This window comes from Macrosteles quadrilineatus, unplaced genomic scaffold (genome assembly GCF_028750875.1).
Source record: "Macrosteles quadrilineatus isolate MER2022 unplaced genomic scaffold, UCM_ALF_1.0 Scaffold_3__2_contigs__length_128488019, whole genome shotgun sequence".
NCBI classification, from domain to species: Eukaryota; Metazoa; Arthropoda; class Insecta; order Hemiptera; family Cicadellidae; genus Macrosteles; species Macrosteles quadrilineatus.
This window is the reverse complement of record NW_026542596.1, coordinates 28,234,310-28,287,943: the sequence shown is the minus strand read 5'-3', so window position 1 is coordinate 28,287,943 and position 53,634 is coordinate 28,234,310. Positions and strand designations below refer to the sequence as shown.

General features: G+C 35.8%; 3 protein-coding genes across 3 annotated transcripts; all 3 read right to left on the bottom strand.

Moving 5' to 3' along the window:
- Positions 1-12,269: 12,269 nt before the first annotated feature.
- LOC128989062 (uncharacterized protein K02A2.6-like) lies at positions 12,270-14,138 on the bottom strand. Its single transcript, XM_054410917.1, has one exon. It carries the CDS (start codon positions 14,136-14,138, stop codon positions 12,270-12,272), a length of 1,869 nt encoding a protein of 622 aa, XP_054266892.1.
- Positions 14,135-16,548, bottom strand: LOC128989061 (uncharacterized protein K02A2.6-like). The gene is made up of 2 exons (XM_054410916.1): positions 16,408-16,548; positions 14,135-16,012 (listed from the first exon to the last, which is right to left on the bottom strand). The coding sequence occupies exons 1-2, from the start codon at positions 16,546-16,548 to the stop codon at positions 14,135-14,137; spliced, it is 2,019 nt and encodes a 672-aa protein (XP_054266891.1).
- A 4,113-nt stretch (positions 16,549-20,661) lies between these two features.
- LOC128990468 (integrator complex subunit 6) lies at positions 20,662-53,421 on the bottom strand. Its single transcript, XM_054412840.1, has 15 exons — positions 53,188-53,421; positions 47,437-47,514; positions 42,097-42,336; positions 40,510-40,690; positions 39,918-40,049; positions 37,819-37,925; positions 36,546-36,725; positions 36,078-36,230; positions 32,042-32,269; positions 28,210-28,495; positions 27,584-27,793; positions 25,678-25,814; positions 24,894-25,149; positions 24,092-24,433; positions 20,662-21,344 (listed from the first exon to the last, which is right to left on the bottom strand). Exons 1-15 carry the CDS (start codon positions 53,302-53,304, stop codon positions 21,163-21,165), a joined length of 2,829 nt encoding a protein of 942 aa, XP_054268815.1. The 5' UTR covers positions 53,305-53,421; the 3' UTR covers positions 20,662-21,162.
- Positions 53,422-53,634: the final 213 nt, after the last annotated feature.

Sequence of the window (53,634 nt, the reverse complement as noted above, 5' to 3'; positions counted from 1 at the left end):
ACCCTCAGACCACAGACAGTCTGAGGTTCCCCCTCCAGTATTTTTTTCTGGTCTGCGAGTGTGTAGCACTGCCTGTCGGCCCGACCGTCACAACAGTCTTTATCCATTTGTTGGAGTTCTCACCAGGGTGTCTCAATTACGAATGTTGGAATGTCTGGTCTGGAAGTGTGTAGTAAAGCCGTCTAAGACAGTCTGGTTGCAGCCAGACAGTCTAGTCTGGTAGTGTGTGGGGGGCTTAAGAGATAGCAGCAGGTTTACTATCTCATCACTGACTTTCCAATATGGCTTATTTACCATGTACCTCAGCCTCAGGCAATGGCTTTTCACCTCAAAGAATAGGATATTTTGTTGTTCTGCTGAGTTATATTTTAATGTGACATTCAAGTAAGACAAAGGTAGTCCATAAAATACAGGGTATTTACAAAAGAATGCCGGGATTTTATATGGTAATTGCTTGGTTACTATAACGTGTTTTTTTTAAGTCTTTGAGGACTTTCTGCAGAAATAAAACATTTGTTTAATAAGGTGATGCTAATAATCCCTCTAATTATCGTCCTCTTTTGTTACTACCTTGCTTTTCAAAATTTTTTCAAAAATTGTCAAAAATCGACTAGCTTAGTACAATATTTAGAAAATAATCTAATCAACCCCTCTCAATTTGGATTCCGGCCTAACCTTAACCACAGAAAACATACTACTATAACCCAGAATGCCAACCGCATGGTAAAAAGCATTAAGTGTTTTGAGAGAGCTTTGCCTGTCAATCGTAGGCAGCGCCACCAGCGTTGCCATGCACTCAGCATAGCAACGCTGGTGGCGCTGCCTACGATTGACAGGCAAAGCTCTCTCAAAACACTTAATGCTTTTTACCATGCGTGCAATTCTCTGCCTCCAATATAAAAGACGAGATAACCCTAACTCAAATTTGATAGTTTCTCAAGATTCAGTTGATTTGGGAATAAAAATATACTCACATTTAAATTGGCAAACTCACATTAAGTTTTGCATGTAATTAGAGATACAACCAATTTTTCCTACAGTCACCCGACAAAGTTGGCTTCCTTGTACTGTTTATAGTACAGAAAGCTGCTAATTGCTGCATATTTATACTTTGTCCTACGGTTTATACTTTGGCGCACATCAGGATTCCAACGAAACAACACAAAACAGCGTGGTTCTATTATGCACGTAATCCGTGTACGCTTGGAAATAGGTTGGCAACACTTGAAGATAATAATACTATGAGCAGCTGATTGACTATTATAACTACGATTTAACCTGTCATTTCGTGTTTATAGTTTGTTTTCTTTTCGGTATTATTTCTGAACTTTCTGGAATTTTCTTTTAAACGTTTTAAAAACATTCCTACGATCTTAATAAACAAGAAAATACATTTAAAGCATTTATTTAGGCGCGGAAACCACTGCAAATTACAAAATTATACGGGACTATTTTCTCAAAGTCGCGGAGCACATTGCTTGCCGAGGAAAAAATAGCAGAGTGATACGGACCGGGACTACTTTCTCTGGGGCACCTATTTGTGCTGCCAGCTGAACCTAAAAACATGTTGTATAGTGTTTGAAAGACTAATTATTTATATGCTTTATAGTGACTGTAGGAAAAATATAATGTGTAACACGAGTGCAAAAGGCCTTTGCTGCACTCGAGATCATTCCGTAAACGTTGCTCTCGTGTGCAGCAAAGTGCCACTTTGCTCACTAGTTACACAAATAACTATTGACACACAAATTGCAGTACCGGTATATCATGCTTATTTTGCTTCAATTATGAATTACAGACTTTTTTATGGGGATCGTCTAGTGAAAGCAAAAAAAGTGTTTATTCTTCAAAAAAGGGTGATTAGACATATACCCAAGGTTCCTCCAGATACACATTGCCAAGAATATTTATGTCAATCCAAAATTCTCACTTTATACAGCTCTTAGATTTATTATATTTCTCTGATGGTCAAGAGTAACTTGGATACACTTGGTTGTGGAGAGTCAGCCCTCTCACAACAGTGATACAAGATTCAAAAGTGTTGAAATTTGGTATGATGATAGCTCACATTCTCGATTAACATATAGACATATTCTTACCTCAAAAATGCTTTCGGGCTCCGCCCCAGCGGCTCTAGAGTTTCCCATGTTAACCTTATGAATATTCATATTTAAAAGGAATTAAATAATTTTGCCAGCTGTATCAACTACACAATTTGTTTCTATGAAATTCAATAGCATTAAAAGGTTATACGGTTTACCAACAGGGTGCAGCACCATTAGTTTATGGTGCACCATGGTTTATGACAACAGCTAATTTGAACCAAGCAGCAACAAAAACCTGAGTGTGAGAACTTTACTTCTTTCTATTGTTTAGGTGAAGTGGTAGAACATTATGGCTATGGTAGATATTCTATATAGGCTACTATAGTATACCGTAGATTATAGTAAACCAAATTTTCTCAAAATGTGTCCTCTCTCATTGCAAATGCAAAGCAAGAGTATTTAACTACAATAAGCATTGTATACCAACCCCGTACAAAGGACGGGTGTAGTTTATATGGGGTTTCACAGAGTTTATATCAATTGTTGAATTAAACTAAATTTAAATCTGCTTGATAAAGAAATTTTACGCTAGTTAAATGAGTTTTGTGGCACCGTAGTGTTTTGAAAAGACATTCACCTGGCCGGCTAAAAACAAGTGATGACATAGTCGAAGAAATCCAAAAATTCTGCATCAGAAGCCTGAAAAAATCGATTGCCCGACAAAGTCTTCAGTCGAACATACCTAAATTAACACTTCATGATGTTATCTGTAAAAGATAGTCTTTGTGCCTAAAACGATTCAGTCATAAGTCATCAGATAAACCGCCCAATCACCTTAAGCGTACAGACATTGCCAGTTTTACGCTCATACAAGATTGATGAAAATCTGAATTTCATTCAATTAATCCAAAATGTATCAAAGAAAGAGAAAAACTTGTTTTCTTTTTCCTTAAATTTAATGTTTTAACTATCTTGAATGGTCCCGAAGCAAGGACTGTTTGAAATCCCAGCATTCTTTTATAAACACCTTGTATTTCCAAGGAGAATCCTGCTTCCATAAACATAAAGTAGAGCCCTCATTAGAAAGTGGAGATTTGAGATTACTGTCAATGTTATTTTAAGGTTAGGTTTTAAAAAGTTTCCATCTTAAAGTAGTTTTAGACACTATCCAACTTGTCTAGTGTGCCAAACAAAAATATTTTGTTTGCCTGCCCCCCCTCTCTCACCATAGCAATCTGTAATGAATCTTTCTCCCAGACAGTGTCAATTTCATTATAGCACAAGTTGTCAGCACCCAACTAGTCAACTACATCTCGGTCAGGGCCATTCAAACTACAAACAATCAGAAGTGGAATAATGTTGTGAGCGTTTAGAGGGAACTTTTTAAAACTTTCACAGGATCTAAAACCATTGCTGTTTATCATTGTTGCAGACAATATTCAATAGTCTCTGCTCTGTAGAAAATTTTGATAGGATTGCTTCCATATTGATCAGGTACTCCATCTAGTAGAGAAATACAACTTTCGGTCAAAATAAAGTGAGAAAATTGTCGGCATATCTAGCTATCTGACGTTATATAAATCATATAACACAAGTTTGAGTTTTGTGATCCTCAGGAGCATTTTTATAACAACAACCTTTTTATATTACAAACCTGTGAGCTGGTCGCATGATTGAAAAACACTGACAGAGTGAAAGATCTGTTGTGAATTGACAGGTCTAGATGTGCAGAACAGAATCTATTTCTTCACTCTATTCCACGTTTGTTCACCATGTAGTATGGAGAGTCCATAAATAATTATTTCAAAAAAGGTTTCAGTGAAACTATCCTAAAAATATTTGGACTCGCAAAACACTCCTTAACTTTTGTCATACAGTTTTATATTACTTAAACTAAATTTTAACTGTGCTGAAGTTTTGTTTAATTCATTTAGTAAAAATAAAAATAATATACAGAAATGAGTGAAACTAATTTTAGCACCTTCAAAAGGAGTGCGGGTACAGTTGAGACTGCAATGCATGACAATATTGTATATTTCCAGTAGTGTTTAACAAGATTATCTCCCATTATAAAACCTGGAGGCCTACTGCACTGAGAGTGTGGACTGAAATCAAATATAGAATATAGCTGAGTATGCTTGTCGACCTGTTTGTAAAGTCAGTTTGAAACTAGACCCAGCTGTCAAGTTTCGAACTGAGCACCAATTTTATTTGTTCTAGGATACAAGGCACTACCCTGGGATAGTTTTCCACATTACTTCAGGCTAGACCTAGGGGTTGCCGCATTATCACTTAAAATCCATTGGTGATCTGGTGGGATTTTAACCCGCGGAACCAAAGTCACATGCCTTACCCCTATACCAGCCCAGCTCGGTCCCCCCATTGAGCATCAATGACAATAAGTCAACAATCATTGGGCGTCAAATGAGTTGGCTGGGTATCCAAATTTACAAAGACTTTTTCTCCTTTCATGATTCAGTTAAAATACAGCCACATGAGTCCATATCTAAATTGGAAATATGGTTTTTGAGTGAAAATTTAAAAACGTACGTTTTCAGGAAAAGCACTTTGCAAATTCTTTTCCCCTTTTTTCAAAACTTGTATTATTATTTTTATTTCATTAACATTTGAAGTTTCATAAAATGTCCATGGTATCCAATATCCAATATCTTTGGTAGTTTCTTTTTAAAAGAGCATCTTTAGTGGAAAAACACAAAATCCTGTCACGACCATAACGGACATTTAAATGAATATTAAAAATAGTTAATATTATTTTTATAACCATGTTTTGCTATAAACATATTTACTTTTATGACCATTATACAATAAAAAGGTCACTGAGCTTTTGGTATATTTGGTCTTTCTAAAAAAAAATAAAAAACTCAAAAAATTGAAAAAAGCTAATAAAATCTTTTTAAGTTTGTATAAATCCGAAAAAACTTACCTGAGACCCGAAAAATCGTTATGTTTGTATAGAGGTTTTTTACTAAAGCCAATTGATGATCATTACTGTAATAATTATTCTTTTCATTAAAATTGATCTCTTGCTATTTTTTTTTTCAGGATCTTTAAACTACGTTAACGATTGTTTGTGTTCCTTATGGCACCAAATCTCAATACCCCATAAGCTACTACAATGCCATCACATCACTGGGTGTTGACGTTGATCTAAATTAATTGTAATTTTCTTACATCACGAATAGCTTTTCATACACAATCAATGAAGTAACTATAAATTTGCTACTTAAACTTACTTTAAAACAATAAATGTTTTGATCACTTTTTTCTGTTATTGATGAATGCTGTAAGTACTGGACTTATACCTGCACTAAAAGATTTAAGTAATATTATACAGGGTGATTAAATTATTTTGGGTGTAAGTACAAAGTAAATGAAGTGTGATGATGCATATAAAAGGTTCAAAGTCTAAAAATTAGCTTCTCCATGAATTATTTTATGTTTTTAAAAAATGACCATGTTTTTAAACTTAATACAGCAACTTCTCAATTACCTGTGTATGGATTTGAGTAGATAATGTAATTTTCGTGTTCTACATTAAATTTTGAATAAGAATAATAGAAAATAATGGAGAATCAGTGGTATAAACTCCATTGTAAATATATTCAAAGATAAAATTTAAGGTTTTTGATAAAAAATTTTAAAAATCATCGGTCTTTTGCATTTTTCTACACTCTGTATACAATAAGGTGGCCAAATATGTTAAAAATCGCGCCATATTATGAGCTTTCCAACCATATGCTACACAGGGTAGCAGATTTTTATCCCCCTGGAATTTTACCCCCTGGGCGAACGTGATGTCACAAACCAGGGGGTAAAATTAATTGGCGGGGGTATTTATTGTTTATACTGTTCAAGCTGAAACAAAAATACAACTTTTGCTAGTACATGCCGAGTTATTATGTTTTAAATGTTAAAGACACCATGTTTTATAGTCTTCAAACCACTAATGCACATAAGCAGACATAAAGATCAATGGTTTAGCATATGGTTGGAAAGCTTATAAAATGGCACAGTTTTTAACATATTCGGTCACCTTCTTGTATACAGGGTGTAAAAAAATGCAACAGACCAATGTTTTTTTTAAATTTTTATCAAACATGCATTTTTATCTTTTAATCTATTTACAATGGAATTTTTTTGTCCGTCATTTTCTATTATTCTTATTCAAAATTTAATGTAGAACACAAAAATGACATTATTTACTTAAAATCCATTTACAGGTAATTGAGAAATAGTTATATTAACTTTTAAAAACAGTTATTTTTGAAAAACATAATATAATTCTTTGGGAAGCTAATTTTTAGACTTGGATCCTTTTATATGCATCATCACACTGTATTTACTTTGTACTTACACCAAAATATGTTTGTGTACCAATCACCCTGTATAAGTGGATTCTTGACAGGCTTACCAAATGCATGTTGACAATACAATTTAGCACGTTTTTGGTTCATAATAATTTTTAACATTAATCAAGTAAATTGTGTTAACATTGCACGAGTACTTTATACTAATATAGCCTTATGCCATAATGCATTGAGTATAGAATTAAAAATGACTTGAAGTAAAAAATATCACAATGGTTTAAGATATTTTAAAACGTTTTTATTAGCTCGCTTTCTTGTCCGGTACAAATTTTGCAATCAATTTTATACTAACTTCCCGATGAGCTAGAGACTTGAAACATAGCTCACAAGTGGATGACAATGCAATATTATATAATTTAATTTTCATATTTCCCTTGGGCTACGCCCCATGGGCTTGTTTTTATCAGCTCGCTTTGGCTTTCCTACAAATTTTGATATCAATTTTAAACGAAGTTCCCGATGAGCTAGAGACTATAAATTTGAAACATAGCTCACAAATGGATGACAATGCAATATTATATAGTTTAATTTTCATATTTCCCTTGGGCTACCCCATGGGCTTCCAAATTTTCCATGTTTACATTTTGAAAGAATGTAAATATATCAATTAATTTAAGACAACTGTAATAAATACTTAAATTTGACAGTTCGAAGAGCAGAGGTTAAGAGGTACAAGTTATGCTCCCAAGAGGTTTTTTATACAAACAAACATATCAAAATAAAGATAAACAATCTGATTGCAGATATAAAGGTGTTTGTTAATAATGTAAATTGTTATTTATTTAGTATTCTATAAAGTAAATAGGTAATAAATTAAATAGATTTATATATTTATAGTTAGTAGGTAGGCCGTACATTCAATCTAATACATAATTATATGAAAAGAAACTCAAATAGACCTTAGATTTCCCACATGCCCCTGTCTTGGATGCTTGAAATAGATTTAACATCCACACACATTAAAAACTAAAAAGTAGAAAATAATTTATAAATAAAAAAACTTTTTTAAAACAAAACGTTTTTAACCGCACTAAAAAGTAGAAAATAATTTATAAATATGTGGAGAGTATAAATACGTTTAGATTTGAAACGAAAAACGTGGGGTGCATGCAATTGATAATAATACATTAGTTCAATAGGTGAAGATAATTGTAAATTATCTATTGGATGCACCCCACGTTTTTCGTTTTAAATCTAAACGTATTTATACTCTCCACATATTTATAAATTATTTTCTACTTTTTAGTGCGGTTAAAAACGTTTTGTTTTGAAAAAGTGTTTTTATTTATAAATTATTTCATATACTTACCAACATGAAAGCATTCCTGTTTAGTACCAAAGGCATATTGACTTGCATAAAGACTATGAGTAAGTATATTAGGTAATATGTCAAGTTAACTGCAACAGGTTGTTTCGAGGTCAGTTTTACAATACATACTCTGTATCAGTAAATGGCAAGTAATAACAAGACTGTTAAGTGTATAGCATTTAAAAAAATTCAAAAATCTTCAAAATTATTAAATTTTTCAATGCACTGTGGCCACATAAGTTTAAATCAATCTCAGAATTCATTACTTTTGACTGACTGATGGCATCTGCTTTCTATGTACTACTCTTTTAGAGAAATTCCCATATAGGGATTAAGTATTGTTATTACCATAGGTCATATAGACCTGGACCTGGGGTTTGTCTTAGGTCCCCAGAGGCCAAAAACACCATCCATTCAAATTCATACATTTATGTTATTTGTCTGTTGGCACGATAACTTGTAGCAAAAATTATCCAATTTTGATGAAATTTTGTATAAACATGTAAACCTACATCTATTCTAAAGAGTTCGCGGACCGGACTATGGGAACAGAGTGTTTAATGGGGTTTTCCCATTTTTAACCCTAAAACCATAGATACAATTTTGCAATTTCTTTCCAAACCATTTTGTAGAGCTCAAAAAAATGTAATTAAAGCATTGTTGTATGCCTGGTGGTTACAGAGAAAATCCTAAAAAAAACTGTGAATTTAAAATTCTCATGTTATTCTTATGGAGAATAAGTAAACTGTAGTAAACTTGTTTACCAAATTTTGATCAAAATTGGAAAATGTATTTATTTTATAATATACTATAAACATTTAACAACACCTTATTACCTTCCTTGAAGCAGAAAACCAAGTACTCGTCCAACTTACGTTATTTGGCCCTAAATAGGGAATAAACATGACATTTTTAAGGAGATATTTACTGGGAATCCAATCAGGCAAATGGAAATTCGCTTAGTCTGCAGTGGGGGTATTTTGTCATGCAAGAATCAGATTAAGCTGGAATTAAAACAAAGGTTAAAGTCAAGGAAACATAACAACTAAGGTCAAGTTTTCTTGATTTTAACCTTTGTTTTAATTCCAGCTTATCCTGATTCTTGTATGAAAATACCCCCGCTGCAGCAAACCTGTTCTGTATAATACTGTATTATTATTCTCCAAAGCAGTTATTCCTGCCTTAACAGAATAAGTGAGAAGGGATTTAAGTAAAAATCTTAGCAATCTTCGAAAATTATCAAATACTGAGGTTTTAATTTAATCCTATTCTAAAAAAGTGTGTGTACGGGAAAACTTTTATTTTCGTCCAAGGATTGTTGATTTTTTTTGTTGAATATGAGGTATTTGGCCACATGAAATCAATTGGCGTTGGTAACAAGGCTGGGGAAAATCCAGTTTCTGTCCTACAGCCCTTTAAAGTGCTCATGTTATCGTCAATACTTTTTTGTAGCGACAATTAACAAAACAGCTGATACAGGTTACTTTTATTGTCATAATTTGATTTTACGTGTAAACAAAAATAACTAAACATTTTAAAGAGTAGTTGCATTTAGTTTGGATAATAGGGTACATATCAGTGTTAAATGTTTTCGAGGTTAATTTTTACAAGAATAAAAATCAAACGTGAAAGACCTCCAAAGCGCAAATATATTTCCAGAATCTGCAAGGGAGAGAAGATAACTACAATTGACTATGAGAAACAAATTTTACCACTTAGTCTACAACCGAGGCAGATCCAACCAGCTCATTCATCTCACCAGATGTTTCAGAATCTCAGTCAAGTCACGCATCGAAGAATGAAAGTAGTAAAATAATTTAAGATCTTATGGCTGAGCAATATGATGAACAACAGGCTGATCATTATGAGCAGGAGAGTCGACGAATCGTTGCTCGACATTTTTAAGAACGTCAGCGCATTGAAGTCTATAATTCCTCAAACCTATAAAGTAGCCATGTCAGTATGAGGGATATTATTAAATAAGCGAGAAGTACATTGGAAGTAGACATTAGAAAACTGTATAATAAATACCAAGCTATCCTTACTCCAATTAATGCTGAAACTGGAAAGATGAACAACGAAATCATCTAAATGCTACCGGGCCATTAACCTATTTAATAAATAGTTTATTCAATCCAAGCAAAGCTCGGTCTCCAAGTACTGAGCTGTATAAATTATTCGGCAAAATATCTTAAAATGTGTTGTCATGAAATTAAATTATTTTTCAGGTGTTGGTGTTACAATAAACTGTTTCCAAGTCTCAACAACTGTTTGATAGTAGTGTAGAGTATTTGAACAAACCTTATGATGGTAATGAATAATTTTTCAACTTTAGGAAACAAGTAGCACCAACACAAAGAAGTAAATTTCATGTTTCACCTCTGGTGGTAACATGCTAAATGAGTAATTGTAATCAAAAAATATAATATAAATTCACAAAGAATATAATATATATGTAAGAAAAAGTCAAAGTCAGAGATAAAAAAATGTATATTATCATAGACTAACCAACAAAAGTGTACTTCTCATCATATTGGAAATTTTGAAGCTTGTTTTTCGTGTCTAGTTCATGTTCGGTGACACTGATCGGTAGTGTCAACAAAATTTTGTTGCTATTATTTTATGGTTAATTTCATAATTTGAGCATAACTGTTTTGTTATTTACTGAAATAACAAGAAACAAACACACAACCTCTACAGTGCACTGGACAGAACTAACAATAAAATTGAATTCAGCTATTCCATAAGGATGAGAAATCTACTAAGGGAGTTTATACAATTTCTGTTGGTTCAAATTACACAAATTAGGGCTCATCCTCTATAAACACCTGATAGGGTATCCCGGTGGGAGAGCAAACCGAAATTGACCTAACACAGTTCAAATGTCTTTCATCCTCTGTGCTTTAACAGTTTCAAATACTTTTGAACTACTTTTTGTCATTTATCAATTCTATTCATAATTATATCAATGATGTTTGTTAGTTTATATATTTAAAATCCAATGTAGGTTTGTTTGTCCTTTATGGACTCCGAAACCGCTCGACAGATTGTAATGAAACTTTCAGGCATTATTAAGCATTATTCAAGGATGGTTTGTGTGAAGTTTGGTGCAGATCCGTCAAAAGGGCTCTGTCCCAGTGGCTCTGGGGTTTCCCATGTTAACCTTATGAGTACTCATATTTAAAATGAATTAAAGAATCTTAACAGCTGGTTCAACTAAACAATTTGATTCTGTGATGTTCAACGGCATTAAAAAGTTAATAGGTTTACCAACAGGGTGCAGCACTATTATTTTTTTAAATTTATGACAACAGCTAATTTGCAACCAAAAGGTGAGCGTAGCGAACAAACTTCAACCTGAAGGCGAGTTAGCGTAGCGAACGAGCTAACCTGAAGGCAAGTGAGCGCAGCGAATGAGCTCATCTTGAAAATTTGACATAAAACCACATTAGGACAGGACGACGTCTGTCGGGTTAGCTGGTCAGTTAATAAAATCGGTAGTTAGCATTGAAGAAATTGTAAATTTTTGGGTTTATTACATGTATTTATCCTCAAATCTCAAACTATACCCTTTATTACTTGTTAATAGTTTTGTTGTGGGTCATAATGTGTTACAGTTGCATAATCTTAGGTTCTAGTTTGTTTGTTCACGTTTCATCCGAATAGTGCTATGCAACGATAAATCGTGCCGGCGCGACTTTCGGTCGTGTAAGTTTAAATGGGCGTATCGGTTGACTCGGTTGTTGTTTTGTAACAGCGATAGTTTCTTTTGATTCCTCATACGATCGAGGCCCGATATATCATTCATGAGCACTTTAGAGATGAAACGTAACATTTTTACAGATTTGTTTTCTCGCACACTAGACTTTGCCCCCGTGTCAAGCCTAGCACTTTTCGGACAAAATAAGTAAATAACTCTATAGCATTTTTCGGAAAATGACAAAGTCTTACTAGATAAGTATCAAGTAACAATTTTTCAGTCTTGTGTTATTTTTAGATTGATTTTGGTGTGACTTTTTTGGCCAGGGCTGCGTTAAGGGTCAGTGGAGCCCTGGGCAAACCCAAGAGTAGCGCCCCCTTTTTTCCTAGTGCTGGCAGGTGGTGGTTTGGGGGCTCCCAGTGGGCGCCCCCAAACCACCAGCGCCCCTGGGCATATGCCCAGTCTGCCCGTTTATAAAAGTGGGCCTGTTTTTGGCTGTTTACAGTACACTAGTAAAACATTTCTCTCACCGCTTACTTTAAACAAAACTTTTCATCATTTGCGATGCCAAAACAAAAAATTATAAAACAAAAAAAGCAATATTTACTGTTGTGACTTTGAATTAGAGTTCATAATAAGCACACATTTGAAGAAACTCTTTTATTGAAAATTGTTATGATTAACTATAATAAAGTAAAATGTAAACATTGAAAAAACAATTATCATCTGTCTTGACCTTATTTGCATTATTAACTAAATCATATGAAGTCAAGATAGACTAAAGGATATGACAGTCTTCCCCACTAATTAAGAACAATCTTTTTCAATCAAATCTGGTAGTCTCTAAATCTTGAGGGCATGTGACGCTTACGCTGTGGTCTGGCGTTGGTATTATCAGCTTGCTCACGATGTTGTATGACATTCTCAGCTTGAGCTCTTTCTGCTGGAGATTGTTCTTCTGGTTGCCTTGGTTCTGGAGTTGCAACTGGATCTGGATTCCTATGTATTTCTGGTCGTCTAGGAATTCTGGGAACATCAAACAACTGCGTTGGTCCGAATGTAACATTTTTCGTTTTTGGACTCTGTACCAGCGTTGGGCGTAGTTGATTGATGTGCCTCTTCAGGATTCTATCAGATGAGTCGAGAACTACGAGATAGTGTCTTTTCCCAAGCCTCTTCTTTACTTGACCAAACTGCCATATGTTTTTATTATTGATGAAAAGTTTGACCTGTACCCTCTCCCCCACATATAGTGAACGTGCAGGTGAAGACTGTGTAGTTGAAGGTTGAGGTTTGTACGGGAAAATGGCATTTAGTCTTATCCTTATTTTTCTGTGCAGGTAGAGTTCCGCCGGGGACTGACCACAAGCTAGCGGTGTTGCTCTGTACCTTTGTAAAATATTTTGAATTTTGGTTTGGATTGGAGTTTGGTCAGTTGAGACTGCTTTCAGGCGATTCTTTAGTGTTTGGATTGATCTCTCGGCCAAACCGTTAGTTGCCGGATGCCCTGGAGCGATGAATTTCTGGAAAATACCGTTTGTTTTGCAGTAATTTTGAAAAATATCACTTTTGAAAATGGTAGCATTATCTGAAACGAGTACTTGAGGATATCCATGACATGAGAAAATTCCTTCTAAAAGATTAATTGTGTTCGCACTAGTAGGTGAGTCTTTGATGATTTTCACCTCCGCCCATTTAGATTTTGCATCAACACACATGAGAAAATATGTATTATCAAGCGGTCCTGCATAGTCGATATGAACCCTTTCCCAATTCTCTTGAGGTGTATCCCAGGGATGTACTGGAACTTTGGGAGGGCTGTGACGTGTGAGAGCACATTTTTCACATCCTTTGACAATACGTTCTATTTCTTTGTCGATACTGGGCCAGTAGACGTAGCGGCGGGCCAGCTGCTTCATTTTTGTAATACCTAGGTGGGTATAATGAAGTTCATTTAAGATTGATGGTCGTAAGCTTCTTGGAATAATTACACGATCTTGGCGAAATAAAATCCCGTCAACCAATGTATATTCTGTTTCATCAGACTTGTTTTTTAGATCTTTTACAATTCTTGATAAGTCTGGATCCTTTTCTGTTTCACTCCTTATTGTTGAAGCGGTTATGTGTTCATCTGACATCTCGAAAATCATTTGTTCGTATACTTGGTTGACTTCATTGGCAATGATTTCATCAACAGTCGAATTTACTTGCTGAAGTGGAGCTCTTGAGAGGCAGTCAACATTTTCATTTTCCTTGCCAGGTTTGAATTTTAATGTGTAGTTGAACCCGGATAAGTAAGATGCATATCGGAGTAAACGTCCTGATGTCATTTGAGGGAGTGCTTTGTTGTGCTGGAAAATCCGTGAAATGGGTGCATTGTCGGTTACTAGTGTGAAGTGAGTCCCAAAAAGGTAATAGTAGAAATGTGACACGCCAAAAATAATAGCGAGGCTTTCACGGTCTAATTGACTGTAATTTCTTTCAGAAACTGTAAGAGAACGAGAAGCATATGCAATGGGCTTTTCTTCTCCTTCTGTGACATGACTAAGCACGGCTGCAAGTCCTGTAAGGCTGGCGTCTGTAGTTAGTACTAGAGGGAGAGCCGGATCGAAAGGTACGAGAACTCGATCACTGCAGAGCTCTAATTTGATTTGTAAAAATGCTGCTTCACAGGATGAATTCCATTCCCATTTCATATTTTTCTGTAACAGACGTCGCAGAGGATATGTGATGTTGAAGCATCAGGGATGAAACGTGAGTAGTACGACACAAGTCCGAGTAGACGTTTGACCTCTTCAGTATTGGACGGGCGAGGCATCTGTTGGACTGCTTGAATTTTCGTTGGAGATTTACTAATTTTGTTGAACTCTACGACTCGTCCTAAATACTCAATTTTTTCTTGAAAAAATGAGCATTTGTTTCTGTTGACATGTAAATTGTAATCAGAGAGTCTCTGTAGACAGGCTTGTAAATTTTCACTGCATTCTTCAATGGTCGAACCATGCACAATAATGTCATCAAAATATGCTTCTGTCTTACGTAACCCCTTTAAGATCTGAGAGAGTATGCGGTTGAATTCTGATGGTGCAGTTTTGATGCCAAAACTGAGTCTATGTACTCTATAAGTACCTCTGTGAGTCGTCATTGTCTGTATCATGCTAGATTCTTCATCCACCTGGAGATGTAAATAGGCTTTGTAGAGGTCAAGTTTGCAAAAGTATTTTGAATTGCGCAAACTGTCAATAACATCATCAATACGCCTTATAGGATGATTTGCTTGAATTAGACGCTCGTTGACACCGCATTTGTAATCGACGCAGAGGCGGACACCACCGTCTGGTTTAGGAATGACAACCAGTGGCGATCCCCAATCGCTGGCCTCCACGGGTGAAATGATCCCTTCATTTTCCAGTGTGTCCAATTCCTTGTTCACTCGGTCGGTTAAAGCATGTGGGACATTTCGTTCCTTAACAAAAATAGGTTTTGCACCATTTCGAAGCTGTAATGACACTTTGAAGTCTGGAACGCATCCAATTTTCTCTTCAAAAATGTTGGAAAAAGACTGAAAGATTTCTTCAGGAGACTGGATTCTTTTGATTTGGGAAATTTGAGTGCTTTGATTTGTGTCTTCATTCAATTTGTTCAGTTCGATTCCTAGGGCTCTTATCCATTGACGTCCCAAGAGTGCTTCGTGTCCTGTTGGAACAATGTGGAGTTCCTCTTTGACGCAACGTCCACAGTAAGTAACATTTATTTTCACTTTCCCTTCAGGTTTGATAATATTACCTGAGTAAGTTCTGAAAGCAATGTTAGTTGTTTCCAATGGAATGTCCAATTTGAGTTTGTCGAAATCATTTTTAGCTAGAAGTGAGAATTTTGCTCCTGTGTCTACTTCGAATTGTTGTGGTTTACCATTGAGATTAACTGTGATCATGTATTTGTCTGAATCGTTATTTACTTCAAACAGATCTAGTAACTTTGGGCTTGAATTGACATTAGTTACTTTATTTAGTCCGTAATCAGAAAATTTTGATGTAGACTCTGTGGGAGAACAGCACTGGATGTAGTTGGCTGCACTGGGAGAATTGATTTTCTTCTGTTCTGCGATAAGGGTCGAAATGCACACTTTAGATATGTGTCCTTGCTTGTTACATTTGTTGCACTTGAGCTTAGATTTGTCGGTGCGGCACTCGGATGCTTGGTGATTGTCTTTTCCACACCTGAAGCAAAGATTACCAATTCCAAGAGATTTCAGATCTGGACGTTTTCGAGAGTGTGAGGAGTGACCCTGTTGCTGTCTGAAAGGTCGATTACCGGTTTGGAATTGAGATTTCCTTGCTTTATGTGAAACTTTATTCACATCGTCACATATATTGAAATTTGCATTACTTGAATGTGAACGTTTAGACAGTTCCCTGGATTCAATTTTTGATGCTTCGAGGGCGATTGCTCTGGTAAGGATTCCTTCAAAAGTAGTTTCAGTTGACTGTAGAATTTGTTCTCGTAGCCAGTCATCTCGCAAACCTCGAATAAACTGGGCTCTCAGGAAAACTTCGGCAATTGAAACTGTCTGGTCACATGAACACTTGACAGAAAATTCACACTCAGCAATATCACGTTGTAGGGAAGCCACGAATTCTGTTATTGATTGGTGTTCTTTTTGAAATACATTTAGAAAATAGTGTTGAGATACTACAACACGTTCTTCTTAGGAATCAATAACTGCTTGAATGCTGTGATAAGCTCATCATAGTTGAGACTTTTCAATTGTTTCTCGGGGCCTAGAAAAGAATTAAGATTGTTATAATGATCACTGCCGATAGAGATGCACAGTAGCTGTCCAATCTTAGTTGAGTCTGTTAGGCCTTTCATGGTGTAATAGTTTTCAAAACGTTCTAGGTAACATGTAAATTTTTCTTTCTTTGGATCATAGTTTTCAAAAGGAGCCACATTTGAGTAGTTGACCCGAGGTATCTCAGTCTGTTGATCATTCTGTTTTAAGACAGTTTCTAATACTTCTTTAATAAACTTGTTCTGGTTTTCTTGCTGTTGTCTTTGTTGTTCTTGAAAGATAGTAAGGAATTGATTGAACTGATCTGCATTCATTTTGAATACAAAATAATTTGAACACAAATTCTGAAAAATTTAGTAATCTTACATGTAATAATTCTGTTTTTCCTTCGTCGCCAAATAATTGTTGTGACTTTGAATTAGAGTTCATAATAAGCACACATTTGAAGAAACTCTTTTATTGAAAATTGTTATGATTAACTATAATAAAGTAAAATGTAAACATTGAAAAAACAATTATCATCTGTCTTGACCTTATTTGCATTATTAACTAAATCATATGAAGTCAAGATAGACTAAAGGATATGACATTTACATATAAAGAATTAATTAAATAAGAACGCTTTGCAAAGGAAACTCAACAAAAATGCACTCCTGTATTGCATTGACTTTCTGCAGGCGTTTTTAACTGTTTTTTTTTATATAATCTCGTCTAAAAAAATCTTGAACAAAATAAAATTTTAAGATTTAAAACTTCCCAAAAGTTTCTAAAAATTTCAAGACCCGTCCATCCCTATTATCACATTATTCTATGAGATTTTATCAATTTGAAATTCAAGAATGCTAGTTTATCAAGAGCTAGCAGAGTACCCGTCCTTCATACAGGGTTGGTGTACAAGTATAAAATGCTTATTGCAGTTTTACTTGGCTTTGCGTTTGCAAAGGGAGAGTACACGGTTTAAGAAAAATTGATTCTTTGAATTTACGGTATGCTATAAAATAGCACATCTACCATGGCCATAAGATCTACCACTGCACCTAAACAATAAAAAAAAGTAAATGTCTCATTGTATATCACAGCTTTTTGTTGCTAGTTGGTGCAAATTAGCTGTTGTCATAAATGCAAAAAGATTTATAGTGCTGCACCCTGTTGTATAAATGTTTAATGCTATTTAATATCATAAAACCAACTTGTGTAGTTCAGACAAAATGCTTTAATTCATTTTAAATATGAATACTCATAAGGTTAACATGGGAAACTCCAGAGCCAATGAGGTGGAGCCCAAAGGGATTTTTGAGATAAGAATATGTCTACATGTTAAACGGGAATGTGAGCTATCACCATACTAATTTTCAGCCCAATCCGACCAGTAGTTAATGCATGATTGAACTTCAAACAAATACACAAACTTTCACATATTTTCTTTTGGGCTACTTTCATTCATCTGGTAAATGAAAGTGAAAACTTAGATTTGACTTTGATATGTGACTTTCATTTTTGTCTGTTGACACCGTTTAGTATGGAGAGCTGTTATTTTCAAACCTCCAGGCAGGGTTGCAGGATATCTGTCTCGTAGAAACCAGTCTTGTTGGAAAACAGATGTTGATGAAATATCCTTGGGTGAAAAAAGTAAAATTTCTAGGGAACAAAGTAATTCAATAATCGTTGGTTTAGATTCAAGTCCTTAACTTACTTGAAGTTGTGTGTGTCTTTGTGCTTAAGTCAATAATTTAAATTTAAAAATGTGACTATAGAAAGCGACCTCCTCTATACTGTGGTATACTGTGTGGTGCAGGTCACTTTCTAAGCGGCCGAATTATACCATGGACTAAATCTGGATAAAATGATCAGCAAACATGTTTAAAATAATTACATGATTTGTTTTAAAAGATTTTTTCAAGAAACTTAAAAAGATGAGAAACACACTAAGGGAGTGGGAATGGTAAAATGTCTGAACATATTAACTTGATTAGCAGTCTAATTAACGTCCACCACTTCTCTTATAGTTCTACATGATTTATCGTATCCGCTAGTAAGCTTTCAATGAATTAATTGCAAATCTGACAGCTGGAATTGGATACAATTTTACATTTTAAGATGTTCTAGACCCAGTCGGAGGGAAAATGCCTTGGATGGCTTGGTTAAAAAATATGTCATGGCAAGGATGTTTCATGTCACACATTACTAGGCCACAATATGTCTTACTTGCTTCTGTATAATTACAAATAGCTGTAAGCTCAGAAAACCAGGATGAAACTCGCATCATAAGCTTAACCAAACCACTTCCTACACTGGACGTTTCATCAAAATATATTTTGAAATGTCCATTAAATATCTTAGCAGATTACAGTTGGTGAATAGTTTGTGACTGTGTATATTGGTTAAATTAATTAGTGTTGATTGTTTCAAGACCCAATAATCAATCAGGCCACGGTATAAACCATGTCTACAAAACAAAAACCTAGAATTATTTTTCTTAAGGTACTCAGTCATAGTAACATAAGGGGTTTCTTGATGTGCTGGATGATACTTTGTAGTTTAGCAAGAGAAAAATAAGATCACATGCTGCTTGCTGTGTTCCTGTCAATGGTTTAACCTTTTAAATGTAGAAAAACTAATTATAAAACATTTTTCAATATACCGGTATTTAACCATACTTTTAATCGCAAGATAGTTAAAGGCTAGCGCAATAACTTTTATTAATGAAATTACTAAAGGTCTAGGAATTTAAGGGTTTGTTGGGAAAGCAGATTTTCCCGAAGGAGTACATTCTGGAACTTACCCACTATACTGTTTGACAATAGTGTCTGAGAAAATATCCCAATCAATCATTACTCTAAAGTGTTTTACGCTTTAGGTGCCAGGAATTTTCCCAATTCAGAGAAGTATGAAGTATGCTATCCTAACAAACCCTTGACTTGTTAAGGAATTTGATCATAGAGTAGCGTATTGAGTTTGATAAAGATAATATGTTTCCACTCTTAATAAAATAGTTGAACTATATCAGTTGATATAAAACTTGTTGCTGTTTTATAAGTGGCAGAAGACCTCTGAACTCAGATATAAATTGAACTACAGGATAATGGAGCTTTATCGATGCTTGTAGAGTGTTTCTAGATCTCCCAGATTTGCTCGATCTATATTCACTCACAATTCACACTTTACTAGGGAAGATAAGAACAAGGCAGTGTAAACCTGTAGTACATTCTGCTTTGTTTGGCTTTAAATTAATTAAATAAAAACCTGCTGTCTAACCTGTCGTGAAGATTGGTATTCTTTGGTTGGTTACACATTTCCTCTTATGAAACTCCATATCCCGGACATTGACTTGAAGTTATTTTCATCGTCTAATACCATTTTAAGTCTTTCTTGATTTAATTTAAGGTTCAATGAAGGTTCCATGTAGCGAGAAGAAGGTCTAAAAATTCACTGAGAACATTCACTTCACTCATCACTACCCTAAATCACTAAATTACTGAGTCATCACACTGTGGCGAGGGGATGAGTGTCTCGTAAACCAAGTTTTGTTTCCTCAGTGCCTCTATTTTCTATGTTTCATTTTCTTCAACCCATGCGTGGAGAAGAACTTTTTCCATCAACCAAAAGAAACAGAATGCTGCCAATCAAAGAGGTTTCGTAGATCGTGAGGTAGACAGCAGGTATTTACCAACTATATTTTACAATTAACTGAGAGATAACAAATATAAACGCTTCTATTCGCTGGTTACTTTGAGAAAAATGTCTTCCCCCAACCTTCTGAGTCAAGTCATGAAAGTTTACTTAGGCTAAAATAGTTTTAGCTAAAATTTTAATAATGATATTACATTCTTTGTCATTATGTCCATTTCTATAATCATAAAAAAACCTCATAAATAGTTATAAGCCTTATTTTTAAAAGTATAAATATTTCAACTTGTAAAATTTATCTTGAACCATCAATTGTTTGCAGATTGGTTTAAAATCGTTTGTTAGTATTTTATCATATGAATGTTATCTTTTTTTAAACAAGAAAGTTTCATTTCGTAAACTCAGAATTAGAGTTAAACCCACTATTTAGTTATTATATTGTTATCACAAAAATATGATATTAAAAGCACGTAACGTTTCTTTTAGATTTCATTAAAACTACCAAAGATTACACCAGCTAGCTTGTAATCTTTGGTACTACGTACGGTAATTTTATATCACTTTCTATTTGATTCATATTTGCTTTATTTCAAAGAAAGTGTATGTTATTACCATATAAATTGTGTAAAAGAAATATAAAATGTGAATAATCATGCAAAGTTATTTGATTGCACAATAATTCTGCAATGTGTTTGGAAATCAAGTGTTATACTTACCAAAAGTTGATTCCCAGAGCGAAAGGGTTAAATAATGGGCCTATTAGTAGTTTTTGAATTTTTTTCAAAAAATAGGCCTACTAATTTGTTTTATATTAAATGATAAATATATTTATAATTACAAACAATGCCTTGAAAACAAAGCAATTCCTTGAAAATAACCACTTTAAAATGTACTGTACATCAAATTACGTTCATACATTTAATGAATTATTGCGAAAATTATTTTCATAACAGTATGTTAAAACGTTTCATGGTCCTTATTTTGGATTGAAAACAAAATAATATATTTTGAATTAAAATATTAAAACACAGACAACTTTAGAAGGATTCAAGCCAAAAAGCACGTGTGAGTTCCTCTAGAGTGTATACGTTAAACGCAGAAATCAAGTTCTATATTGTATAAATCAAATAAAATATAAGTAAAACCATCCCCCTGTTCAAAAGGAAATCTTTTCACGGATTACCAGGATTTAAAAATAACTCGCTTAAGGGCACTGATGAAACAGCCTCAGCTGTTGCTGGTTGGTGTACGTAAACTTGTGTTTATCAGATGTTGTTTTAGACTCTGAACCAATCTAAAACTCATCTCTCGCCGTTAGTCCCCTTTCCCGTTGTGAGCATGGATTGAAGAAACTCGTCCAATAAATTTGCAAGCTTTTTACGCTTAAAGCGCAATGACTCGTTGATGACGTCTGTTAAGACCTTAGCACGAATTTCGACACTCCCCTTCAAGTGTTCCAGATGACCAAATAAAGGGGCGTAATCTACACACACAAAACATACAACATTTTTAAAGAATACGGTCCATAAATAGACAAGATTAATGGCAAAGATTCATACAAACCTCATTAACTGTAACAAAGTTGTCAATGATTGAGCAATCACTGTCTGGAGAGATCACTGTTCCAAATAGAAATAAAAACAGTTTTTTCCTTCAAGTAATGATTATAATAGAAATTAAAGTAACTTAAACTTACTTGAGCTGGCAGAAAAATAAGGTACTAAGCTAGAAAATTACCAGAATTATGTTCTGAAGAAAGTCTAGTATGTTGTTAATTTTTTCAAGCAAAAACAGTGAGCTGCTGAAATTACTATTCTAATAACCAATAAAGATTACAGTAGATGAGGTTTGGTTCAATCTTTCCAATGGAACTCATAACGATAAACAGCAACCATTGTCATCAAACAATGAATAAAAGTGATAATATTTATAGTCTTATTCCAATATATTTTTTTAGTATGAACACAAGCATAATAATGTGTAGGTAGAGATGCAAAGCTATGTTAAGCAACAAAAGTTGGTATATTATTTGTGATTTTTAACAGGCACAACATTTTCTCTAAATCTTAAATAATTGGGAACTAGCCTACTTGCATTCGTGTTTCTGTGAGATTTACAAATTGTTCCACAACTTTTGCTGGAGGCAAAAAAGTTAATACTTTATCTGTAGTAACAGTAAGAGTTGTAAATTTATCACCCTAATTATAAAATTATAATTTTCATAAAATGGACAAGAGCACTTATATGGTGATGATTTTTGTTTAAAATATGACAAATTTAGACCTGTTAAACAAAAATACCTGAAATTACATGCAAATTTTGAACATAATGTTGCTATAATTCAAACAAAATGTTTAATGTACTTTCTAAAAATTCTTCTTCAAAATGGGTTAACTTATTTGTCATTTGTGGCACTGGGTTTGGATAAAAGTTTTAATATTACTTTAGGAGATTATTGTTATCTCCAATATTAAATATTCCAAATAGCCAAAGTTGTAACACTGTACTCATTTACAGAAATTCAAAATATTATTAAATATACTGTATAGAAGAACTTTTATACAGTTATTCTATGAAACTCTTAAATGCAAGGAATAAAAGAATATGAATTGTGAATCTGCTTTGAATGGAGTAGTCCAATAGACCTAAATTATATTTCTGTTTGAAATGATTTCATTTTTTAATGATTGAGAGTAATATTGGTCATATTAAATATATCAATATTTAATGCAATCAAAATTATAGTTAATGTAAATAGACAATTTTTTAAGCATAGAATTTAAACATTGGTAGGTAGTTATTATTGCATCTTTATATTTTGTAGTTTCAAGCTAGTTTAGGCTTCAGTGTAAGATGATTAGGCTATTTCAATAATTTATTAACCCTTTGATCGTAGCATAAATTTGCTAAAACCTAAACAAATGTACCTACTTAAAAAGTTGTGAAAAGAGAACTATTACTGAGAAGAGAACTATTAATTTCTTGTTTTGAATACCTCAAGGCGAAAACGTAAATGGGAATGAAATTACAAGGACCGCTTCTTAGATCTGTCAAATGTTATAAAAGCATATTTTTGAGGTTAGGAGTTAGAACGAGGAGACATACGTTCTTTGTTTGCGCAATATATTTGCAGGTACCATTGCTAAGTGTAGTAATAATATTTAAACATGAAGTGAACAAAACAGAAAGTTGACATGGACTATTTTACTTCAAAACTAACTAAAATCAACATGCAGCTATTTTTTTTATAAAACTGTGGGCTTAGCTAAAAAGTTTAACACCAACTGCAAATAAGTTAGTTACAAACAAAAATCCTTTCTTTCTTTATATATCTCAATCAAACAATCAAATAAATCTTTATCCAACACAGACAAAGAAAGAGTACATGAATGAGTCATAGTTATTTTAAAATGTTTAGTCTAGTAATAGAACTAAAATATACCGGTACAAGAATATTTACTGCAATTTCTTATACACAAAATTGTACTTCTGTAAAATATTGCAAATTTGGATTTTTGAATGAAGACGGCAGACAGGATAGGGTAGGAAAGTAGAATCATGCATCATTGATTATACAATTAACACTGTAATCAGTGCATATATTAAATGAATAATATGACATACCCTACTTTATTGGATTGTTAGGATCATAGTTTACTGGTCAAAGACAACAAATTATTCAATTGAATTTAATTTATGTTTTAGAGGTTTTAGAACATAAATGAATATTGCATTCATGGCCAAATTGTACAGAAAGGCTGTTTGTATTTGGAGATAATATTTATAAACTGTAAACTAAAAAAAAGCTTTATCTAAAACTGTTTTGTACATACCAAAAAGTACCTATCATCGTTTTGGGAGCTTTATTTTGAAGCAATCACCCATCATGCCACTTAACTATAAAAAAAAACTTAACTTAAAAAAAGCTCAAAGCTCATTTTTTTTAACTCAACTCGGCTCAAATCCACTACTTGCACACCCCTAACAAAAAGGCTATTTTTATGGCTGGTTGGGTGGTTCTTTATCAGTTAGTTACAAAAGGAAATTTTTATAACTTTGAAAGTTAGATAAGCTATTAATTATGTTCATAATATGTTACGTAGCAATAAGCAGCTGTTTACACATGCATGGACTATAAATGTTAATTCACACAATTTAACAAACCCATAATTGTCACTTAAATACTATAAAAACTACTTTTGTTTAAACAAAATAAAATTCTATACTCACTTATTCCAGGCCTCCTCACTTCTCTATAAGCTAAGGAACGTATGTTGAGATTGTGTCGCCGGATTTCCACTAGTTCGGATTTAGACAAGGCCAGTTCGCTCGGCTGCTTAATAACGCTAAGTCCCGGAGGTGACCTAGGAGGGGAGATATGGTGGGGATGCCAGTCTATGGTGGGACTCTCTTCTTCAAGGAGAGAAGGGGTGAGTGGAGGAGGCCCCAGGGAGGGGGGAGCGTAGGGAGGGAGATGAGGAGTAGGGGTAGGACACTCGTCGTACGGCTGAAGGGGAGGAGGAGACGGGGACCGAGCGCGGCTATCTTCACTGCCTAAACTATTTAGTTCATCTGCAAACACAAGAGAGACAAGAAAACCTTGATTGAAATTAAAACCTTTGTGAAGAAACCGAGCTGAAGAGCTCCTACTACCATGCATGTGCCAATGAACTTGGCTAGGCAACTTACATTGATGCAATGTTCTGCCTAGGTTTGATGGAACATTGTAAGTTATGTCAAATTCAATTAACTTTATCTTTTAAATATGGTGTTATCAGCTGAAAAAAGAAAGCTACGATCTGAAGTACAAATTAACTTGTCAAGTTATAAAAATTAACATAAAAAATGTTAAGTAAAAGCCTAAGAATCTTAATAAATATCATCCCTAATCTTTCAATAACTGATGTACCAAACTTATTTAAAATATCATCCCTATATGTACGACTCAAATACTTTTTAATCTAACACTAGAGAAAGTTGGAAACGTGTACTAAATCAGATACGTCACAATCCACATGTGATCGGCACTTACCGATTTCTCCGTTGACAGCTACAGCTGGTGTGAGCGGGGGTGGTAAGCTGAGGTTGGTGGCTGGTGGAGGTGTAGGTGGGGGCGTAGGAGGTGGGGCTACAGGTCGCCGCACCATCACGTCCCGAGGTATTGGCCCTGGCTTGCGCTTGTTGGATGGACGTGGACTAAGCGGTTCGGCTCCCCCTCGCTTGGAGCCGGACCTGTGAGGTGAGCCGCTCGACACCAAGTCTATATCTGCCTCGTCCACCATCATCCTCTGCAAAAAAGCATCCAAATTTCAATCAAAACTTTGCACCAATAGATTTACAAGAATTGAGAAGAGACCTATACATGGATGGCATGTGGACACAATGAATGTAAAATTAAAACATTAACAGGAAAGAGATTGATTAAAATGTCTTTCTGGTCACTGTTAAACCTGACTAAGTGGTTAATTTGTAACTCTAAATCTTTCTTCCGGCTGCAAATGCTGTCAGTAGTAAAATATTTATTACATTTGGTGTAAGGATTTAGTTTTTCCCCAACCCTTTTGATCCCTATCGTGATAAACCCACAACTCAATATATATAAGGATATTTAAGGCCCTTGTGCCCTATGTTATGTATTTTCTAGACGTTTTCACACAAAATTTGAGGGTTTTGTAAAAGTATACTAGATTTATTTGGTTATTTTGATGGGCCACATGAATTTTACAATCAAGTGGACTGGTTTGTAATATTCAATTTATGTTTTAAAATAAATTGATGACAAATTTCCTTTAGTGAAGACATATTTCAAATGTTACCTTATCAATTTTGAAGGGGTTGCCAAACATGTGTTGACGCACTGGTGTTGATTCCACCTCTCGTAGAGGAGATGGCATCCTCTTGAGATACTCTTGGTAGTTACCCATCTGACTTACAGGCATACTGTGCATATAGTCTGAAACAGGTTCGTTTTACAACTTTCATAACTTTCTTGATTAGCACAACTCAACATGTCTATAAAAATTTGATTAATTGTGACCACGAGTACTTTCGACAATTGCACCATGACCACGAGTCATTTAGACCATTGCGCCGTGACCACGAGGTCACAATATTGTGTTAGGTAGCAATATTGCTCTACACATGTCAAAATGTAGGATTTATTAAGCTAAACTGCTTTTCTACTCATAACCAATTCAGGCCGTTAAACTCTACACAGTTTTTAAAACGCAATGAGTGATAGCCTGTTTCAATACCTAAGGTATTTTATTAATGATACTGATTTTTACAGTTAAATTACACCAGATATGACATTATTTAGTCACAACGTTTTTTGGTCACAACCTGAACATATTTTTACCCATTATTGGTTTTTATAGATCAGTGCCATAAACGGTAAAAATTTATTTTTTTTGTCTTTTTATCGAATTTCCCTATAGGGAAGTAGCTATTACCATAGGTCTCATGGCCTGGGACCGATTTACTTTTTCATTTTGATGTCCCCAGAGGCCAAAAACACCATTTGTTTGAATTGTTATATTATTATGTGTCCGTCCAGACGATAATTTGAGTAATTTTTGTCCGATTTTGATGAAATTTGTTTTGAAGGTGTAAGGCGGGATAAACTTAAATGAGTTCGCAAACCAACTGATCAGACCATGGGAACGGGGTTTAACGGGGGGGGGGGGGGGGGGGGGTTTTATGGGGTGAAAATTGGTTTTTCTCATTTTTGACACTCAAAACAAAAAATTCCCAATTTCTCTATAGACCTTCTTAAAGAGCTTAAAAAACAAATCAACAAATTAAGTTTATCAAAGTGTTTTTGTACGGTTATTGGTTACGAAGAAAACTCAAAAAAATTTAAATTTAAAATTTCCATGTTATTCTTATGTAGAATATTGTAAAATGTTGTAGTTTGCTAGGTTTATATTTTGATCAAACTTGGCAAATATATTGATTTTATACTAAGCTATAATTATTTTACTTAAAAACACACTTTTTTTAGTTTCATTGTACGGTAGCAGCAAACCTAGGTACTCGTTAAACCTAATGTTATAAATAGATTAATTGAAAATCAATTCAGGCAAATGGAAATTCGCTTAGATGGCAGGTTTGCTGCGGTGGGGGTATTTGGTAATTGCAATACTCAAGACTTTTAAAACAAACCCTTTTTGCAGAAGAAAAAATCCCGTCCTGTCCCAAAAATCGGGAAGGAAATAAAATTCCCGCCCCGTCCCGAACTAAAAATTCAATCCCGTCCATCCCTACTTTAAAGAAAATTCATGTTTCAGAATGCTTACACAATCAAGAAATTTTCTTTTGGTGCAAAATCAGGCTCTCTAACTTATTAGCAATGTCTTTTAAATAAAGTAGAAATTCCATCTATATGGACCAACACTAATTATTCATTCAAGTGAAACGTGGTCGAATGAGGTGCTGCCAGAGTGAACTACTGTCAATACTCTTATGTTTTACCTATAGGTTATAATTTTATGTAAAAGAGACTACAGTTTACAGTAAGATGTCTTTCAAGTTGTTTCCTGTTTAAAAAGTTAGCTTGAATGGAAAAATCTGTAACTAAGATCTGTACACTCCATTCGGTGGCACAATACAATCATTTTCATTCAGAAGCTTACTAAAACATTATCATGTGAACTAGTTATAGTTAACTACTAGTTACTCTCCACTGTAAAATCCATTAGTTTCTTGACAGTTAATGTGTACCTTCATCTAGCATCTTAGTATGTTTGAAGGCGGGTTGTAGGAAGTTGGCTCTCATTCTGACGACCTGGTCTATGAGGTTGCGTCGCGGGATGTCGAAGGGGTTGCGCAGACTCTGCCCTCCTACGCGGTGTTGATGCTGTCTGTTGCGCACAACGCCGACCACAAACCCTCCAAACTCGTTCAACTGCTCCTTCATTGACGTGAACTTGTCTGTGTACATACATGATGTTGAGTAATAACAATGGAGTAGGCCTGGTTGTCAAATTACAGTATTAATATATCAAACTTGCGGCAGTTTATTAACAAATTCTTTTGATTGGAGGTGGTGGTTTTTGGTGAGTCGGTGACCTGGTCAGTAATGCCTTGGACTGTTCAACCAAAGCAGCCTGGGTTTGTGTCCTGTTGCTGCAAACATGATATGTTCCAGGCACAGACAAATATAAAGTTAAAGGTCGCAAACCTCTAAATAAAGTTAAAGTAATTGTTCAAGAGAAATGGGAAGGTCAAATATACATGATTGTAAGAGATAAACTGAATTGTATTTTCCAAAAGCATTCTAAATTGTCCTTATTTGTCTAATTTGTCATTACAACTAGACAGTATAAGAGTACATATGATGCTACTACCTTGCAACAGTGGGTGGGAGATGAGTTCTCTCTTGAGCACAGACCTCGGCACCACGCGGATCCCCTCGTTTACACTACCCGCAACCGAGCCCTTGCTTCCTGGCAGCGGCTGCTTGCTGCTCACCTCACTACACAGTCTGTCGTACTCTATCTTGGCCTGGTTCTTGAGCCGCTTCAGATAGTTGAGCACAGAATAGCTAAGAGAGTTCTCCATAGTGTCTGGCACCAGAGTCTGCGGCAGGTTTGACTGGGGACTGCACATACGAGCCAGTGCACGTCGCAGCGGCTAAACAAACCAGAATTGTATTTTGAGTGCTGTTTACATATCAAACCTTTTGGAAAGTTCCAAAATATTTCTGCACTAGACTGTGTTGTGATTTATAACCATTATTGAGGGGAAATTTATATTGTTGGTACCTAGCATAAATGTCTTTGAAGTATTAAATAGCCCCAAAAAGACGAGGGTTGGGTAGAACCTTAAGCCCGTTTCTAAACATTTGTTAAAAATATAGGAACAGAATTTAAAAAGTTTGAGTGTTAACTTACTCAAAAACACTTTTTCCTCTAATTTGTTCTCAGATACTTCAAATCTTACAAAGAGGATTTTGTGTTAAAATTAGATAGTAAGTTCAAGCTAGTTATGGGATTTATGAGTAGGGATGGACGGGTCCCGAAATTTCGGGAATTTTTCGGGAAAAAAATATTCCCGATTATCGGAACGGGATTACATTTGATTCGGGAATTTTTCGGGACGGGATTTGGTTCGATCGTCGGCGATTTTACCGCTTCGCGAGTGCCGATGACACCGCTATTGCGAGCGATAGGTCCGCGAACGCAGGAGACGAAGTCATTTCGACGATCGCGCCGTGACCGTTGAGTCCTACCGACGATCGCGCCGTGACCGCGAGTCATATCGACGATCGCGCCGTGACCGCGAGTCATATCGACGATCGCGCCGTGACCGCGGAGTCATACCGACGATCGCGCCGTGTTAAAAGAGCTTAAAAACTACGACAAAAGATACCGTGTAAAAGAGCTACGAGTTTTGATCACGGGGGAAAAATGTGGGTGTCTAACCGGAAGCGATATGGACTAGTGGTTGGAACAAATTCCAACACTAGAGATTATACAGTCAACATCGATGGGAAATTGCATAGAAGGAAAGGAATTATAGTCTTTTTAGTTCCCACCAACAATAGATTCCAAAGACATGAACAGAGAAAATAAATTTTAACCCTAGGACTGGACGGCGGTTAGATCTGTGCGCTTTGTGCGTCCGGACTTTTTTTTTCAAACGCTTACTACGCAATGAAAATGATACAGAAGCGTAATAATTTTGATACCGTTGGAAAGAGGAGATTCTGAACTTTTATTTTCATATAAAAACGAACCTTGGTAGCACTAACAGATCAATATAATTGCTATTATAATTTGAACAATATTTTGTGCGCCTAACATTTTCGAGCCACGATCGACAAACTCTTGTAAAACACGTTTTCTTGAAAAAAATCTACAAGTCTTAATTTTGGCGTAAACAGTAAGTGGTTGGTACCATTGGAAAGAACTTGAACTGTTTTCTATTTTCGTATAGAGAACTTAGTCATACGACGTTAGGATGTCTGAAAAATATTTTTTTCAAAACAGCTGTTTTGTCAGAAACGGCGGTTTCTAAATCACGAATAAATATGTTGATAATTGACATTTGAAGCTACGTTCTATGTTTTGGTGCCTTTCAGTATTGAGATTCAGGTGACACATTAGTTGTAACTGGAAAAACAAGTTGTTTGCGTTCTGCTTGCCGGAATCTAAATAAGGTTTTCAGTGCGGCTATATTTATTATCTATGCTAATTTTCATCAGAGATTAGTGTTTTAGTGTAAAAGAAGTGTATTGTCAGGAGGTGTATGAGTTAGTAGTTTCATTTTTCTACGTCATTAGATTTTTGTTGACACTTCTAACCGCAGTAAACTCATTTTTAGGCCAGGAATAAACTATTTACTACATTTGAAGAAAATCGTCGGAGCCGTTTTCGTGATCTTGGTGCAAGCAAGCATACATACATACAAGCAAACATTGCTCGTATTAGAGTATAGGATTGTTCCCCAAAGCTGAATAACGAGCGACGCTGCGACATTGTCGCGGACACGAAACGCCGAGAAACGCGGGCCTGCGGACACATTTACGGAGTCATAACGACGATCGCGCCGGGGCCGCGATTATTGGACTGACGATCGCACCGTGACCGCGAGTCATAACGACGATCGGGCAGTCATGCCGTGACCGCGGAGTCATAACGACGATCGCGCCGTGACCGCGAAGTCCTACCAACGATCGCGCCGTGACCGCGAAGTCCTACCGACGATCGCGCCGTGACCGCGAAGTCCTACCGACGATCACGCTGTGACCACGAGTCATACCGACGATCACGCCGTGACCGCGAGTCATACCGACGATCGCGCCGTGACCGCGGAGTCATAACGACGATCGCGCCGTGACCGCGAAGTCCTACCGACGATCGCGCCGCGACCGCGAAGTCCTACCGACGATCGCGCCGTGACCGCGAAGTCCTACCGACGATCGCGCCGTGACCGCGAAGTCCTACCGACGATCACGCCGTGACCGCGAAGTCCTACCGACGATCACGCTGTGACCACGAGTCATACCGACGATCACGCCGTGACCGCGAGTCATACCGACGATCGCGCCGTGACCGCGAGTCATGACGACGATCGCACCGTGACCGTGGAGTCATACCGACGATAACCCCGTGACCGCGGAGTCCTACCGACGATCGCGCTGTGACCGCAGAGTCCTACCGACGATCGCGCCGTGACCGCGGAGTCATACTGACGATCATGCCGTGTTGGCGGAGTCATGCTGACGATCGAGCCGTGGCCGCGAGTCATACCGACGATCGAGCCGTGACCGCGAGTCATACCGACGATCGCACCGTGACCGCGAGTCATGACGACGATCGCACCGTGACCGTGGAGTCATACCGACGATAACCCCGTGACCGCGGAGTCATACCGACGATCGCGCCGTGACCGCGAGTCATGACGACGATCGCGCCGTGACCGTGAGTTCTACAGACGATCACCCCGTGACCCGCGAGTCACAAGTTTCTATAGGTACCTGTAAATTGTTACCCATTTTTTGGTTTTTATAGATCAGTGCCACAAATGGGAAAAATTGATTTTGTATGTCTTTTTTGGTAACTGCAATACAGTACTTTTTTTTAAGCACAGAAAAAAATCCTGTCCCATCCCGTCCCGAAAATTGGGAAGGAAATAAAAATCCCGTCCCGTCCCATCCCGAACTAAAATTTCAATCCCGTCCATCCCTAGTGTGTTTATATAAAGAAACTATAGTACATTTAAAGTTTTACTTCTGAAGACCTTGTTAACACTTGTTAAGGTATGTGTATATATATACGTATTTAAAAAAAGGTAAATTTAAATAACCTGATTATGCCTACCCCTTAATAGTTTTTTAGTTTTTTGTTTTAAAAGTAGGCTATACAAGTTATTGAAATTTACTTATTTTATTTAACTATATTACTAGTAGCCCTAAAGAGTGAATATATATATATATATATATATATATATATATATATACACCGGTATATAAGTCATTATTTAGCTTTTTAGTTTTAGCGCTTGCGGACACATTTTGAGGTTTACACAGGCCGTTGCAGACACGTAGGAACCATTCTGCTTTGGGGGGATTGTTAACCATGGTTTCTAAAATAGTTCACAAGTGTTGTTATACTGACACCGACACATTTTTTAAATGGAATACCTAGGCTAAGACAATCAAACCACAAAACTTACCCCAGCGTAATATAGTGGCATTGTCCGCAAGTAGTTGGCAAACTGGTTTCGCCACTCAGGCGTCGGCTTCTGTCGGTGAACTTTGAACAGATCATCAAGCAGTGGCAGTAATGCTGGGTAGTTGTACGGCATAACAAACAAGTTTACACACGTCAGGTTGGTCGAAGCTTTCAAATAACCAAACGGATGTCCTACGTCCGAGTTGCGGTAACTGTTGGGCACAAACACCTGGGAAAAAGTTCCAAAGTTTAGTAGGATAAATGTTTTGTTCAAAGTGTGGAATATTCCCGGACAATAGGTTTTTAAGTGAGGGCTCTAGGAAGAAAGGACAGCGACCCTGGCCATAAGTGTCAATGCCAGTCTGCATACGATTGATGTTGCATAACAAGAGTTTAATGACATTAGAGCCTACTTTAAGATTGGCCACATGGGATTAAATTTCAGTTACAATAGTTCTCATGCTGATTCATGTCTCATATTGTCAACGTTTAGGGAACATGATTGCTGTTTAATAATCCTGATTATAGGTACCTTTAAAAATTATATAAAAATAATTTGAAAGTTTGCTACGCACAGAAAAGCTTTCTATATGTCTATTTATTATTGTTGGCTGGCTCATTAAGAGATTTACAAAATTCCTTTGGCTATTAACTTAGCCCACATTGAACTCTATTTCTTTTTAAAGATCATTCCTAACTTGTGTTTTATTTATTTGTCTCATGTGGTAAGTCCTAATTTTAATCTTATAATAGATGAATTATTTTAAGAATAAACAGGTTTAGTAAGTTACGATATAAGATTTATTAAGAGAATTACAAATATACTGGTTGAATTCTATGGAACTAACAATGGTAACTTACAAAAGTGGATGAAAAGATTCTAGTATAGTTACATGTGTTTGTTTCTTCAATTATAAGTGATTAACACACAAATAAATAAAATTTAAGCTCTTTAATCTCAGGGAGGGGTGGTCAAGCCGGTTCAAATGGTATATTAGGCTTTAACTTAACAGACAATTTAATTGTTGCTCTTAAACAGGCTAAGTTTATTAAGACATATATTGTAATATATCAATAACAATGAAATAAATAGATGGCATGAACACTATCAAGAAATCCTGAATGTGGCAGGAGGTATAGAAGTGAATGAGAATTACGAAGAAATAGGGAACAAATATTAATCCCCGATCCCAGAATATCAGAAGAACCACCAGGGTTAGATGAAATATAGGAGGCAGTACGAGAATTAAAACCCGGAATAGAGCCTGGCATCGATAACATCCCAGCTAAAGCCCTTGAAAGTAGAACCAGTTCTATCAGCCCGCATTTTACATCCTCATTTTGCGTCATTGTGTTTCTTTTGACAAACCCTTCAAAATGAAAGGTCACTCAATAGGGGTTGCTATTTGAAAAAAATAAGTCACCCCCTACCCCCTACCCTGTTAGGGGGGTTAAAAATATTGTTGATGTAAAAAAATACCTTTGTTAAGAATCAACGCCACAAACAGAATATTTCTGTACATTTCAGTTTAAAAAATACAGATTTGTTTAAAGACTTAATTTACACACTGTATATAAATATATATATATGAATTTGAACGGATGGTGTTTTTGGCCCCTGGGGACCTCAAAACAAAAAAATAAATCGGTCCTGGGTCCAGGTCTTACCATGAGACCTACGGTAATAGCTTATTCCCTATATGGGAAATTTTATAATAAAAACTTAACTTAGAATCTTTAACTCAAACGTTAAGTCTGTCCTCCTTTTTGGCTGTGAGACATGGAAGGTGACAAACACGAGCACATGCAAACTGCAGACTTGGGTTAATAAATGTTTACGAGCCATTCTCAGGGTGTGGTGGCCTGAAGTCATCTCTAATGAAGCTTTGTGGGCCAGAACCAACCAGGAGCATATTGCTATTCAAAGAAATAGGAGAAAATGGAGATGGATTGGGCATATTCATCGGCAACCACAAGATACAGTAGCAAGACAAGCCCTGGAATGGAATCCACAGGGAAATAGAAGAAGAGGGAGACCAAGAACCACGTGGAGGCGGACTGTGGAGAAGGAGTTACATAGTCAGGGCATGTCATGGGCTAGGGCAAAGGAGCTGGCCAACCAAAGGGACCGCTGGAGAGTGTTCGAGGCCCTATGCTCACCCTAGGAGCGCAAGGAAATAAGTCAATATGTCAATGTCCAAATAAAGATGCAAAATGATTTCACTGAATTTAATGTAATAAAATAAGATTTAGGGATTAAATTTAGAATAACGGTCCAATTTGAAGTATGTAGATCTTGATAAACTTAAGTTATAATTAGGCCTATTAGGCTATGCTGATTTAAAATGTCCAATGAAAATTTGTCCTTAGTTATAACAAAATGGATGATGGTTACGAATTTGGAGTATCTGTCTTCAACTTTGCACCACAAGCAATAAAATAAAATGGGGTTTGGTTTACATTTGGTACTTTTCTAGGCAATTATCCCTAATACTTTTGGTACTAAGCAATTTAAAACATAGACCACACTTTGGAAAGAATTTAATTTACGCACAATGTACTATAAAGTGATTTTAACACTGTAAAGAACTGGCAGGATCTGGGGAGAGGCAATGGTTGAAGATCTTGAAAGGTACAGCTGGCAAATTCACATAAATAACACTTGCCACAGTAATTTTGATTTTCTTTGGACTAATTTTGAAAAGTAATACTATATTTAAGATTCTAAGTATTTGATAATTGTTGGTTTTTTATATATACAAAATATGGTAAAATTGACATAAACACTATATTGTATTGTAACATAAAATAAAGGACCGACATTTCTGTGGGGTGATGGGATATTATATAACATTTAACAAATTGGATATAATAACACATATTAATAAGGAGAAACATTTTAAAATAACTGATAACACATTTGAGTGATGTGAATAAAAACTAGTATAAGCAAATATTAGCGATTTCTTAAGTAAATGCTAAAATTTGTGTGAATAAACACACTAGCACTTGCTAGTAGAAAGTTCTAGAGTTTTCCCGGACAAGTAGTAAATACTAAAAAAATTTTGTGAATAAAACTTTTGAAGTAGATTGTTCTGTAGCTTATGCTTCGATATTTTCAAGTCTGGTCTGAGGCATGCTAGACTTTTTCCTAGCATTTACTAAGCATCATACCTGTCTGCTCAGTCCACAGTTAGTTGTTGATCATGGCTGAGTTTATGCCTATTCGTCAACAGAAAATTTATTCTGTTCGCTCTGGAATAAACTAACGTAATTGTAAAGAACTGTTAAGGTTTAACAGTGAGAGTGTTGATTTCCTTGCGGCACAGTTTCTTGAAGAAAGTGATACTCGTGGCGGTGGTATTTTCAGATGACAGCAAATGGAAATATTTCTGAGGTTTGTGGGTGATCCTGGCTTTCAGTCAGTTTCCCAAGCTTCTTTCTTAGCATTCATCACAGCGGCGTTTTTGATTTGCTAAGTAAGACGATGTGATCCGAACAGAGACGTACAAACAGAGTGCGATCAATTTTTTCTATTTTATTAAAATCATTTTCAGATTCTTCTGATGATGAATAAATCTTCTAGCACGTGGTTGAACAGAGTGAGAGAGGGATATGCCACCGATGTGGAGTACACTGAAAGGTAGTGGAGGGGATAACGTGTCGTGATAGGAACATTAAAACCTAGCATTTACTTGGTCTAGCATGTACTACCCTGCGAGTAAGTACTTTGGGGTTCCTGGATTCTACTAGACTTGCCTTAGTATTTTCTAAAAATCTTTATTCACACTGATTTGACCAAATACCTACTAGACCTAGCAGATGCTGGTTGGAAAGTGCTAGTTTTTATTCGCATCACTCATGATTAGGGGCATTAACAAACATTATAGGAGAAAACACACAAAATAATAGAGAAATTAATATTAATGATGAATGAATGACATGTAATATTACAAGTTCTCGTAGGTCCAGCAACCTATTTACCAATTATACAGCACTTGTATTTTTAATAATATTATGAACTGATAATATTTTACCTGCCAACACACAGTGGGCTGCTTCCTTGCAAGGATATACTGGGTCAGAGGACTAGGCTCAAGCTCATACTTGTCAAATGGTAAATTCTCAATAACCATTGGTTCTTGACTGGTGCACATGAACTTCACGTTTGGATGAGCAGACCTTGGAGGCTGAAACACATAGTTGATTTAACATTTAAAATTACAGTCGAACCTCGCTAATCGCTCACCTGCGGGACCGGGAGCATGGTTGGAACAGCAAAAAGGTTGGACTATCAGAGGAACGTGTTTATTGACATAAAAACATAATAAAACTGCATTTTGAACAGACCACGAATAACTGAACACCACTGTTAATCCTCTCGCACATCTCTAATGTTATAGTTTTTTTTTCTTTTTGTACCAGGATATACTCTTTCTATGTCAGCTAAGTCTACTATAATATCAACAACACTTCTTTTTTCAGACATAATTCCCATAGCTTACCAGAGACGATGCCGAGAGGTCGGGCCAAAAGGATTCGGGAATGGGCCAGAAGCCGATAGCAAAGCCTTTTTGTGCAGACTTAGGCACATAGATGAGTCTGCGACAGTTGTGCCATGCCGTGTTGTTGATGTTCGGCCCCGAGCCCAGCGGAGTGTGGGTGCCTGTCCCTCCATTGCGGTTCTGAAAATCAAGGATTATGACTTAGATATTAAAAGATTGAGAACAAAATATTCCTTCATTTGGAACTAAATGTTTTGATTCAAAATACTACTTTTTATTTGTGGACAGCTCTTTAAAAGTAAATCACAACTTAAATGTGCTTTTAATTCAACAGTTTTACTTTATCTTGGAGGTTTGAGTAACAGAAATAGTAAAGATTTTGGTCAACCTTTTCATGATTTGCATGCTTGGAAAATTTCATACTTTTAGATGTTCCTAAAGTTAACTTATACAGTGATCTTGCTGGTGCTATTTACTTAAAAAAAAACATGACTATTAGTGAGCCAAATTTGTATTACTTATCATTTTTTAAGTTAATAATATTATTAGATTCAGCAGGGATAACAAAGTGTAGAAACAGACAGACAGCGTAGCGTAGCGCAACGTAGCGTTGTCCAATACACACAGAGAGAGTAGCGTAGCGCAACATAGGTTGTAGACGGTCTTAATAGGGTACATCAGTATAGAAGATGGCTCTGTAGAAGACAGTATTAGTTTTGTCGAAAATACCTTAAGGTGGCAGTTTTTGATCAGTAGGAGAAGTGTCGGGGTGGATGAAGTGTGTAAAGGCAGAGGCAAACATGGTGAATACATCTTATTTCCAATCCTTAGGAAACACGAGTCTCGGTTTAAGAATTATGCAAGAATGTCGACTACAACTTTCGATTTCATATTTAGTTTGGTGAAGGATGATTGAGAGAAGCAATTGGAGGGGACCAATTGGCGCAGAAAAGAGACTAGTATTGACTCTAAGCGTGTCTGCAGTCGAATGCGCTCTAATACGCTCTGAGAAAAACAAAATAGTTTGTTCCTCGGTCGTACGCTGCGCTGCGCTACGCCGAAATACGCTACTAGTATGTCATACCTCATTTCAATGCACGGTTTTAATTTAAAACATGCGCTCCGCTGCGCTGTGCTGCGCTACGCTACGCTACGCTGTCTGTATGTTTTTACACTAAATCTTCATATCAAGGACCCAACTTCATTAGGCTACGCTACAACTGATCCAATATTGCACGTGTGTTATTGTAATTTAAACATCAGATTTTCTCACTCCGTTAGCTGGGATCTTCATCTCGGAGTGATGGTTAGGGTTGATAATTTCTTTGTCCCAATCGTGATGATCTTGTTCTTCACCATCCTCATTTCCATCTCTTGAATCTGCAAAATAGTTTATTAGAATTTTACAAACACTGGTGGGCAACAAAATGTTATTTTACTACTAATAAATGCATTAGGTAATTCCATTCCAAACTAATTTAAATGAAATTATTTTCTGGCAGTAGCATTAATTGTATACTTTATTGTGAACTACAAGACCACACGTAATAATTGCTGAGCAATTTATAATATGATAGGTCTATATCAGTGAAAAAGTCTTGCAAGAAAGATGTAGACTGGATAGTTTTAAATAGGTCTCTTTCAAAAATGTACAAATTTAAATAAATAAACGGTATCAGCAATCTGACACATACTTTCTCCCATTAGCTTGACAACAACCTTTATATTGGGGCCTTTATTATGGGGTGGGAGTAACTATGATATTATATAGGGAAAACAACTTTTGAACCGTAAGTAAAATAACACATTGATTTTAATGATAACCAGCTTTTTGCCTAAAATCTGAGTTTTTGTTATTTTATGGGGTTTTATGGGAAAATAACAAGCTAAGTAACAATAACTTTTAAACCATATTTTTTACAAAAATGGTATTTGTACCATTTTGTTCAGAATTTAAAGGACCATAAAAAACTAATTTGAACCACTAACGGAAAAAACTAATTGGCTTCTTTCTAAAATCAGATTTTTTTAAAAATACAATATTCTGTCAAATTTTCATCGCCCGTCTTGTTGAAAACACTTAAAAGTTTTTTGATCAGAAATGCATTTTACTATCTTGTAGTGTTGTAAAATTTAACTGATGTGAATGCTGATGTTTGTAGATAACTGTCAATTTCATAACTGAACAATTGTTAGATTAAGGAACTGTGACGCTATTTATTGTATTGCTGTACATGAAACAAATAAAGAAGTTTTGAATTTGAATTTGAACCTCTACAAAATGGTCTGGAAAGAAATTGTGAAATTTTATGTTTTTTAGAGTCAAAAATGGGAAAACCCAATTTTTACCCCATAAAACCTCCCATAAACTCTCGTTCCCATAGTCCGATCATGCTGGTTCGCGAACTCGTTCGAATAAATGTAGGTTTACACATTTCTACCAAATTTCATCAAAATCGTATTGTTTTTGCTCGAGTTATCGTGCTAACGGACATTTATATATATATATAAATAATATTAAAGAAAACATACTAACTCAGTACTCTGAAATAATTTTGTTATTTTATAAACACTACATGTTTCGACCTTTAGGCCACTTGCAAGAGTAACATTTTTAACCTCACATTAAACAAAACAAATGATAAATAAATAAACATCAGGTGTTGATCTATATTCAAGATGTTGTAATTCAAGAACCCCTCGAGGGAGGGGAACCCTATGTGAGTTAACTCGTTTGACACCTAGAAGCATCGGTCCACCCGTTTATTTATTATTTATTTATGCTTATTTATTAACCAATTTGTTGTGTTTAAAGTGAGGTTAAAAATGTTACTCTTGTAAATGGCCTAAAGGTAAAAACCTGTAAAGTTTGTAAAATAACAAAATTATTTCAGGGTACTGAATTAGTATGCTTTCATTAATATTTATAATAGTAGACCTTTATCAAAACACAATTGTGTGTGTATATAATATATATATATATATATATGAATTTGAACGGAGGGTGTTTTGGCCTTTTTTGTGTTTTTATGGGGAGATCACAATTTGAAAACCAATATTTCAAAAAGATTGAAAAAAAAACCCTTGGTGATAAATTTTTTAAATTTCAGTAGTAGATTAGTAATCCCGCACACCAAATTTTATCAAAATCACACCACAGGCGTGGTTTGTAGCTCTGTACACATACAGACAGACACAGACACACCCGCACAGACACACACAAACATCACTTCAAAAATCCCTTTTTTGGGTTTAGGGGCACCCAAATCGGATATATCCACTAAAAACTTACTTGAAAATGATGACGAAAACAATACTTTCTCCATATATTATGGTATAGGAGGGGGAGAAAGTAAAAATACAGGAACTTACTCTCACTAGTTATAGGTGCCGGGTCTGGACCGATTTTCTCAAAATTGATGACAACTCCACTCTGTACTTTGAGCACCAAGCTGTCAATACATTGCATCAGCATCCGTTGTGATGTAATGGAGTAAGATCTCCCTGTAATGAAAAATGTTTAGTATTAGATTAATACAGTAGTTATTTGAAATGGCTGTTCCACAGGGCAGTAAACAGCCATAAATAAATCTCTTCAAGATCAGAACAACCTGTGGACCACTTGTTCATTAGACAAGCTTAAATAAAATCATATTTAATAATGGAGCTATTAATAGCACATGATTATGTCCAAAATTGCATGTAATTGTGATAGTTGGCGATGATGACAAAATGTCAAGAATTAGAACTTTGAACCACATCAATAGCCCAATCTTTTTTTTAAATTCTTTATTTCCAGGTAGGACATGTTTTACAACTGAGAATAGAATTTTTATGACAAAACCATGCAATCTGATTCAGAAAGCAATTACACAATTAACTTAGGTGAGGATAGACACTTTAGGCTGTATACCTTGACCTAACTTTTTGGGTTAGGTATTGATATCGTTTAAGAGGTACCAACCTCCTGTGACCTCGCACATGGCATCAATGGGAGATGAGTCGCTAGGGACTAGACCAGTGTCTCGATCCATCGCAGGTGTGCCAGACATACGCAACACAAGAGAGAACAGTCTCTGGTCCCAACGGAAAGGCTCCCGCGTCATCTCTGACCCAGGGATGGGTGAGTGCATCGGCAAGTTGAACTGAAACATTAGATATTGTGTTAACACATGTGGAAGAGATCATATTGAAAATTGAACACAAACTGATTATTTGCAAAACAATACTTACATGTGACTCTAAATCTGTTACAAATAGGTCAGTAATACACACAAAATTTCAGCGGTATAGGCTCCTTTGCCGTGCAGTGGTCCGATGCCCAGCCGACCGCTGCACCAATGTGTCACGCGGTAAGCCACTGCGATCGACTGCTGTCAAGTGGAGGGTGTAACAGTGCTGCCAACCACATTCGGCAGTCAGCAGACACTCAATGAACATGCACAATACCACTTAATCTGTGAACGAACAATGGATCTGTGTGATTTGCAATATGCATATCTACGATGACAGTCAAAAAGCGCAGTAGACGTTGGAAAGTGCATCCATAAATCAAGCTTGACAAGTAGATGGTGCTTTTGGAAACCTCTATGGAATTTTAAGAGAAGACCGTGACAAGTTTTTAAATTACTTTCGCATGTCGGTGCCATAATTTGATTAACTTGCTTTGAATGTTCGACAAACAAGTGCGCGATAATCAGATACAGTAGACTCCCTCTTATCCGGACACCTTTTAACCGGACATTGGTTTAACCGGACTTCACTCGGCGGAAATGACATCTCTTTAACCGGACAATTTTTATCTGCACATTGGTTTAACTTGACTAGATCGGCAGGAAGGGGGCAGTACTGAAACAACTGTTCTCGTAGGGAAAGATTTGAGACCAGTGATCACGTGTCTAAATACAATGCTCTCCTAAATTTAAGTCGAATATCACAGTAAATAGTCCGTTTTAACAGACGTCGGTTTACGGGAAAACCCGTTATCCAGACTGGCCTCGGTCCTGAGGAGTCCGGATAAGAGGGAGTCTACTGTAATAGATAAATCACTACATACCACGTGTAGTGACATTCGAGGTGACTTGGGTTTGCAGCAATGTGAGAGCGGCAGCGGGCTGTCGCGTTGAATAAACGGTATTATACAACCCCGTGCTAATAGGAATTGCTCGTCGCCTGCGGTTTCTAAGTGCAAGCGGCTGAATTCACAAACCTCTGTGGCAAACCGCTACTTCTGAGACCACTGCTATTTGAATAAAAGCACAAATTTACGGCAATGCACTTACAAAACAGCGGCGGTGGACCGCTGGCGGGCTGCTGCAGTGAATAAAAGGGGCCATGGGAAAAACAATTTTTTCATTCAGCAAAAACAAAGAAATAAATCTCACCAAAAAAACTGCTTTAGTTCTATTAAATCTACTTTTTTCTAGCATCCTGACTTCTTTAAGGTGAAACTATTACAGCAAAACTAAGAATGTCATAAAACAATTATAGTTGCTGTAGGCCTATTGTGAATTTTTAAATTTACATTTAAATGAAAAAAAAAAAAACATACTTCTTCTTGTACTCCACTTGTATTTGACAGCTTGCTGCCATCAGTAATTACCACGATGACTGAGGGCTCTAGGAAGAAAGGACAGCGACCCTGACCATAAGTGTCAATGCCAGTCTGCATACGATTGATGTTGAGAACATCGAAAGCATGTTTAAGAGCAGCCCCCATCATTGTCATTCCTTGACACTGCAGGTTCTTCAACTCGTTCATGAACGTCGCCAAATTTTCTTTCCAACCCGCCTGCAAACAATTTTTAATTCACTTTGGTATGACAAAATAAATTGAAGGAAAATATTATTGCTGCACAATAAATCATTATCAGTGGTAAACAACCAATAAGTAATCTATACTATGATACCTTAGTGAACTATGTATACATGTCCTTGAAAGATTAGAGGCAAGAAAGAATATACACTTACAAAATAAACAATTTATTCAGTGCTCGATTTGTTATTGTGATTAGTACCTATATATATGCCAATATTTTTATCTTTACAAAAGAGAAGTACCGGAGCACCGTTCCGCCGCTTTCCTCTGCAAATCAAGCACTGACTTTATTTAAGACTATACTAGGTGTTTTGAAAAAAAAAATCTGAACCCAATTTGAAAACAAACTTATCTACCCGTCTACGATGTACCTGTAGGTACAGTTTTGTTCTCATGCTATACGCGGATTAACCCAGGCCCGGACTGGGACCATTTGTGGCCCTCAACTACATGCTGAGAAGGAGCCCTCTACCGGGGGATTTTTTTTTATTAGGTTCTTGTAAACAAGTTTTTTCTCACTATTTTGGCATTTTTTATAAGGAAGAAATTCAGCTAGGTATTTTTTATAAAATATTACGGTATTTACTTGACCTATCTATATAAATAAAATTAGAGTTTTGTCTGTACATTGCTCCGAATTATATATTTTTTGGTTATTTTTACATTTTATACATTAAAGAAGCAGAAACGAGTCTTATCTCTATTTCTGTCCGTCTGTCTGTCTGTCTGTCTGTCTGTAACACTCAAGATAGCATTTTACGCTATCTTCTCCAGGAAGCGAGGGTATCAAGAATCAAGAATCAAGAATCAAGATCTTTATTGTCATTGACCTTTTACAAGGAATAGACATAGTCAACAATAGAAATAAAAACTAAAGCTATAAAATACAGTGGGTTCTAAATTACAAATTAATATTAACATCAGAAACTAAGTACTCTGTTATACAGTAATATGGATTTTGGATGAGCCACTCAAACATTTTAGACTTAAACCTATTAAAAGGAACCTCTTTTGCTGCCAGACCTAATTTATTAAAAAACCGTATGCAATTTATTTTATGGCAGTTATCTGTTTTGGCCAATCTATGAGCAGGGATATCTAGATTGGATTTGCCTCTTGTATTGTAAGAGTGTATACTCTCTCTACAAGTGAATTGATGAAGATTGGCTTTAGTGTAGAGGAGTATGTGAAAAATATACAAATTTACAACGGTCATAATTTTAAGGTCTATAAAAAGAAGTCGACAGCTATCCACAGGGCCAGCCCCACAGATTGTTCGTATGACTTTTTTTGTAATAAAAGAATTTCATGTGTGTGGGGGGAGTGTCCCCATAGTATAATCCCGTAAGAAATATGAGATTGAAAAAAACCAAAATAAGTAATCCGAAGGTATTTATTACTAACAAAATCTCTGAGTTTCCAAATTAGATAATTTACTCTGGAAATTTTTTTACAAGTGATTTCTATGTGCTCTTGCCAATTTAATTTTGAATCAATTTGGAAGCCTAATAATTTTACAGATTTTAATTCATTGTCAAGTGGGGATAGACTCAAAAGAATTTTCTGTGTTTTTTCTTGATTACATGTCAATTTATTTGAAGAAAACCAATTTAGTGCTGATGTTATTGATTCATTAGTAATTAAATCAAGCTCATGGATATCTCTATTTGTTGCAATCAAAGTTGTGTCATCAGCATATACAACAGTGTCTACATCAACATTCCTCGGCAGGTCATTTATCGAGATTAAAAACAAGAAGGGTCCCAAAACCGAGCCCTGTGGAACACCTACTTCAACCAATCTTAAGTTAGACTGACTGCCTCCAACAGATACATACTGCTTTCTATTAGTTAAATAGGATTTTAAAATTTTTAAAGTTTCACCTGTAATACCATAAAATTCAAGTTTTTTGAATAATATATCAAAAGGTACAGAGTCAAAAGCTTTTGTAAGATCAAATAAAGTTAATGAAACAGTTTCTTTATTTTCAAATGCATTTAAAGATTTATTAATTACTTCTAAGACAGCTGCAGTTGTTGATTTACCCTCTCGAAATCCAAACTGTGAATTTGTCAATAAATTGTTATTTTCAAAATATTCATTCATTTGTTTATGCATGAGACATTCAAAAATTTTGGAAAAGATTGGTACTATTGAAATATAATAGTAGGTACCTATCAAGATCCAAGTTATTTTAATGTATTCACTGGATTGGCGAGAGTGTCTTTAGCCATAAAATATGGCCTCACTACTTTGTAAATAAAATTACGGACGTTCAAAAATGCACTTTTGCGCGATTTTTGTCAAGTTTTTGTCCAATTTTTATCACATAATCATCTATGAAATAATGAACAGCTGTTCGGATCAAGATTATTTTTCCTAGCTGTCACTGATATGTTTACAAATGTTGTTTACAAATGCCGCAACCATTTCCGATCACGTTTTGAAAGCAAATCACAACCGAGATTAAAAACGTTTTTCTTACATAACGGATTTAATTAATCGCAAGTGCAATAATATAGTGTAATAGTGTAACCGTAAATGAAATTAAATAACTAGGCATCATCCAGGTCAGGAACCAGAGATTCTTTGTGTATAAAATTGTTCTTGAGTTTTGATAACCAGAAAGAAGACCTTGAATCAGTGTTGTATATGGCTGCGAAACTTAAATTTAATAATGATCGTAGCCAATAGCTTAGAAACAAAGTTTCCATTCATTGACGGCGCTTCAATGGCGGTTGTGTAAAGTGTAAAGTAAAAAATCACAACTGCAGTGGGTGATTGTAACAGAGGTTTACGGATGATAAACTTGCTTTTCCAATGTGTCACTTTCTGTTCCTACCATTGACTATATATATAGTCAATAGTTCCTACTCACTGTGTGATGCAATCGCTGGACCATACAGCCAATAGGCCCATAGCCCATCTCTTGGGTACGTACGCCTACCCAATTATTCATAACAACCTTTTCGACGACGATCCTTGATACCGATACTTTTTTTTTCGTTAGAACCGTTGGTAGCAGCAAGAATCATTTTTACGTACCAACACATCACTGTAATTTACAAATTAGTTATCGTTGGTGTTGCATCTTATTTATTACAAGCGTATTCAATTTAATTGATGTCTTAACTGTATAAGTTTTGCTTTTTCTGTCTGGATTCCAAAATGTTAGTTTATGCTAAGAAAACAATAACGCTAAAACATGTAAAACATTTATTCAGCAAACCATCATGAATTGTTTAAAGTAACTGTTGTAACTTTTGTTTAAAGTAACCATTGTGGAAAGTAACTTTCAATTATAGGCCTACCTTAGGGCTATGCCTCATAGATCCATAAAGCATTTTTTAGCTTAATCATTGGATTTAACATATGGACCAACATGATCTGGGTGACATTTAATTGCGAAGCATTTGTTTTGTCTTGAAACTGTCAGATAATGTATTTGCGAAGGTTTATATAATATTTTGCCAGCATATCTGAAAATATGCAAACCAACTGCTGTTCTTAATGTAAGAAGGTTTCAACTGACTACAATAAGATCCCCGTGCGTAGAACGGGCACACAGCTAGTTATTTATTAAAAATCAAATTTAATATTTATTAAAATAAAAATTTACATTACTTTTAGGACACTACAACAAAACCACATACTGTAGAAGTGTCAATAAGTGTTATAACTCGTCCCCTGGTTATATAACCGAACAATAAAGCAAAAAATCACAAAATTAACCCTAAAATAATAGGAACAAAATTTTGTCGACACTAGTGATCAGTGTCACCAAAATGAACTAGCCACAAAAAAAGACCTTCAAAATTTACAAGAAAGTCAAGAAGCCCACTTTTGTTCGTTAGTCTATTATTGTATTTACCAGTAATAACCGAGTTGAGTTATATATTGTTGTTATAAATTCCAACTGCTTATATTTTGCCCCGTTGTAGGCCTTCTTAAAGAACACGATTAAATTATTCTGCTGAGACTGACAAAATAGGCTACATCTTAATAAGGCTTAGTAGGCCTAAAACGAGATTTCTTTTTACTAATAATAAACTTTAAAAATCAGAAAATCCGTATGAAAATTTAGGTCGGCCTAAAGAAAATCTGTGTATATGCATATCAAAACTCAGTTAGGGTTGCCACCATTTTGGGATGAAAAAATGCATGCAGAATTCATGGTTTTCATTGATAGTTTAAAAAAAATTCATGGTCACACAATTGAGTTTTGCTGATTTTATAAATTGACATTAAAGAGGTAGTTTCTTTCTATGTTACTATTTGAATAAACCTTTCATACATGAAATAAACCTGTTTTAGAGTGATTTATAAATATCACAGTAGGCCTACATTAAAAAAAGTTAAGAACAAAACAAGTCCAGCCATTCTAAATTAAATATTGGAGAAGAATTGTAAAATAATTCGTCAAGGTCTAATTCAGTATTTCCACCGGAATAAAACAAAAATCCCGCTCACCTGACCAAAAAGTGCTGTTTTATCCCCCACATGAATGTCAAAAAATGTGTATTCTGGTTCATCTTATTACCATTAGTATCCTCCACAAAGATTTAAAAAAAAATCAAGTGTCAGTTGGAAATTACGTTTTATAACACACCCTGTTTCAATTCCGTTCATGGTTTTAAATTTCTGTTTTGTGAATAAGGTCCTCAAATCCCTTTATCCATATGCAGGGGTAGGCCTACTAATAATTTTTCGAACCATACAGTCCTCGGAAAGAAGACTAAGCTGAAATCAGCATCCAACCTAGAATGACTTGGAATGAACTAGGCAATTGTTTCTAAATAATTGTTAAACAATTGTTTTAAATAATCATCTCCAGACAGTATTCTCTAGGTATAACTGTTTTGATATATGAAATATTATTTATTTGGCAAATTTAACGGTACTTGTTAAAGAAATTCTTACATAATCCATGTCTCTTTTCATGGTCACAAGAATTCATGCATAATTCAAGGTTTTCATGGCTAACAAACTTAGTGGCAATCCTGTCAATTGAATACCAGTAAGTTTACCTTAATTTATGAGGAAATATTTCAATTAGCCTAATTTAAACGGTACCTTGATGTTGTGAGGCGGTTCTTCAAACGTCATTAACATGTAACGATCACCTCTACTCTCCGGGGATCTCTGCCTAACCTGAGTACAAAATCAACACCTTGATTAGGTCTAGTTTTCAAAATTTTGATCAAAGATTAGGCTCTATTTTTTTTAACCAAAAATTTGTTTGAGGCCTGACCACAGTGATAGCTCTTGAATGAAAGTTGGATAACTTATGTGGTGGTAGTAATTATGAAATTGGAATTTTCTAGCAAAGAAAAGCTTGCAAACATAGGCCTAGGTTACTAAAGAGTGTTTTGGAGACATGATAAGTTAGGCCTGAAATCTTTAAAATGCAAAGGGCCTACCACTGGTTTGATGACAAATGGTTTAAGTTTAGCCTTTTTTTTTACAATACCAACACATATTTACATTTTTACACATATTTTACATTTTTTAAGCATAAGGCCTAAGTTATGTTTCAGATGGCCAAAAGATGAGACAACAAATTTGTAGACAGATATAACAGAAGCAAACTTTGGATAGAAAACAAGATTTGACAAAAAATTAATATGTAAACAAGAAATAAATATAGGAACAATTTAAATGTCAAACATGAAACGATAACAAAAATACGTAACAAATAATAAAGGCTTCAATATTTTCATGTAGAAATCTCATGGTCAGAATCAGCCTCAGCACGTCGAATCGCTCGCTTGCTGGTACGAAGGCTCGCAGACTCCACACACGGGCGAGCATGTTCGCCGCCAACACCGTCACGAACATGCTCGTGAACATGTTTGCCCATGTATGGGGGGCTTAAGCTCGTTTGTGATGTGCATGATTAGGGGATTGGGACTCGCTCCCAAGTAGTTGGTCCATGCACGGTCGAGCTCAAACAGACGTAGATTTCTGGTGAATCTGGTCAGAGCCTAAAAATTATTTCTTCACAACAAGAAGGGACAGTTGATTTGGTGGTTGATTAGTTTGGATAGAAATACCACGTCAGTCACTCGCCTCCCCTACATTCCAGACTCCGAAATCCCTTGGGCTCTGCCCCAGTGGCTTTTAAACTTCTCATGTTATCCTTATGAAGAACATAATTTGTTTCAACATTTTATTAAATAACTTATCCATGTTTTTCTTCGATAGGCCTATTTAATGATATTTTGATTTAGTTAATTTTTTGACATTGATGTTTAACCTTTCGTCAGGCGCATTGATTTTCAAACACCAAAGGGAGCTCACGGAAGTTACCTCCGGGAGTACAAAAACTATACAATGATGAGTAAAACGCCGTTAAATAGCAATAAAAATGTAAAAAAAACATTTGTTATGAGTTATTAAATGATTAGCCTACTTGTACGTTATGTATATCAAATGTTAGGCCTATATTAAACAATACAAATAAGTGAGTGTTGTGGATAAAAATACCCCCGCCGCAGCAAACCTGCCGACTAAGCCAATTTCCGTGTGTCTGAATTGATTTTCTATTAAATCTATCTAAATAACATTAGATTTAAGAAGTACATAGGTTTGCTGCGCACAAGGAAACTAATAAGCGGTGTTCTTTGGTAAAATATTAGCCTAATAGCTTAGTATAAAATAAATAAAATTGCCAAGTTTGATCAAAATATATCCATTTACAAGCAAACTATAGGCCTACAACATTTTAATATTCTCCATAAGAAAAACAAGATAATTTTAAATTTAAAATTTTTTTAATTTTCTCCGTTACCAATTATTGTATAAAAAACTTTGGTAGGGTCTATACTAAATTATTAGTTTTTTTAAGCTCTTTAAAAAGGTTTCGAAGGAAATTGAGAAATTTTAAGTTATGAGGGTCAAAAATAAGAGAAACCAATTTTTACACCATAAAAGTATAGGCCTAAGGATGGTCCGATCATGCTGGTTCGTGAACTCATTCAAGTTTATCCCGCCTTACACCTTTAAACCAAATTTCATCAAAATCAGACAAAAATCAAGTTACTCTAGTTATCGCGTTTACGGACACATAAGCTTATACATTAATGTATATTGTTATAAACTTGTTCACTTATGAGGGCTACTAAGTAATTAATAAATAATATGTAAAATAACATGAGTAACTTAACCTTTTTTTTTCTTTTTAAAAAGAATAAAAAAAGGGTACTCATGTTATTTTATATATTAGCCTATTTATTAATATGTATATATACAGGGTGTCCCGGAACTCTCTACCAATATTTTAGGGCATTGCTCCTGGGTAAGAAACATAACTAAATATCATATTTAAACTGTCCGGAAGTCCTTAGTTACTCACACAGCCGCCATTTTGTTTTTTTCAGTTATTAATTTTTTTCTAAAGAATGGTTAAACATACGAAATGGAAACTTTGCTCAAACATGTATGACAACTAGACAAAGCTGCAAAAAAATTATGAAGATTTTTCAAATTCATAAAACAAAATGGCGGCCATTTAACATTTTTGTAAAATCAATGGTTTTTGAGTTATTTGAGAAAGAAAATTTTAAATGGCCGCCATTTTGTTTTATGAATTTGAAAAATCTTCATAATTTTTTTGCAGCTTTGTCTAGTTGTCATAAATGTTTGTGCAAAGTTTCCATTTCGTATGTTCAACCATTCTTTAGAAAAAAATTAATAACTGAAAAAAACAAAATGGCGGCTGTGTGAACTGTGTGAGTAACTAAGAACTTCCGGACAATTTAAATAAAATATGATATTTAGGTACGTTTCTTACCCAGGATCAATGCCCTAAAATATTGGTAGAGAGTTCCGGGACACCCTGTATATAGGCCTATAATATATACAAATCTATATACATAGCCTATAAATATATAAAAATATATACATAAAAATCAATTTTCACCCCACAAAACCCTGTTCCCATAGTCCGATCATACTTACTGGTTCGCAAACTCATTTGAATAAACGTAATTAAGTTTACAAGTTTGTACCAAATTTCATCAAAATCGGATCATTTTTGCTTGAGTTATCGCGCTAACCGACACACACATCCTATGAATTTGAACGAATGGTGTTTTTGGCCTCTGGGCACCTCAAAACGAAAAAGTAAATCGGTCCTGGGTCTAGGTCTTACCATGAGACCTGCGGTAATAGCTTATTCCCTATATGGGAAATTTGCTAAAACACCTATGGTCTTACATTATGAAAAAATCATTTTATAAGGATAACTTATTTTGTAAATTTTCTTAGAAAAAAAAAATGCAATGGTGTATGAAATAAAACACCTAAGTTAATTGACTGATGAAATCATTTGTTAGAAGGGCTACTCATTTTGTCATAGGCCTAGCTCTTTTCTTGAAACAAAAAGTTCCCGAACAAACACGTCAGTATGTAAGTTGGACCTTTCCACTTAAATGTTGTTCCATGTCCTCCCTTTTGACACTAGCCAACAATCTCGCTATTCGTTCTGCTTCATTCATTTTATAATATCGATAGGTTAAATACTTAAGGTCAAACACAAGGACGCTAAGTTACTTCCAGTACTTAGTGACGCAATCCACTCCCCAAGGTCGACTGACAACAAATCAGGCGACATCCCTGCCATACACAAACTATGGTTTTTAAAACAAAAAATGTAGGCCTAGTGACCCAGAGGCAACTTCCGTGATGCGCCCGATGGAAGGTTAAAGGCCAAAATGAATATCGATATTTAGGCCTAGGCTACTTACTAATAAGTTATCGGTGTTAATTTTTGGTTCGATGTCCCAACACTAGTTACATGAACACCCCTGGATCTACCAACACTCAAATTTATTTAGCCTAGTTTTAACCTAAGTTATCAACGCCCCAGGGCCGCGTTAAGGGTCAGTGGCGCCCTGGGCAAAAACCCAAAAGCAGCGCCCCCCCCCTTATATATATATATATATATAACTATAAATGTTTTGACCACAGCAGAGTTGGGAAGGGGGGTTGACTCATCAGTTCGCCGAAATTCACAGCAGGTGGGTTGGGGGTTGGGGTGAGTGCAATGAACTTGTGACAGTAACTTACTGTAGTTGCTATGCAAATGCCTCTTGCCCTGCACCAGTAATTTAATAATATGCACGACGCAGTGATTTCATTACTGTTCTGTATACAGTACAGTGTGCAGTACATTGCATTACACACGTATTGAACGAGACTCTACGAAGGGAGTATGTTTTTTCCATGGTTCTACTATAGGCCTATGCATATATATTTATTAGCGTGTTTTTTTTACCAGTTTTGTCTCGGGAGGCAGATTTCAATTCCGTATCAGTGGAAATACTGGTTAATACATAACTTACTTCAAAACTGCTTCTTGAGTTTTGTTTTCTTTGAGCCAACCACTTGCGGCGCTCGGCTCCACTAAGTTTTTTATGCATTTTTCACTGTTTATAGGCCTACTTACTTGTATCAACACTTCTCTATTTATTTATTACTGGTTCACTAACTGCAATGTGAGTGTCACACTGACTAGTGACTGTCGCAGTCTAGGTTGTGTTGTGACTGATTTGACGACTGCAGCAGGCACAACACCAACACAACCTACCTACTACTAAGGGAGGAGTACTGTTATAGTACTACTGTAATAATGTACTGGACTGGCGCAGCGCGGTAGTTGGTAGTAGTTAGTTGTGACTTGTGGGGATGGGGGTGGGCCTGGGAGAGAGAGGAGGGGCAAGTCAACCGTAGGCCTGTAGACTACAGCTGGCCTACGTGCTATTCCCGTAATTGGCTGACGTCACGTAAATTGCAAAAAAAATCATCTGATGTAGGCCTATTGCCACATCAGTATATATTTGTTTTGATTTGATTGTTATCGTTTTGATAATTTTTCTCAATGGTAAAATGGTGTTTGCAATCTGAGTGACGTCAGCATATGACGGGAATAGCACACCTATGTATTTTCCTTCCACCATGCAGGCCTCTCTGCCTCTGATAGTATAGTGAGTGCGCCCGGTTCACACTGCTGCCTGCCTTTCCCGGACTACACGAGGTATAAGTTAACCTGAAGTTCAAGTATTTTAAATTTTGTTGTATTTATTTACTTTTGCAATAAGGCAAAATCACTTAACTACAAGTTGAAATCACCCATTTGATTTTTGAAATCCCGGCTGATAAAACCCTATTTTTCCTAGTGCGGGCGGTGGTCCAGGGCGCCCCTCGGGCGCCCCCCAACCACCGGCGCCCCTGGGCATATGCCCAGTCTGCCCGTTTATAAAAGAGGGCCTGCAACGCCCCAGTCCTACGCTGACTGGTGGCATTTAATAAGGAAGAATAGCCTAGGAATTATTAAGTAGGCCCCAAGGTCTAGTTAAATACTCAAATTTAGTTATTTGCACCTTTAGAAGGATTAAAATGTAAACCCGATAATGGAAAGGGTTGTAGTCTTTAACTTAACAGGGGTGGAAGTTATATATAAGTTATTATTTGTCATAGGCCCTCTAAGCCCACCTATTATGTTTGACTATTTCTTTTTCAAAGTCCCATTGACATTTAATGGCAATTAATTTAAAAAGGCTAGTTTTTAAATTTAGGAGACCAACAAATTGTTATAGTAAAAATCACATTAGGCCTAGGCCTAAGTTATCCCTTGATTATAATTCCAATTTAAATCCATCTTTATTCATAACGCTGAGTTGGGCCGCGTGCCGTACATGACAATTTTTAGTTATAGTTCATCACTGTCTTGTCTGCCTGTGCCTGCAGCTGCACTATCAGCGAAAATATTGAGCCAACGTCCCATATCGCAAACATAAAACTCCGCCAACAAGTACCACCTACCTTGACAAATGTTTCTACAGCTCCTTTGGCTACATCTAACAATGTCGGACGCCCTCCCAAATAACCTCTTTGATTCATTGACGCCGAGGTGTCAATAAGAAACACAATAATTGTCATTTTAAAGAAATAATAAAACGTCTAACGCCAACAAAAATCCTGCTCTGCATTAACAAAAGAACTCCCTATCAGCCATGTTTCAGTATACTCATACTCGCATCTCGCATCAACACTCTCTTACGACGACCACTGAACTAGAACTACTAACAAAACCAAATCGTCTCTCTGTCTCTGTTTAGTTTCTCTGCTACAATCCTACAATTACAATGCCATGTCTGCTGGTTCTGCTGGCTGAGTGCTCGAGTGCTGCCAGCTGCGCTACTGCTACTGCGCCATTCCCCAGTTCAACTCTGCCAGATAGATAGTGCCAGCATTGACTATATAACCAGA

Bases quoted from the DNA above. Each gene is read 5' to 3' on its own strand.
- LOC128989062 (XM_054410917.1), bottom strand. From the start codon at position 14,138: ATGAAATGGGAATGGAATTCATCCTGTGAAGCAGCATTTTTACAAATC.
- LOC128989061 (XM_054410916.1), bottom strand. From the start codon at position 16,548: ATGAATGCAGATCAGTTCAATCAATTCCTTACTATCTTTCAAGAACAA. The intron at 16,013-16,407 runs GTCAACTACTCA...TCATGTGACCAG, and splicing joins AACAGACTGAGATACCTCGG to ACAGTTTCAATTGCCGAAGT.
- LOC128990468 (XM_054412840.1), bottom strand. From the start codon at position 53,304: ATGACAATTATTGTGTTTCTTATTGACACCTCGGCGTCAATGAATCAA. The intron at 32,270-36,077 runs GTAAAATATTAT...ACTTTTTCCCAG, and splicing joins AGCCCACTGTGTGTTGGCAG to GTGTTTGTGCCCAACAGTTA. The intron at 25,150-25,677 runs GTAACATTTGAA...GCTTTTTTGCAG, and splicing joins ACCCCTTCAAAATTGATAAG to AGGATGATGGTGGACGAGGC.